Source organism: Phyllobates terribilis, unplaced genomic scaffold (assembly GCF_046119375.1).
Source record: "Phyllobates terribilis strain yellow unplaced genomic scaffold, ASM4611937v1 Scaffold_2__4_contigs__length_985480577, whole genome shotgun sequence".
NCBI classification, from domain to species: Eukaryota; Metazoa; Chordata; class Amphibia; order Anura; family Dendrobatidae; genus Phyllobates; species Phyllobates terribilis.
This window is the reverse complement of record NW_027362762.1, coordinates 200,673,749-200,734,696: the sequence shown is the minus strand read 5'-3', so window position 1 is coordinate 200,734,696 and position 60,948 is coordinate 200,673,749. Positions and strand designations below refer to the sequence as shown.

At 42.6% G+C, this 60,948-nt stretch overlaps 1 protein-coding gene across 1 annotated transcript; it reads right to left on the bottom strand.

The window, feature by feature from the left end:
• Window positions 1-2,738: 2,738 nt before the first annotated feature.
• On the bottom strand, window positions 2,739-53,208 carry FKBP11 (FKBP prolyl isomerase 11). Its single transcript, XM_073663789.1, has 6 exons — window positions 52,981-53,208; window positions 50,846-50,908; window positions 24,438-24,525; window positions 17,380-17,413; window positions 9,144-9,214; window positions 2,739-2,976 (listed from the first exon to the last, which is right to left on the bottom strand). The coding sequence occupies exons 1-6, from the start codon at window positions 53,197-53,199 to the stop codon at window positions 2,759-2,761; spliced, it is 693 nt and encodes a 230-aa protein (XP_073519890.1). The 5' UTR covers window positions 53,200-53,208; the 3' UTR covers window positions 2,739-2,758.
• Window positions 53,209-60,948: the final 7,740 nt, after the last annotated feature.

Here is a 60,948-nt window from a genome sequence, read left to right as displayed (position 1 = left end):
AGAAAGCATCAACTTGGACATAATGAAATTACTGCCTTCAGGCATTACGCTTTGTCATTGGCACATAACACCAAAGGCATCGGTATATCGCTAGCGTTCATCATTGGAGTCAACAAAGTTCTTCTTACACCAGGCACGCAATCACTAGTAGACAAAAGATTAAAGAGGTCTACACATTGGGACAATGTCAGCTGAATCCATGATTTCTAAAGGGCTGGCCAACCATATAATGTGTATAAGGGAGTCCGGACTCTTCCTCAACTACAGATGTTAGGAAAATAAATATCGGGCATTTGGATTTCGAAATGCCTGATTCCTTATTTTCAAGTGACACATTGTCAACAGAGGAGTGGAGTGGAGGGTCGGAAGGAATAGCTGTTTGTTCAGCCAAAAACTAACTAAGAAATATGACCACCTTAAATTGGTTGGCAAACAAAAGTAACATTTGCAACATGGTGGCTCCGTGATTAGCACTTCTGCCTTGCAGCGCTGGGGTCCTGGGTTCAAATCCCACCAAGGACAACATCTGCAAGGAGTTTGTATGTTCTCCCCGTGTTTGTGTGGGTTTCCTCTGGGTCTCTGGTTTCCTCCCACACTCCAAAGACATACTGATAGGGAATGTAGATTGTGAGCCCCAATGGGGACAGTGCCAATAATGTCTGTAAAGTGCTGTGGCGCTATATAAGTGAGAGAAATAAAATAAATAAATATTCTGCCGTACGCAAATGCGGCAGCGAAACATCGACATCAGCAGTTTTGTGCCATTTTCAACTAAGGCTACTTATTGATACTCATATTACTTTTATGAAAAACACTAAATATTCCCAGGCTGATCAGATAATTAGCTGGAGGGTAAGACATGGAAATCTGTGAACACCACATGTTCCAAAATAAATACAGTATTCCCAACTAGGAACATCATGGTTGTGGTTGTGTGAATCCAACTTAGTCAAAGCCAGCTCTGTGGTATCAGATCATAGCGGCCCACGGAACTCTATGGAGACGGAATGCGGAGGGGGAGCAGAAAGTTGAGACCAATCGTGCTGCAGCTTTCTAGTAAGTGTTCCCGACCGCTGAGCTGGTTTCACAGCAATACTGCTCTGTATTGGTTCTCCATGATGTTGCTGCTTTATGTTCTGAAATGTCACCTGAAGTAACAGGTACGCTTTAATGTGAAACTCCAAGCACATTTTAGGGACCAGAATTAAATAATTAGGTGATTATAGTAGATCAGTTTTATTATTATTCAAAAATTGTGTCGTTTGTAGAGTCTGGAGCGAGGCCACACCCACACCCACACGACGGGCTCTGGCCGGGAGTATGTATAACACATACGTACCCGCCAGCTTCGGCTCAGAAACCGGCAAATCCCTGCAGCGCACAGTGCCTGCGCTGGGGAGATTCATAAGTCTGCAGTCACACAGAGTGACTGCAGACTTGACCGGACAACCCCTTTAAATTTTAGACATTTATGGTTTGATTTCTTTGCCTGTGTGGATTAGATCGGTTGTTACCAACATCTAGTGAGAATTTCATGTCAATAGCACCTTTAGAAATATATTTACTTAGAAAATTGGTGGCCTGTTCAATACATATTTCACCTGCTGTAGATGGAAGTGAAACTACAGGCTGATCACCTTACATGACAGCTGAGAACATAGCAGCGACCAGCACATACTCTAATCTACTCTCCAGGACCCACAAGAGCAGCCTTCAGATTAATAAATTGGGACTCAGGTATTTGAGAAACGTAGAATTCTTTATTTCCTTTTTGCTTTGTTCTTTTTTTCTTCCTTCATTTTCCTGACCTGCGGTCTGGGGAGCTGGTGCATCAAATTATACACCGTTCCATACCATACCCCTATTATGGGATCTGCCCCTGATGAACATCTGGATTAACTAGAGGGGGAAAATGCGTCAGGACCATGCTGTGACAAACAAGTGAAGTATTCAGGCCATATTTCTTTCACCTATTGTGAAGCATGTATATTTGCATTGACCCCATGAGGGTCTCTGTCACCTGTGTGATATTATGACTTAGTCATTTGTTAGCACTATATGGGATTTCTTCCTTATGGCCAAATGGCACTAGCGTTCAAAACGGAGGGTCATTTACAGACACTCCTCGTTGAGTGGGGGCACCATATCACAACTTTTAGGGTGCCAACCTCTGCGGTAAGGAAGGGACAGCATTTGAAGGGTAGATAGGCTGTTGTGACCTTTGTCTCGTTTCCCTCACTTTTTGACCATAACTTTTCCTATGCCTTTGGCATTTTTAAGTATAGATATACATATCTGTTTGTGCGTTGTGTCTTTTTTTATATTTGATATATAGGTAATTAATAAAGAGATGTTTTTAGTTTTTTTTTCCCTCTGCTTGTAATTTTATAATTGTACTTATACCTTCTTTGTTTGTTTCCCTAATTGCAATAAATATGATGAGCGTTAGTACGTGGAGCCTGGAATATCGTTTTAAATAATTATACTAATAATAAAAAAATTGTGTCATGTTTAAATTTACCAATAGTACTATAGTGTCCATCATCAGTTGAAAACCCAAATTTCAGAGTAAGTAAGCTAACTGGACATGTACTTCCCTAATAAATATATGGAAGTGAAAATACAGTATGATAACCTTAAATGACAGCTGAGAGCATAAGAGCGACCAGCACATACTCTAATCTACTCTCCGAGACCCACAAGAGCAGCCTTCAGATTAATAAATTGAGACTCAGGTGTTTGAGAAAATTAGAGTTCTTTATTTCCTTTTCGCTTTGTTCTTTTTTTCTTCCTTCATTTTCTTTTTGGACACAGTTGGAGACTTGGACTTGGAGTATAGATGGTAACCAATCAACCCTAAAAGAGTGGGCACTAAAGCAATGCAGAGCATGGGAAGTACATCATTTACCAGGGTCTGCCACTGGGTGGGCTTAGATAATGATATGACTTCAGTCTCAAACTGTAGCACAGAATCACCTATGAGAAAAAAAAGTGACATTTGGGCTTTAATGTATAGCAATAGCAAGTAACAACATAAGAAGAAAACGATAAATTAGAAAAATAAAACAAGTTCTGCTTTTTTAATGCATATTATGCTATTGATACGCAATAAAACAAAAAAATAAAACATTTTCACACAGGGAAAATCTTAAAGCACCATTCCATCGTTTTTTTCTTTTTTTCAGTGCTGGAGTTGTGCTTGTAAACTAAGGTCCATGACCGTAGTCTTATAGTTACCCACTATCATCTTCAACTTTTATTGATGCCATCTTGTGACCGCAACCTTTGACTGGCCAGAAGTCAGAAGTAATGGTCACAGGTTCTCAATGCAAGTCTATGACGCCCAGTACAAGGCTCTCATAGACTTGCATTGAAAGGAGACTTCTGACTTGCTCCAGTGACCACCGGAGCGATCCGGCAGGTCACAAACAGCTGGAGACTGACCGGAGTTGTGCAGGTAAGGCTCTGCTCACGACAGCTTACTTACTGTATGTTCCACCTGGATTCTGGCGCTCTGGGCAGTAAGAATAACGTATTCTGTAAACTCTAAAGCCCTGACTCATCCTAATAAACATTAATGGTCTGTCCATAGGATAAGCTATAAACATTTGATAGACGGTACAGCCAAACCTCAGGTACAAATCTAAATCAGCAGAGTGAAAGATCTATGTCTGACTATAAATGAGACACCTGCTGGTAATTCATTATATTGATGGTTGGGGCTCCTGTGATTTGTCCCAATCAAACACTATCCTCTCCTAAGAATAGGACAGCAATGTTAAAGGGGTTGTCCCCTTTCATAAATATTTTTCCTATAAGTTTCCATAGTAATGGAAAAAAAAAAAAAAACGTACTTGCTTACCCTGCCCAGGTCCAGCGCTGAGTCTCGGTGGCTGCTCCCGGTGTTTGTTGTCTGCAGTGCTGACATCATGAACACAGCGCTGCAGACCACTGAGGCTTGTGCGATCTACTCAGGCAGAGCTGCTGAACTTAGTTGTTTGCAGCGCTGTCGACGTGACATCAGTGCTGCAGACAACAGCAGCCACCGAGACTCAGCGCTGGACCCAGGCAGGGTAAATAAAGAACATTTTGTTTGTTACTAAGTATACGCCAGCTATTTTCTACAGAGGCAGCCAGTAAAAAAGTATGCCTTGTGGTATTTTTTACAATAAAAGTTTTAGCCCGTAGTTTCTGAAGGAGATCTTAAATGCACACTAATGGCAGGGTCACACGACTGTAGATGGTCTCATCCGAGAGAATCGCGTCATTATTCTAATGACATTATGATCAGATCTTTATTCGAGTGTCAGCATAGTGTGATCCGATTCTCTCAGGTGTGAGATTCGTAGCACACTGTGAGGAGTGTTTTCTCTATTCTGTGAGTTCGCGGAAATTGGACTGCACTCAGATGTCATCCGAATTCACTCCGATGATTTCTACCCACCCATAAACTAAAATGCGTGAGTGGCATCTGATTTCAGAGTGAAAAATACACAAAGAGGAAAGGAAGTGTGTACATAAATAATGAGAATCACCATTAAATGAATGAAATTGTTATTACATTAATTCAATGGTGATCCTGATTGTTTATGTACACACTTCCTTTCCTCTGTGTATTGTTATATTGTCCAGTGTGTAATCAGTGATCCCATAAGTATATTGTTAGTGCCTTCAGTTTTTGCTTCTAAGTACTGATTTCAGAATGAAATCCCAACACGCTGCAGTTTTTCTTCACTGACAGATTCTGTAAGTGATAAAAAACGGTCATCAGCACGGCCCCATTGAATAACATTGGTCAGTGTGCTCTCTACGATAAAAAAATCAGAAAGCACTCGCAGGTGTGAGCGAGCCCTATCAAAAAGTCTTGATTTAACTTACGATGTCAAAGGGCTATTTCCCAAAATCATAACGTGGCCTCAGTTTTATGTGTGTACAAAATTCATCGTTTATGCAAATACAAATTATTTTTAAAGCTGCACCCCTATAATGATTCTCCCACATAGGCTCTCCGTACTCTCCGTTGCCACTGGATCCATTCTCCAGTCGTTCTAATACTGTTGGTTGAGCATGTGACCTTGTGTAATAAAACACTCTTTTGACTTTTACAACATCCTCGTTGATCTGACAGCCTGTTGTAAGACAGCTCAGCTATGCTTGGTTCTGAAGATCACAGTTATACTAGCTGCAGATGCACCTAATGACCTTGTCTAAGTGCTGATAAGCGTATTTTCGGTCCGAGTACGATCTGACAAAACATCGGATCACACCGGGACCAATAATATGCTATCGGGCCATGCATATTTTTTCCTCAGACCGAACCTGTCCAAGGAAGAAAAATCGCTGCATGCCCAAGTTTGATCCGATGTTCAGATCGCACTAGGCCATGCAAGTCAATGAGTGCATGGAAACCATCAGACTGCACTCGGATGACATCAGAGTGCAATCCGATTTCCACAGACTGACAGAATGGATAAGATGGAGACATTTTTTTCTCCATCTTCTCCTCATCTGAGAGAATCGGATCACACTATGCTAACGCTCTAATCAAACTCTGATCAAAGTTTAAGCAAAGTGTGATTTGCATAATCGAGCCAATTTTCTCGTAGGAGAAAACATACTTTCATCTGCACCTGCCCCAATAAAACACTCACTGCATCCTCATTGCTCTGACAGCAAGGTTGTAGCACAGCACAGATCTGCTATGCTATACATGCAGGGGAGAGCATGATCATGTTTACTAGAGGACACTCGAACATCCAAGGGCACATTGTAAGTACAAAAATGTTTATACGTCAACCCGTCTCTCTGATTGCCCACCACAGTGATTATTTGATGTGGCCATATATATTTTTTATAAAATTAACTTTATATTTTTGTAAAATAAACTAAAGTGATAACTGAGTACAATAAATAGTCTATACACTACTTCTCTGTATCCCTTCTTTTCCCCTCTCTCTTTTTGTTATTTCCCGCTTTCCACTATGTCCCTCTCTCTCTTCTGTGAATTTCTTATTTTTCTTATTGTGTTCGGTTTCTCTCATTCGCTTTATTTTCTCTTAACACTTAAAGGAGTTCTCCACTACTTAGACAACCCCTTCTTGATCCAAATGTTTGGCCCTGATAAAATAAAAAAGCTTATACTCACCTCCCAAGCTGGTGTCAGCACTCGCAGTCCCGGGGCTCTGGTTGTTGTGACACGTGATCTCGGCGCCTAATTAGCGCTGGCTTCACTGTCCCCGCCTTAGGACAAATCGATCATGAAGAGAAAGTCTGGGCTGCATTTGATCTGACTTCCTCTTCACGTTCAATTTGAGAGGAGGCGGGGACAGTGACGCCAGCGCTGATTGGGCGCCAGGGTCACGTTACAACAACAGCATGGATCCCTGGGAAGAGTGAGTACCGACACCGCAGCAACGGCGCCAGCACGGGAGGTGAGTAAAGACTTTTTTTATTTTATCAGGTCCAAGCGTGGGGTATGACAAGGAGTTATCCAAGTAGTGGACAACTTCTTTAATATTTCTTTCACTCATCCTTTTTCTTTCTTTCTCTATATTTTGATATCTATCTATCTCTATCAGAAAGCAGGCAGGAAAGCAGAGGGTGGGGCCTGCAGCACTGAGAAGAAGCAGTGAGCTGCTGGAAAATGTAGTTTTAGCAGATAATAATAGAACCGCCCATTCAGTGCAGTGAAGCTAGATGCACAGAGGGGCAAAATGACATGAAAAAACACAGAGGTACAAGAAAAAAACTTTACGGTTGGTTCTACTATATATTAACTATAGTCATGTAATACTGTATTTGTAATAAATATTGCTGTTGTGGGAATAACCCTTTAATGGGATATGAGAACTGATAACTTTCCGTAGAGTTATTCTATGTCTGCAGTAACCTTAATAATAGGTTTTCCAACAAAGTTGTTAAAACACTCAGTCCACTCATATGGATGAACACAGAACTTAAACACATGCTAAAAAGAAAGAAAGAAATGTTTATTAAATGGAAAGAGGGAGACATATCTAAAGAAGATTATAATGCAGTCTGCAGATCCTGCAGGGCACGTATCAGGTTAGCTAAAGCTGACAATGAATTAAGGCTTGCAAGAGATGTCAAAAGCAATAAAAAAGGATTTTGGGGGTATGTCAAAAGTAAAAGAAAAGTCAAAGATGCTATAGGATTTTTACAGGATGAAAATGGAGAAATGGTAAGAGAGGATGTTGAGAAGGCCGAACTTTTTAACTCCTATTTTGCATCAGTTTTCTCTCAGAAAGAAAATGTGACATCAACTGATATTGACTGTCCTATTAAAGGAATAGAAGAATCCAGGTTATCTGTAAACAGAAAGATTGTGAGGGAATATTTAGCTAACATAAATGAGTTCAAGTCTCCAGGTCCAGATGAATTACACCCCAGAGTACTGAAGGAGATCGTAGAAGAAATTTTAGAACCACTCTCCATAATCTTTGAAAATTCTTGGAGAACAGGAGAAGTTCCAGAAGACTGGAGAAGAGCAAATGTTGTTCCTATCTTCAAAAAGGGGAAGAAGGTGGACCCAGGGAACTATAGGCCGGTGAGTCTGACTTCTATACCAGGAAAGATCTTTGAACAAATTATTAAACAACATGTATGTAAGTACATGGATAAGAATGAAGTGATTAACCAGAGTCAGCATGGGTTTGTAACTAACAAGTCATGTCAGACTAACTTAATTTCCTTCTATGACAGAATCACTGACTGGGTGGATCAGGGAAATGCTGTAGATATAGTATATCTTGACTTCAGCAAAGCATTTGACAAAGTATCTCACACCATCCTTATTGAAAAAATGACCAAGTATGCAATGGACCAGGCAACTGTTAGGTGGATTCATAACTGGCTTAGTGATCGGACTCAAAGGGTGGTTGTAAATGGCTTCACATCCAGCTGGATGAATGTCTCAAGTGGGGTACCACAGGGCTCCGTCCTGGGACCTGTATTGTTCAACATCTTTATCAATGATTTAGATGAAGGAATTGAGGGTAAACTGATTAAATTTGCTGATGACACAAAGCTAGGAGGGATAGCTAATACTAGAGAAGAGAGAGAGAGGATTCAAAAAGACCTAAATAAACTGGAGCAGTGGGCAGCAACCAACAGAATGGTTTTTAACAGGGAAAAATGCAAAGTACTACATCTGGGCAATAAAAATGAAAAAAGCATATACAGAATGGGAGGAATAGAGCTAAGCAACAGTACATGTGAAAAAGACTTAGGTATACTAATAGATCATACACTGAACATGAGTCAACAGTGTTATGCAGCAGCAAAAAAGGCAAATACAATTCTGGGATGTATTAACAGAAGCATACAGTCTAGATCACGTGAAGTCATTATCGGTCTTTACTCCTCTTTGGTCAGACCTCATCTGGAATACTGTGTACAGTTTTGGGCACCATATTTTAAAAAAGACATAGACAAACTGGAGCAAGTTCAGAGAAGAGCGAACAGAATGGTGACTGGTCTGCAAACCATGTCCTATGAGGAACGGTTGCAGGATTTGGGAATGTTTAGCTTGCAAAAAAGAAGAGTGAGAGGAGACTTAATAGCTGTCTACAAATATCTCAAGGGATGTCACATTGTAGAAGGATCATCTTTATTCTCATTTGCAGAAGGAAAGACTAGAAGCAATGAGATGAAACTGAATGGGAGGAGACACAGATTAGATATTAGAAAAAACTTTTTTGACAGTTAGGGTGATTAATGAGTGGAACAGGCTGCCACGAGAGGTGGTGAGTTCCCCTTCAATGGACGTCTTCAAACAGAGGCTGGACAGACATCTGTCTGAGATGATTTAGTGAATCCTGCTTTCAGCAGGGGGTTGGACCAGATGACCAAGGAGGTCCCTTCCAACTCTACCATTCTATGATTCTATGATATACTGTTAGTGTGAAGCGTGGATAAAATTATGGTGTTCTGTGTCATATAACTTCTTATTAGGCACACTTTTCTTGCTATCCACTTTTTGAGTTCTTCTGTTCCACAAATGATGTGGAATATTCTGGATTAGATAATACTTTTGTTAAGCAGTACACAATAAAATCTAATACAATAATAGATTCCATTCAATGTGCCAAAGAAAAATAGGATTAGAGAGGATCATGTATTACCTGGTATGGAGGGTGGGAATCCTCGTTTTCCGTAAGCCAGATGAGGCGGGATAACAACTTTACGCTTCTCTCTGATGATAAAGTAATAGCAAGATTATCAAGGTGGCACATACAAGTAACAGCTTAGAAACACAGCGTGATAATTATCGTAGCTTCTGTCCTACTGTGATACTGATAGAAAATGAGTTCAATTAGAACTCCAGCGCTAAAGAGAAATCTATCCTGCTGTAATTGGGAGCTTTGGAAGACTCAGCAGCAGATTGTTGTGGGTTCCAAAACCAAGTTGTCTCCGGGAGCAGCCAGTGGGGGATCAGATGTGTCGCTGTGTTAAAGTGTGATCATTTTTCTGCTAAAGATGTAATCCGCAGAAAAAATACTTTAGAAGAAATACCAATATGATATTTGCTATATCAGTATAGATACATGAATATAATATGTACCGTAACTGGCAGCGACAAGCAATATATCTGTATATACTAGTCTACTTCGGACTAGTAGATATGCAGAAGGAAAGTTTTCAGAGCCACACAGCGTCTACAAAAGAAGTTTTAGAATTCAAAAAGGTGATCAAATAATATAGCTTAGGAACCTGTCTTCTCTTCAATTCTTCTTAAAGGTAAACCTATTCATTGTTTTCTGATAATATCTAGCCAATTTGTAACGAACAGAAGACTCTGTTCCCATGTGTGCTTTGTAACTCCGTTTCTATGTTCCTTGCTAGGAACAGATCCATTACATACCAGATGCAAACAGCATCATAAGGACCCTAATTAGTTATTTATTTTACTTACTTATACAGCGCCATCATATTCCAAAGCGCTTTGCAGACATCATGAGAACGGTCCCCATTGGGGCTCACAATCTAAACTCCTTATGTGTTTGGAGTGTGGGAGGAAACCGGAGAACCCGGAGAAAACCCATGCAAACATGGGGAGAACATACATCAAAGATGTTTCCTTGATGGGATATGAACCAAAGCACAGCAAAGCAACAGTGCTAACTAGTGATGAGCGAGTATGTTTTGTTAACCCTTTCACAGAGTATGCTTGGGCCGAGCTCCGAGTAGTTACAGCTGCTCTGTGATATGTTTGAATCACTCATGTGTGCATGATTTGCGACTGTTTGACAGCTTTAATACATGTGAGGAATGTCTATTTCTTACACATTCCTCACATGTATTAAAGCTGTCAAACAGTGGCAAATCATGCACACGGGAGCGATTCAAACATATCACCGAGCAGCTGTAACTACTCGGAGCTCGGCCCGAGCATACTCTGTGAAAGGGTTAACAAAACATACTCTCTCATCACTACTTATCATCTCTGCTACTATAATGGGAAAAAACTGTAGCATGATGTGCTATAGGTGATAATTTGCTTAAGTTGCAGTACCCCAACCCCACATTAAAAGCAATCCGCATTTCTAATGGTCAGTGTTATAAGACTGAAAAGTCAGGAGCGGACATTGGTGCAACCTGTGTAGCCGCATAAGGACCATGAGGTAAGGGAGTCCATTTCGACCTCCAAAATAGGTGGAATGGTGTATTATGATGAGATATTGGACTCCAAAGGGTTCATATATTCTTGCATAGGGGCCCTTTTCTGTCTGTGTTCGTCAGTGCGAAAAGTCATATAGAGCTGCTCACCATTATTGGCACCCCTTCATTTTTTTCATAGTACATTATCTTCAGAAATAAATGGAAATGTACCAAAGTTATATCTTCAGAATTTTTTAATTAGTGGTCCAAAGTAATACAACAATAAAACATTGTTTTTCAACTTGCAGGGTTCTTTTTCCCAATTGCAGATTTCAGCTCACCCCAAAGATTTTCGATGGGATTGAGGTCAAGACTCATTGCTGGTCATTTTAAAGCAGTCCATTTTTTCTTTTTCAACCATTCCTGTGTACTTTTGGATGTGTGCTTTGGGTCATTGTCTTGCTGGAGGACCCATGATCTTCGACTCAAACAAAGTTATCTTACACTGGGTAGGACATTTCGCTCTAAAATCTCTTGATAATTCTCTGATTTCATGACTCCTGTGATACGGTCAAGGCCTTCAGTACCAGACGCAACAAAGCAACCCCACAGCATTATGGATTCTACACCATGCTTAACTCTTGGTAAGGTGTTATTTTCCTTATAAGCTTCATTGTGCTATCTGTAAACAATCTGTTGCTTTGCATTGACAAAAAGCTCTATTTTTGCTTCATCTGTCAAAAGAACTTTTTCCCAGAAGGTACTCTTTGGCAAAGATCAGTCGTTCCTTTTTATGTCTTTTCTTCAGCAATGGTTTCTTCCTTGGCCTTCATCCATAAAGTTCTGCTTGGTTTAGTGTGCGGCTTATAGTACTTGTCGAAACCATGACCCCAGACTGTTCCAGGTTAGCCTTCAGGTCTTTGGATGTTTGATAGGTGGTGTTTTTTACACCATTCATACCAACCTTCAAAGACATCTCTTGTCAATTTTCATCTTTCCTCCACATCCAGGGAGGCTCTTGACGGTTCCATGCTTGGCAAACGTCTTAACATTGGACACTGTTGAAACTGGGATACCAAGGTCTTTAAAGATGGCCTTATACCCTTTGGGAGTCTTGTGTTTGCTAATAATAGTAGTTCTGATGTCCTCAGACAGCTTCTTTGTCTTTGCCATTGTGACAGAGGAACAGGGAATACTATGTGGCTTTTTAAAACACTGAAGTCATCATTTATTGGCCAATTCATGTCACATGAGCACTTACAATCACAGGAGAATCTCTTTTGTGATTTACCACAGGCGAGTCAAAATGTGTTTCCATACTAAATTAATGTAAAGGGTGCCAATACCAGTGTCACAGCAGGCTTTAGGTTTTTCTATCTTAGAATTGTTTTTGGTTTTAAATTATTGTTTATCATTTGCTCTTTTGTAGTTCTCTATACCAAAAAACTATTTTTTTCAGGAGATATTCCACATTATGTACTTAAACTTCATGGGTGCCAGTAACAATGAGCAGGACTGCATATGTATTATTTTGGATTGCTACAATTAAAACTTTTTTCAGCAATACTATTTGGAGTGCCAAATATTTTTTACATTGGACTAAGGGTTGGTGCCCATTTTGAGCACCCTGATGCTTTGGGAGTGTTGTGTATCGATATTATGATTACGCATCATAACAATTTTTTTTTTCAGTAACCAGCAGTACATTACATTTCAACATAAGGAAATTTGAAGGGAGGATGCAGCTGTAGCAGTATCTCTCCCTCTGTGTGTGGCTGAGGGTAGAGAGGATTATGTTACCGTCTGTGCTGTGAGAGGGGAGGAAGAGCATTAGGGATATAGATCTACAGTATGTAACGTAGAAAACACATTACAGTGGATACCAAGAGGAGCCAAACTAGGACAATAGACGCAGCATTTCTGACTACACCACATCTACAGCTGTTTGTTAATGCCAGATACTCTTTAAACAAGAAAAATGCAGTCTGCAATGAGTTGTTAATAAAGCATAATAGAATGGATTTTGTGCATGGAGGGGTACTGAGATTTCCCTGGATACATTTGATAAAATAATGTTATAACACTGAAATATAAAATTTGCATACCGGCCACAGAGTGTGAAATAAATTTAATAACCCAAGATTAAATAACGTCAAGCAAGACAACAGCAATGATTTCATTTAATTGCAATTTCCACAAGAGACATCCATAACTCTATTTACTATCGCTTGGTCCGATCCTCAGTAGTTTTTCCTGACATGGAAAATGATTCACCGCTGGAAAGGTGAGGTGTTTTATAGACCAACGACCTTTCATGTCCTGTAGGGTCTGTCTAAGCGAATCAGTCATTTACTGTGATGATTGGAGTGTGGAAAGAACAAACACCCGAGATTAGGCTTTATACTGTACACATCAATGCGTTGTCATCTGCATGTAAAATACTATTTATTGTGACTTTGGAAGAGCTGGTTAGGACATTATGGAGAAAGGATAAGATAGCACAAAAGAAAAAGTCATCCTGCATTTAGACAGACCGACAATGGCTGTTTAACGACAGCTGTTTGGTTAGGCTGACCATACTGCTATTCACACAGATTGATTGTGGATACTGTCATTCTGTGCACATAAGATATCATGTCCTCTGCAGCACGTCCTGTTTACACAGAATGATGTGTGCTGAGAACAATGATTTTTAAAAAGAGCCACGGGCGTGCACAAAGTGGCTACAGTCACCGTCGTCAGCATGTCCCGGCACTTTGCTTGACAGCACACTCTACACAGATGTGCTGCAGAGCCAGCTGTCAAAGTGCTGTAACGTGCTGCGAGTGGTGACTATAACTTCTCTGTGCACGCCCTATTACTGGAAGTCAATTTTTCCAGGGAGGATATAAGTTAATTTTCTCCTGGTAGCTGAAATTTCAATAGAGTGGCCAGGCAGCATTCTGATTAACCCAATATCTGCAAGTAAACATTGTTTTCCAACGTGACAGGTTCCCTTTAAAGGGAATCTGTCACTAGGTTTTTGCTACCTCATCAATTTTGACTAGAAGTTGCGGACTTACTGTAGACGCTGTCCGCAATAGGATTTAGTTGTGGACAAAAATGCAGATTCTATTTGATGTATTGTAGATTTTAATGTGGACTCAATTCTCCATTGAAGTCAATGGACTACTTCTGCAGCTATTCTGCAGGATGTCCGCAGTAGAATGAATATGCTGTGGATTGTAAAAGTTGCTCCGCAGGTTTTTTATGCAACCTCTGAACTCTTAAATTACAATAAAAGTCTATTCTTAAGGCCCACATACACATTAGATTAAAGTTGGACAGACCCACCCATTTCAGCGTGACCAGTCAACCTTCAGACATGTCTGTGGTCTCCTGACATTAACTGTAAGGATCAGGCGGTAGGTTCTTATGATGTATAAGCCACTGCGAGAGCATTTTGGCAGAGGCTTATGCCCCTCTCCCTATGAAAGACACATAAGCTGAATGTTAGTGTGTATGGCAACTTCGAGAGAGATAGCTGTTTAGCTGACAGCTATCTCATGTATGGGTACCCTAAGTGCACATTTTAATTGAACTCTGTGAGCCCACCTACCACAACAAAATAATCTCATTTACATAGACCCCTATCCCCCACAGTGTACCTTTACCACAGAAGGCTTACCTTTCTCTTAAGCCCCCGGCTCACATAGCGAGATCGCTAGCGAGATCGCTGCTGTGTCACGGTTTTGGTGACGCAACAGCGACCTCACCAGCGATGTCGCTATGTGTGACACTTTGCAGCGATCAGGCCCCTGCTGTGAGGTCGCTGATCGCTGCAGAATGTCCTGGACCTTTTTTTGGTCGTTGCCCTCCCGTTGGTCTGCACACATCGCTGTGTGTGACCAGCGGGAGCAGCGATCAGGCTGGTAACCATGATAAACATCGGCTTACTAGGGGCACACGCGCACTTAGTAACCCGCTGTTTATCATGGTTACGAGCCTGCTAAAGTGAGCGGTAACCTCCCGCTCACCGTAGCAGAGTGGTAACCATGATAAACAACGGGTTACTAAGTGCGCGTGTGCCCCTAGTAACCCGATGTTTACCATGGTTACCAGCCTGCTCCTGCTTCAGCAGGCTGGTAACCAGGAGCACGACATCGTGGAAAGATTCTTTCCACGATGTCGCTGCTCCCCTGATCGTTGGTGAGCCTGCCTGTTTGACAGCTCACCAGCGACCACATAGCGACGCAGCAACGATCCCTGACAGGTCGTATCGTTGTCGGGATCGTTGCAGCGTCGCTAAGTGTGACGGGGCCTTTAGGCTGAGGCCTAAATAAATCAATTTAGGATAGCTAGAAGGTCAGCTTAATTGTATACTAAGTAAAACAATCTTGGAGTGGATAAAACTTGAGATAATGCTTGAATCAAGTGCCACCTACATATGTCCTGGACCTTGTCATTGTAAAATCCTTTATTCTAATTCCTGATGTGACCCCCCATAAAAAGTCCCCTGCATGTACTGGATTGATTTGTGATTGTGATCACCCTAATAACTTTGTCAGCCTAATAACATTGTAATTGGGTAAGTAATTTAATAATATATTTTTGTCTACTTTTAAATGTCAAACTAAAGTACATATTTTTATGTTTTTTTTTCATGTAAGATAGTTTTTTCAATACTCTCGGAAATTATTTTCATCTTTGTGAGTTCATAAAAAACAATTGTAATGGCCCTAGGTCTATTATAAATATTAAATTACAATTACAATTGTTTAGGAGGATTTCATAGAAAAGAGCTAAACAAGAGCTAAACAAATTACCTTTATCATAAATAAAATGTTCATTTTTAATACTTTGTAGAGAATGTTTTGCAGCCAATGACTGCCTGAAGTCTGGAAACTATGGACATGACCAAACGTTGAGTTTCCTCCTTTGTGATGCTTTGCCGGGCCTTTACTGCAGCTGACCTCAGTTGTTGCTTGTTTGTGGGTCTTTCTACATTAAGATTTAACTTAAGCATGTGGAATGCATGCTCGATAGGGTTGAGATCTGATGACTGACTCGGCCATTGCAGATTATTCCACATCATTGTCTTAAAAACTCCTGGGTTGTTTTCGGAGTATGTTTTAGATTATTGGGTTATTGTCCATCTGTTCTGTGAAGCGCCGTCCAATAAACCTTGCAGAAGGAAGTATAACCCTGTACACTTCAGAATTCATCCGGCTGCTTCTGTCTTCAGTCACATCATCAATAAACACTGGTGACCTAGGGCCATTAGAAGCCATGCATGCCCAAGCCATCACACTGCCTCCACCATCTTTTACAGAGGATGTGGTGTGCTTTGGATCATGAGCCTTCTCCATACTTCTTACCATAATTCTGGTACAGGTTGATCTTAGTTTCATCTGTCCAAAGAATGCTTTTCCAAATCTGGGCAGGCTTCTTCAGATGTTTTTTGCAAAGTATAATCTGACCTTTCTATTTTTAAGGCTGATTAATGGTTTGCACCTTGTGGTGTATTGCTCTCATGAAGTCTTCTCTTCATGTTAGACTTAGATCCTGAAACACTTACTTCATGGAGAATGGGGTTTTCTTTCACCATGAAAAGGATTCTGTGATCATCTACCACTGTTGTCTTCCATTGACACCCAGGTGTTTTTGAGTTCCCAAGCTCACCAGTGAACACGTTTTTTTCGCAGAATGTACCAAACTGTTGACTTGGCTAACATTTCGGCTATCTCTCTGATGGATTTCTTTTTTTTTCTTCAGCCTAATGGGTTTGTTTCACTTCCATTGAGAGCTCCTTTGATCGCATGTTGTGGATTTACAGCAACAGCTTCCAAATGCAAATTCCACACCTGGATTGTCTACTTTTAAATGTCAAACTAAAGTACATATTTTTATGTTTTTTTTTTCATGTTAGAGTTTTTTCAATACTCTCGGAAGTTATTTTCATCTTTGTGAGTTCATAAAAAACTATTGTAATCGCCCTAGGTCTATTATAAATATTAAATTTCAATTGTTTAGGAGGATTTCATAGAAAAGAGCTAAAGAGCAAGAAATTACTGGAGGTGTTACTTTTTTCTTTTTTAAAGTAAAGTGTGATATTTTGACAATAAATTAAATAACTCGAACATCCTTGGCCATTTTACACCATGGCTAAATTATATCACAACTAAGCAAATCCTCATACATCACTCATCTTGAACAGATTTGAGAGGTTACTGCAGATCCGACCTGGCTCTACTATTAAAATATCATTCTTTATGGCATGGTCTGGTATATATCAAACAATCTATTATTTATTTCAAAGCCACCTAGCTCCGCTGTACAAAGATATGTGGCTTGGATTACAGGACAAAGAGAAGACTGAGAAAAAAAGAGATGGAAGAGCTGACATTCATTTTTTCTGTGGCAGAATCTCATCAAGTGCTTTTTATCCATTTGATTCCATCAATAGATGAGAATATGATGTACTAAAACTTCAATAAAGCCAACTATAACAACTCAACAAAGAGAGACAAGACGAAATTGCAATATATCTAGGAGCCATAAGCTGAATACAAGTTTCACAGGTTTTTTTGTAATAGTTATATTATATGGGATAAGATATTTATTTCATTTTTATCCAAATACCCAACACCATCCATGACAGTGTACATTATCATAAAGTATAGATTAGTACAAAAGGATCAAGGCATTAATACACCAATGCACAGAGTGGGAGAGATAGATGGCTGAAGATGGACACTTCTCCGATTCTGAGATACTCACCCAACGCACATTCCCAGAAGACTTTTTTCTAGACCTGAAAACATAGAAAAAATATTTTCAGTGGCTGAAAAAATCTCTACACTGAAACATATTCATTAGCTTTTAGATTTGGTGCATTACGGCAACATTCAAAGTCTATGGAATTGCTGGAGCTTGCTGAGCGCTCTACTTGGTCATCTCTATAATTGTCATAGACCATGAATGAAGCAGTAGTGTGGTTTTATGACCACCAGTCCATTCTAATGGAGGACCCAGGACCCCCATTCTCCAGATCAGTGGGGGTCCCCAAGTCATCATATATTTATCTCCCATCTTTTAATGCATATAACCAAACACCCATTCATGACTTACTTCTATATGGTTTGTGAAGTCAGTTCATTTTACAGCTATAAGTAAAAACTATTGACCCATATGGACACGCAAAGTAATAAAAATAAATCAAATCAAGCCATTAAAATACATATATAGCAGTATAAGACATTATCCAAATTCAGATGATGGCTACTTTGTTTAACGGGTCATTCCCATGTGGATTCTAACAATAGGACTTGCCTCTATCTCGGGATCGGTGTCCTGACACATGAAGATATCATAAGATGGTAGAAATTCCCATCCACCTCTCCACTGACAGTAGCACGCAATAGGCTCCCGTTCTCGCAATAGATGCTGGTACCATTGGTGAGATCTGCATCTACTATACACCTATGACATATATGCCATAAATCTATGAAAAGAGTTTACCTCTTTTAATCATTTGGGTGCATTGACAAGGGCCAGTAGTAGTTGTCAATAACAAAAGAAATGTTTCACCTGTGAAAACTAGATCGCAGAACTGTGGTCATTTGGGGTAAACTGAAACTGTTTCGCAGTGAGACACACTATTGGCTACACCCTTAACCCAGGGGGTTTGCATGAGACGTTGGTGACTAGTGAACTGCAGCATATGACTAGTTAATAACAATAGTAGCAGACATGCATCGCCTTCTGTGGTCTGCATCTTCTAAACTGTCAAACAAAAGAGAATGACATTTAATACAAGCTGGATACACAATCTCATTAACTTAATTTCCATGATACCCTCCGGACTAAAACATTACATTTTCAGCTGGGAGACACCAGACAGCTGCTCTGTTTTCAGGATTTGATAGTGGTTACTTTAGCATCTGGAGTCTCATTTTAGAATGAATGTTGAACTTTTAAGGTTAACTTCAGTGAAAGCCAAGAAGTTTTGGAAATGGAGTAATGTATCAAGTTTAACAATTGTATTCATTTTATATTTGGAAACACAGTATTTTCAGTGCCAGCTCAGTTGGAGATAAAAAGAAAAATGCAACATAAACACTGTGCCTGGATCTGACGTAAGGCTTTTAGTAACTACAGGGAGTTAAAGTTTTAGTAGTGCAATCTTCAGGACTTTTATCCCTGCTCTCTATGCTGCTGCTGTGTCTGTGATCTCTTCCATTCCCACAGATTCAGCAGGGGGTTCTCCTTGCTCACTACACTGCCTGTGTGATATCTTGCCCTGCAGACTCTTGGTCCTCCAGCCCTCTTTAATAGCTTGCTCTGCTGTGTGAAAGAATGGAGGGGAGGAACAAACAGAGCAGATGATGTCAGTCCTATGATAATACAGCAAGGAGCAGTGTGCTGTGGGCTGTATATTATAAGCAGCAGCACAACCAGATATGTACAGGAGCTACACAGACTCTACATGAGAAACACAGAACTTTTTTAACACCTTCTCACTGCGGTCAAATTTCATTTTTGCACTTTTGTTTTTCCTTTCCTTCTTGCAAGAGCCATATTTTTTAGTGGAGAAGCAGCTTTTTGTGATTTGTGTCCGCTTTTTTTTAAACTTTTTTTTTTAAATTTATTTATTTACTTATTTTTTTTACACATTTTATTCCTCTTTTCTTACTTTTACACTTAGTCCCACTGTAGGACATGTATATATTTTACTTTGATCACTCGTCTCATTCATGCATTGCAGTGCCTGAGACCTGTCAGTCTCAGTCTAACATATAGCTGGGTCTAACAGGCCACTGTAACCTTAGGTACTCAGATGAACTCAGGGTACCATGGTAACGATCGGCACCCATGATTACGATCACGAGGAACGATCCTGTCAAAGGGGGTCTTTTAACCCCCTTTCAACCACTTAGATGCCGGGGTCACGATTGACAGTGGTAAAGGTTAATTGGCTCCGATCGGTTCCAAAACCAAGGCCGATGCCGCAGGGTGTCAGCTGTCATATACAGGTGTCACCTGCGAGATTTGTGCCCGCGGGGGTGAGGCGCTTTTCATTTATTCCTGAGCACTAGTGATGAGCGGGCATGCTCGTTACTCGAGATTTCCGAGCATGCTCGGGTGTTTTCCGAGTATCTTCAGTGTGCTCAGGTGTTATGATTTGCAACCGACAACTTTAATACATGTGAGGAATGCGTGTTTCTTAGGCATTCCTCACATGTATTAAAGCTGTCAAACAGTTTCAAATCATTGAGTGATTCAAACATAACACCCGAGCACGCTGAAGATACTCGGCGAGCTCCCGAGCATGCTTGCCAAAAGGGTTAACAGAACATACTCGCTCATCACTACTGAGCACTGTGAAAAAGTGGCGCTGGGGAATAAGGCCATTTTACGGCAGTCGTTAAAGGAGTATCGGCGGTCGTTAAAGGGTTAAAAGGTTTGAACAAAAATATCCTGTGAAACGTTTAGGATTAGCAATGATTTTTCTACAAAGCCTCCTCATTTCAGGGGCTCAAAAGAAATTGGACAAATTAACTTTATCATAAATAAAATGTTCATTTTTAATACTTTGTGGAGAATCTTTTGCAGCCAATGACTGCCTAAAGTCGGTAACCCATGTTCATGACCAAACGTTGGGTTTCCTCCTTTGTGATGCTTTGCCGGGCCTTTACTGCAGCGGACCTCAGTTGCTGCTTGTTTGTGGGTCTTTCTACCTTAAGGTTTAACTTAAGCATGTGAAATGCATGCTCGATAGGGTTGAGATCTGATGACTGACTCGGCCATTGCAGATTATTCCACATCATTGTCTTAAAAACTCCTGGGTTGTTTTCGCAGTATGTTTTGGGTTATTGTCCATCTGTTCTGTGAAGCGCCATCCAATCAACCTTGCAGAAGGAAGTATAGCCCTGTACACTTCAGAATTCATCCGGCTGCTTCTGTCTTCAGTCACATCATCAATAATCACCCAGGGCCATTAGAAGCCATGCATGCCCATGCCATCACACTGCCTCCACCATCTTTTACAGAGGATGTGGTGTGCTTTGGATCATGAGCCGTTCCAAGCCTTCTCCATACTTCTTACCATAATTCTGGTACAGGTTGATCTTAGTTTCATCTGTCCAAAGAATGCTTTTCCAAATCTGGGCAGGCTTCTTTAGATGTTTTTTGCAAAGTATAATCTGACCTTTCTATTTTTAAGGCTGATTAATGGTTTGCACCTTGTGGTGTATTGCTCTCATGAAGTCTTCTCTTCATGTTAGACTTAGATCCTGAAACACTTACTTCATGGAGAATGGGGTTTTCTTTCACCATGAAAAGGATTCTGTGATCATCTACCACTGTTGTCTTCCATTGACGCCCAGGTGTTTTTGAGTTCCCAAGCTCACCAGTGCACTCGTTTTTTCGCAGAATGTACCAAACTGTTGACTTGGCTAACATTTATGCTATCTCTCTGATGGATTTCTTTTTTTTTCTTCAGCCTAATGGGTTTGTTTCACTTCCATTGAGAGCTCCTTTGATCGCATGTTGTGTGTTTACAGCAACAGCTTCCAAATGCAAATTCCACACCTGGAATCAGCTCCAGACCTTTTACCTACTTAAAAGGGTTGTTCCCTATGTTTGGACCAGATAAAATAAAAACACTTATACTTACCGCCTGTGCTGGAGCCATTCCAGTGGTGTCGGCACTCGCATTCCTGGTGCTCTCGTGTGGTTGTTATGACACGCAAGCCCTGGGCCCAATCAGCGCTGGCATCACTGTGCCCGCTTTCGGACTAATCAAACATGAAGGGGAAGTCAGGGTTACGGCTGCTTCTTCACTTCCTCTTAATGTTTGATTTGTCCAAAGGCGGGGACAGTGACACCATCACTACTTGGGCGCCGGACTCAAGTGTCGTAACCGCACTAGACCCCTGGGAATGCAAGTGCTGACACTCCTGGAAAGGCGCTGGCACGGGAGATGAGTATATGGGTTTTCATTTTATTGGGGCCAAACATGGGGAATGAGAAGGGGTTGTCCTATTAGTGGACAACCCCTTTACTTGATGATGGATTAATGAGGGAAAAGCCCATGCAGCCCATGAAAGAGTTTTTGAGATAATTGTTCAATTATCTTTGGTCCCTTGAAAAACAGGCAGCTACATATTAAATAGCTGTAATTCCTAAACCCTTACTCCAATTAGGATATGATTAGCCTCAAATTAAAGCTGACATTCTGCACTTTAAACCCATATTGATTATATAACTGTATCTTGAATATGCTTTCGTAAACAGCTAAAATGCCAAAACTTCTGTCACTGTCCAAATATTTCTGGACCTAACTGTCTACCAAAATATGTATATTTTTCACTTTTTTAATGGATTAAATACAATTTGATGTTTTTTATATATACTGGCAGCTGGATCCTTTACCTTTCTTGTACATAGTCACTCTATGTGACTGCAGACTCGTAAATCCTCACATTGTGCGCAGTGCGCATTGTCAAGTTCGTCCTGTGCTTGCGAATGCAGTGGTCATGTGACCGCAAGTACGCAAAATGCATACTTCCAGCCACATTCCGACTAGATGTGTGCTGCCTTGCTAAATTCACTCTTTATTGAGCAAGACTGGACACGTCTAGTCGGAATGTGGCATATCGCATACTTGTGGTCACATGACCACCCCGTGTTGCCGCACTGGAGAACCCTGACAACGTATACTGTGCGCCTATATTATTTGAGGTCCTACCGTGTGTATTTCTGCTGTCATTAATTAATAAAATGTGTAAGTAAATTTACACACAGTTTACCAAATCAATTTTCCATTGCATTTTACCTCCAGTTATGTAAATATAATAATATATAGAGCAAAATTCGCCAAGCTTGAATATTTTGTTATTTACTTTGTGCATTAGTGTGCTTGGTTCTTCTGAGAATGAACGGGACAGAGAATGGACTCAGTCTTCTAGGCTCCCTTATTAGGAGCAACTACTGAGAAGCTCCTGTAAAGAATGCCGCATAGCAAAGTCCCTTAATGAAATAACTGAATGCAGGAGCCTAGAAGGCAGAGTCCTTGTATTCCTCAATATATAAATGATAAAACCAAAGTGTGTGAGCATGTAAATAATTTAGTATAATTTTCATTATTTTATTCACATAACTGAAGAGACACAGTAAGAGAAATTTATAGAAAATCATTCCTTACCATATTAATACCATAATCATATTCTGTGTTCATTTCAAACCTGTCTAAACAGAAATAATTTCATTCTGTATGTATTCGGTGCGGTACTTTACGAATAGCGTGAAGAGTGTAAAGCTAAGAGACTCGGTGTCCTGAATGCAGAATGAAATAGCTCAGTCCAGCAAGCTCTATAACCAATAGACATGTAGTTTCCTTAGTGGCGCTTGTAAAAATACATTCCTGACACTCTAATAAATGGGCTTTTAGAGCGGCTGCTCAGCCGAGATAGGAAATATCAGGCATGAAATGTAAAATGTTTGATGTTCTCTTGCTCTGGACACTCCAGTAATAAGTATGTTCCCTCTCCAGCAGCTTCTATCCTCTTATAAATACAGCAGCTGTTAAGCTATAAGAAGCATAAGTGAGAAGTGGTGCGCGTCAGTAAAGACATGGCCTGATGTACACTAATTCCCTGAAACAATAATGGAAGCAAGCCTTGAAATTAGAATAATGTATCTGCCACAATGTTGTATATAAATCCGAGACTAGAAATTATTCTCCCTGGCTGTGGACCAAGATTAAGGGTTTTTTTGCCAAGTGAGGAAGTAATGCTCTATCCAAAGGATAGGAGATAACTTTCCAATCGCTCGGAATCCGACTGCTGGGATCCCCGCAGATTTCCAAGAACACGGCGTAGAGGAGCCAAGTCTGAAATGAGCAGAAGTTGAGCACACTGATCTCTGCTCCATTCATTTACTAAGGGACAGTTGGAAAAAGACGTACGCTCAGTTCAGATGGGCCTTTTCACAGCCCATTCTCAGGATTGGTAGGAGTCTCAGATATCACCCCCAGCAATATTAAAGTTACCCGCCTATAGATTCCATATTTAGCATAAACCCTTTAAGAACTTAATGTATTAAAGCTCATATGTGAGGTTCTGTTTATATGACATTTATGGACACAATTTATAGTATACACCAGGAAAGGCTTTCGATGTTTATGCTAAACAGATATTTTAGACAGGTGCCATACAGTGGTATCCGCCACCTTCAGGTTCCCAATGCACAACCAGGGGTGGAAACAGGCGAGTACAGTACATTAAATTACAAAAAGCTTATAAATGTTCTTTGTAGATATAACTCTTTCCATATGTAATGGTTTATCCAATGTAAATGTCGCTGTTCTCCTGAATTCGGTGATGTTTTACTTTTGTTCCTGCACCTCTCTGATCCTGAGACATGGTCCTTTATTCCCTGTATGTAAATCTGGTCATTTTTTCAGCCAAGTGGGTATGACCCTCAAATTCTTCTGTATGGGTGTCTTGAGTACCACATTGGCTAAAAAGACTTGATTTACATACAGGGAAGAGGAGATCATATCTGAGGAACGGAGAACAAAAAAATAAATAACACCAGATTGAGGAGAACAGTGGCATTTATAACTGACAAAAAAATTACGGTGCAAATTTTTGGTAAGTGTTGGGTCCTTTTTAAGTGCAAGACATACACTTTTCAGGCACAATGTGTATAAATGTTCTTCTAAAGTACTCAAAATTGTCACAGTGGCATAGAGACACAACAAGAATACGTACAATATAACCTGTGCTATATATTGTCATAGCTTTGAGTAAACCTTGAGAAACCGTAATTACCTGATATCACTTGTTTCTTTCCAAGCACCACCACAAGTGGATCCCGAGATAGAGAGCTATCAATCACTCGTCCATCATCAAGTCTTCCCTAGAGACACAGAGAAATATTTTCATTGCTAAACTGAATGAGAAACAATAAAAGTCAAGAAAGGTCTGTGCCAATACTATGCGATAATGACTACAACAATCAAAAGAACAGTAGAATTATTCACAGTAACATGAATCGCTCACCGATGTATGGAGTGCAATCATTATCAATAATTGATATTTTTTCTTGTGCACATTAAGGTTATTGAGATCCTTCACCTGTCATGTTTTACTTATTTTTATTTGGAAGTGAATCTAAAGGGACGGTTTGCTTCCAGAGCTTATTTTAAATAAAAGGGGGCGTTACCAGTGTGAGACATGTAATGACTGATACTTTGCTCTCATAATCACACAGTGCTGCAGTGAAATCAGAACAGAAGTGAACTTTGTCTCATTACAAACATTTGCAGCAACACTTATCCTCCCATAGTGCTGTCAGCTCTTCCTAATTATAACCAACACAGTACAGCAGAGTTAAACCTTGTCTCATTAAACACAACAAGCACGCTTGCAGTTTTCTTCTCACAGTGCTGTCAGCTCTGCTCTACTGCCCTTCCCCTACACATGACTGACTGTGAGATGGAAGATGAAGCACTAAGAGGACAACTGCAAATGTTTGTAATGAGACAAACTTCACCTCTGCAGTACTATGTTAGTCCTGATTTCAATGCAGAGCAGTGTGTCAGTCATTACTTATCTCACACTGGTAGCACCACCTTTCATTTAATATAAACTCTGGAGGCAGATTCTCAGGGGATCTACAGTATGCCCGCCCCATAGATCTTAACAGCTCGTTTTCACATAAGAAAAATGTGGATTTCTCTGGAACAAGACATCAGATCTTTAATATCAAGGTATCATTTTATTCAACTTCCTATGACCTACATGCCCATATAGACTGCTTAGGAGGGACAATCCTACTGACAGATACTATTTAAAGCTCATTTAAAAGAAAACTTATAAAATGTAGTAATATACTTCTAATGTGACAGGTGCCTTGATCTTCAGCTGACCCCTCCAGTGCAGGGTTTAACAGCTCCACTTCTGGCCCTTTGCTCAACACAAAGAATGAGTGCTCCATCAGGTCATCACTGCAGTAGTGATTGGCTGAGCAGTCACTTCCTGTGCGTCTAGGACTAGGAAGCAGAGACCTCCGGGGACCTGGGAAGCATCTGAGCGGGAGTCACTGGAGATCTGTGGAATGAGCATTACTTGTGTTTTGTTCTTTTACATGCTTTTATGATACATTTTAAAAGAAAAAGTATTGTCTGGACACCCCTAGTATTCCCAGCATTGGTCTTCTGGAAGATTTAGAACAAGAATCTGGTTGCTGAGTGGGGACAGAAGGGTGGGCCTCCACTACACCAGTACAGGCCAGTTTTATCAGATGAGTGCAATTCCTTGAAGGGAGTGCGGATCTCTGACTGGGGACTTGTAAAGGCAACCTGTGGGATAGCTGAGTGCAGTAATCTAAGAGTACTCTAAAGGCCCCGTCACACTAAGAGACGCTACAGCGATCCCGACAACGATACGACCTGTCAGGGATCGTTACTGCGTCGCTATGTGGTCGCTGGTGAGATGTCAAACAGTCAGATCTTCCCAACGATGCAGCAACGATGCGGTGACCCGTAACGATCTGTATAATGATGCACGCCTATGTGTTTCTGTGTCTGAGTCATAAACAAGGTCGTTGGTAAGGTGTCAAACACAGCGATGCATGCTACCCAGCGGGGCCTCAACGATCAAAAAAAGGTCCAGACCATTCCGACACGACCAGCGATCTCACAGCAGGGGCCTGGTCGCTGCTACGTGTCAAACGTAGCGAGATCGCTACTGAGGTCGCTGTTGCGTCACAAAACTTGTGACTCAGCAGCGATCTCGCTAGCGATCTCGCTTAGTGTGACGGGGGCTTTACATAAGATGTTTGACTACGTAGTAAGAAAAAAAAAAAAATAAAATTTATATTATTTTTGATTATTTATAACCATTAAAATAAACGTAACAACAAATCGGCTTAAAGGAAATCTGTCATCAATTTTCTGCCGCCTAATCTGAGAGCAGCATAATATAGGGGCAGAGACCCTGATTCAAGCAATATGTCATATACTGGGCTGTTTGCTTTAGTTTTTATAAAAGCGCAGTTTTATCAGCACAAGATTATCATTAGAGGACTAATAAACCTGCTGCCAGGTAGTCCTCAATATTCATGAGCTCTGTATAACCCCGCCCCCCAGCACTGATTGACAGTTTTTTGCCTATGCAGTGTACAGAGAAAGATGTCAATCAGTAGTGTGGACGGGTTATACAGAGCTCAGCATTCAGAGAACTGGTAGATCTGCAGCAGATAAAACAATCATTTTTATCAAAACTGCAGCAAGCATCTCAATAAGTGACACAAAGCTGGAATCAGGGTCTCTGCCCTTATATCAAACTCGTCTCAAATGGGGTAGCAAAAACCTGGTGACAGATTCCCTTTAACCCTTACTGGCGCTGTAGGCATCATTTGGACAGTGGTACAGACACAGTACCCTTTGACCACAACAAAGATGATCCCTATAAAACAGTAATTGTCATAATAGTAATACATGTCTTTGTTTTATTTTCACTATAAAACCTTCTTCAAAACTGAAAATAAAATCTTGAACAATGTTGTCTTTGGACAAAATCTGTTTTGAGTCGGTATGTTCTCCATGTGTTGTGTGGGTTTACTTCAGGTTCACCTCCAACACTCCAAACATTGCCATCTATAATATAATTGTAGATGCGTGTCTCTGTCTGAAGCCTTTATAGACTGCGCAAGCGCGACGCACCTGCGCAGTCTGGCTCCAGACAGAAGCACGTATGGAGCCGTTACAGGTAAGAGGAGTGTATGGCGTTGGAGATCGCGGTATGCGTAGACACTGAACGCATACCGCGATCTCCGATGCCATACTTACATACTTACCTGACCGGGAGGAGCGTTGCCGCGGCGCCTCTCTTCGCCGGAGATTGGGGCAGGAGTGAGGCGTCGGATCGGCGCATGGGCATAGCGCTATCCGGCGCCATTTTACTGAAGACACATTTGCAGTGTGTCTTCAGCAAAATGGCGCTGGACAGCGCGGTATGGGCAAGCGCATACTATGCATACCAGGATTGGGGGGTGAGGGGTACCACACATACCAGGATTGGGGGGTGAGGGGACCATGCATACCAGGATTGAGGGGTGCCATCAATACCAGAATAGGGATGAGGGGTACCATGTACACCAGGATGAGGGGTACCATGCATACCAGAATAGGGATGAGGGGTACCATGCATACCAGGATAAGGAAGAGGGGTGCCATGCATACTAGGGTGCCATGCATACTAGGATGAGGGATTGGGTGCCATGCATACCAGGTTTCTGGGATGAGGAGGCCATACATACCAGAATTGGGATGAGGGGTACCATGCATACCAGGATAGGGATGAGGGGTACCATGTATGCCAGGATTGGGGATGAGGGGCCCATGCATACCAGAATAGGGATGAGGAGTGTCATGCATACCAGGATGGGGGTGAGGGAGCCATGCATACCAGGATTGGGAATGACGGAGCCATGCATACCAGGATTGGGAACAAGGGGTGCCATGCATACCAGGATTGGGGACGAGGGGTGCCATGCATACCAGGATTGGGGACAAGTGGTGCCATGCATACCAGGATTGGGGACGAGGGGTGCGATGCATACCAGGATTGGGGACGAGGGGTGCCATGCATAACAGGATTGGGGTCGAGGGGTGCCATGCATAACAGGATTGGGGATGAGGGGTGCCTTACATACCAGGATTGGGGATAAGGGGTGCCATACATACCAGGATTGGGGATGAGGGAAGCCATGCATACCAGGATTGGGGATGAGGAAGCCATGCATACCAGGATTGGGGATGAGGGAGCCATGCATACCAGGATTCGGATGAGGGGCCATGCATACCAGGATAGAGATGAGGGATGAGGTACCATGCATACCAGGATAGGGATGAGGAGTACCACACATACCAGGATTGGGGGATGAGGGGTTCCACTCATACCAGGATTGGGGGTGAGGGGTGCCACGCATACCAGGATTGGGGGTGAGGGGTGCCACGTATACCAGGATTGGGGGTGAGGGGTGCCACACATACCAGGATTGGGGGTGAAGGGTGCCACGCATACCAGGATTGGGGGTGAAGGGTGCCACGCATACCAGGATTGGGGGTGAAGGGTGCCACGCATACCAGGATTGGGGGTGAGGGGTGCCATCCATACCAGGATTGGGGGTGAGGGGTGCCATCCATACCAGGATTGGGGGTGAGGGGTGCCATCCATACCAGGATTGGGGGTGAGGGGTGCTATCCATACCAGGATTGGGGGTGAGGGGTGCCATGCATTCCAGGATTGGGGGAGAGGGGTGCCAAGCATTACAGGATAGGGATGAGGGGTGCCATGCATACAGGGATAGGATGGTGGGGACAGGAAGGGGGCAGCACAAATACCAGGAGGGGGCAGCACATACCAGCATGGGAGACCATATACCAATAAAAATGCTCGCCACCAGGGCGTAGAACGGGTTCAATAGCTAGTTCTAATATATTGGCCCTTGTGTGTGCTGGAGAATAGACACGCACTGATGTAAGTGATGATAATCTCTGTACAGTGCTTTAGAATATGTGTCCGCTATATAAGTACATGGGGATAGGGCAGTTGCCCTTCTCTGGGTCATTTATAAATAGCTTAGACCCTATTTACCGTATTTTTCGGACTATAAGATGCACCGGACCATAAGACACACTTAGGTTTTAGAGGAGGAAAATAGAAAAAAAATGTAAGCAAAAAATATCATGATGCCCTGTTATGGGGGAGGGGGTCTTGTGCTGACACTGACATAGGGGTAATGTCCCTCAATTCTGTTAATATCCTCCATCCTGGTATATATGGCCCCTCCTACCTGTTACACGTGGCCTCCATCCCCATCCTGATATGCATGGCACCCCAATCCACCATCCTAGTATGCATGGCACCCCAATCCCCCATCCTGGGATGCATGGAACCCCTCATCCCCATCCTGGTATGCATGGCACGCCTGATCCACATCCTGGTATGTATGGCACCCCCTGATCCCCATCCTGGTATGCATGGCACCCCCTGATCCCCATCCTGGTATGCATGGCACCCCTCATCCTGGTATGCATGGCACCCCTCACCCAAGTATGCATGGCCCCCCTCATCCCTCTTCCTGGATGCATGGCACCGCTCATCCTGGTATGCATGGCCCCCTCATCCTTCTTCCTGGATGCATGGCCCCTCTCATCCTAGTATGCATGTCACCCCTCATCCTGGTATGCATGGCCCCCTCATCCTGGTATGCATGGCACCCCTCATCCTGGTATGCACGGCACCCCTCATCCTGGTATGCATGGCCCCCTCATCCTAGTATGCATGGCCCCCTCATCCTGGTATGCATGGCACCCCTCATCCTGGTATGCATGGCACCCCTCATCCTGGTATGCATGGCACCCCTAATCCCTCTTCCTGGTATGCCTAGCACCCCTCATCCAAGTATGCATGGAACCCCTCATCCCTCTTCCAGGTATGTATGGCACCCCTTATCCCTCTTCCTGGAATGCATGGCCACTCTCATCCCTCTTCCTGGTATGCTTGGTAACCCCCATCCCATGCTGCACACAAAAAAGTAAACACTAGTTCTACTCACCTTTCTTCCCTCTTTTCCAGCACTGTGTCCCGCTCTGCTGCCAGCACTGATCTCACAGTGTGATCCGCACATGGTGTCACCGCCATGCGCCCTCACGCTGTGAGATGCTGTGCCGGAATAGTCACTGTTCCCCACGCTGGGACTGTGAGCGTGGGGAGCAGTGACCATTCATTCTCCCTAATAGCACGCACACTGTACCAGCAGCGCGGCTCCTGCAGCGGCCGGCGGTCTGTGTGCCCGCTATTAAAGTGCATGAATATTCACTACAACCCATGGGAGTGGGTTGTAGTTAATAGTGATGGACTTTAAAAACGAGGACACTGACGGCCGGCAGCTGCAGGAGCTGCGCTTCGGGTACAATGTGCGCATTATTAAGGAAAATGTATATTCTCTGTTAGTATTCATTTACTTTAGTAGCGGGCACAGTGTAGGATGCAGCAGGTGGCTCCTGCCTCCTGTGCCCGCTCCTCCGCCTCTGCCGCTCTTCTACATCCCCCACCACCCACAGACACATCCACTATATATAGTCCATATACATTCGGACTGTAAGACGCATCCCCCATTTTCCTCCAAAATTTTGGAGAAAAAAATCCGAAAAATACGGTACATCATGTATTTTAATCTATCTATGCTAGAACTAGCTTGGTGATAAATTTGAATAAAGCCTCATTCACAAGTCTGTGTTTAATCACGTACGTGAAAAAAATAGTACTGGTGTCCTTAATGTTGTGCATCAGTTTGTCATCCGTGTGTCCGTTTTTCTCATCAGTGTTTTTCAAGGAAGAATAAACAAATATATTACAAAGCTTCTCCTATACTTTGCAATGTTAAACACAGACGGCACACAGACGACACACTGATGTTGTACATGTTTTTTATGGACCCATAGACTTGTGTTAGCCCTTTTTATCCATGCTTGCGGAAGAACACGGACATGTGAATAGCACCATAGATTATAATGGGTATGTGTTGCATCCGTGAGAAAAATGGATACGACACGTAGGTGCAACACAGACATGTGAATGAGGACTAAAAATGGGACCTGCCAGTAGTCGTTTGTTTGGCTTTGAATCAAACACACCTCTTCAGTGAATAAAATAGGCGAGAAAAAATGGATGCAATTAGGATGACACCCGAGAAAAAAGCCTGTTAGTTTCTCAGGATGGTAAAATTTACATAGATGTGTGAATTTAGCCTTATGTTAGTATCCATTGTCCCTTAGCCTATAGTGCTATCTGTTTAAAGAGGATCTTTTACGAAATGTTTATTTTGAACTAGATACAGGATGTAATAGAGGGTAATAAAATGATAAAATGTATTTTATTTTTTAAGTCCAAGTGGGTGTTATCAAACAGTTTTCACTGTGGGTGTGTACTTCTTATCCCTGTATTATACTGACCAATCATAAACAGGCAGCAACACTGAAAGAAGAACACGCCCCTACCGTAGCATAGAGCAGATCTCTCAGTGCGTGTTTAAAAAGAACTTGTCATTTCGGAAAACGCTATGTACCTGCAGATATGGGGTTAATCTGCAGGTGAATACCGTTACAATGCTGTCTGACCACCTTACTGAAAGTGTAGCTACCGGGAGAAAACAAACTTATTTCTTCCCGAGAGTCGTGCATAGAGCGGCTACAGTCACTACTCACTACTGTATCGGTGCAGAGCAAGCTGTCAATCCAACTGCTCTCGGTGTTTGCTCCCATGACTGAAAGCCGGTGGCACCTGGGAGGAAATAAGTTGATTTTATCCCAGTAGCCGCACTTTCACTAAGGCAGCCGGGTAGCATTGTAATGCTATTAACCTGTAGATTAACCCTGTATCTGGAGGTAAATAGTATTTTCTGACGCACCAGGTACCCTTCAATGGATATATCATGAGACAGCCTATGAGTGATGATCCCACTATTAGGCACCTGTCACAGGCATTCGTCTCACAGAGGCTGTAATGGAATACATTTAACAAATACTTCATGAAAAGCTCATGACAGATAGTATATCTGTTTAATGAATTCCTGTGAAGGATGCCAGTAACATCCGTCACTCAAAAACATCCATGCTAAAAAAAAACAAACATGATATATAATTTTTTTATTCCATCCGTGGGATAGAATAGTCTAGTCCACTGTGCTATTCCATGTGTTTTATGCCTTCATACCGGCCGGACTCTGGCCTACATCTGATAATGAAGCTTTATGAAAATGTCAGCATGTACTTTTGGTGTTTTCCAGAACAAACTAAACGTAACCAAATACAGTGCTGCTCACCATTATTGGCACCCCTTCATTTTTTTCATAGACTGTACAATATCTTCAGAAATAAATGGAAATTGACCAAACTTATATCCTCAGGATTTTTTAATTAGTGGTCCAAAGTAATCCAACAATAAAACATTGTTTTTCAACTTCCATGTTGCAATTTCAAAGAAAAAAAAAGAATAAACACAATGTGCAGGAATAAAGGCACCCCTAATTAATACTTGGTTGCACACCCTTTGGCATTGCTGACAGCCTCCAAACATTTCTTGTAGTCATCTATAAGCTTATTGCACTTCTCAGCTGGAATTTTCTCCCACTCTTCCTTTGCAGTTTATTCAAGCTTTTGAGTTATTTTTCCCAATGGCGGATTTCAACTCACCCTGAAGATTTTCAATGGGATTGAGGTCAGGACTTGTAGCTGGCCATTTTAAAACAGTCCATTTTTTCTTTTTTAACCATTCCTGTGTAATTTTAGATGTGTGCTGTGGGTCATTGTCTTGATGGAGGATCCATGTTCTTCGACTCAAGCAAAGTTTTCTTACACTGGGTAGGACATAACGCTCTAAAATCTCTTGATAATTCTCTGATTTCATGATTCCTGTGATACGGTCAAGGCCTCCTGTACCAGTTGCAGCAAAGCAACCTCACAGCATTATGGATCCTCTACCATTCTTAACTGTTGGTAAGGTGTTCTTTTCTTTATAAGATTCATTGCGCCGTCTGTAAACAAACTGCTGCTTTGCATTGCCAAAAAGCTCTATTTTTGTTTCATCTGTCCACAGAACATTTTCCCAGAAGGATTGTGGTTTGTTAAGGTACTCTATGGCAAAAGATCATCGTTCCTTTTATGTCTTTTCTTCAGCAATGGTTTCTTCCTTGGTCTTTGCCCATAAAGCTCTGCTTGATTTAGTGTGCGGCCTATGGTACTTGTTCAAACCATGACACCAGACTGTTCCAGGTTGGCCTTCAGGTCTTTGGATGTTTGACGTGGTGTTTTTTCCACCATTCGCACCAACCTTCGAAGACATCTCTTGTCAATTTTCCTCTTTCCCCCACATCCAGGGAGGTTCTTGACGGTTACATGCTTGGCACTGTTGAAATCCGGATACCAAGGCCTTCGGAGATGGCCTTATACAGTTGAAACCAGAAGTTTACATACACTATATAAAAAGACACATATGCATGCTTTTCTCAATATCTGACATGAAATCAGAATAAACCTTTCCTGTTGTAGGTCAATTAGGAGTACCATAATTTTTAATATTTGCCAAATGCCAGAATAATGAGAGAGAAAGTTTTAAGACATTTTTATTACTTACTGCAATGTCAAAAGTTACATACAGTGCAGACCAAAAGTTTGGACACCTCATTTAAAGATTTTTCTGTATTTTCATGACTATAAAAATTGTACATTCACACTGAAGGCATCAAAACTATGAATTAACACATGTGGAATTATATACTTAACAAAAAAGTGTGAAACAACTGAAAATATGTCTTATATTCTAGGTTCTTCAAAGTAGCCACCTTTTGCTTTTATGACTGCTTTGCACACTCTTGGCATTCTCTTGATGAGCTTCAAGAGGTAGTCACCGGAAATGGTTTTCACTTCACAGGTGTGCCCTGTCACGTTTAATAAGTGGGATTTCTTGCCTTATAAATGGGGTTGGGACCATCAGTTGTGTTGTGCAGAAGTCTGGTGGATACACAGCTGATAGTCCTACTGAATAGACTGTTTGAATTTGTATTATGGCAAGAAAAAAGCAGCTAAGTAAAGAAAAACGAGTGGCCATCATTACTTTAAGAAATGAAGGTCAGTCAGTGCGAAAAATTGGGCAAACTTTGAAAGTGTCCCCAAGTGCAGTTGCAAAAACCATCAAGCGCTACAAAGAAACTGGCTCCCATGAGGTCCGCCCCAGGAAAGGAAGACCAAGAGTCACCTCTGCTTCTGAATATAAGTTTATCCGAGTCACCAGCCTCAGAAATCGCAGGTTAACAGCAGCTCAAATTAGAGACCAGGTCAATGCCACACAGAGTTCTAGCAGCAGACACATCTCTTCAACAACTGTTAAGAGGAGACTTTGTGCAGCAGGCCTTCATGGTAAAATAGCTGCCAGGAAACCACTGCTAAGGACAGGCAACAAGCAGAAGAGACTTTTTTGGGCTAAAGAACACAAGGAATGGACATTAGACCAGTGGAAATCTGTGCTTTGGTCTGATGAGTCCAAATTTGAGATCTTTGGTTCCAACCACCATGTCTTTGTGCGACGAAGAAAAGGTGGCCTCCACAGTCACCAGACCTGAACCCAATCGAGATGGTTTGGGGTGAGCTGGACCGCAGAGTGAAGGCAAAAGGGCCAACAAGTGCTAAGCATCTCTGGGAACTCCTTCAAGATTGTTGGAAGACCATTTCCGGTGACTACCTCTTGAAGCTCATAAAGAGAATGCCAAGAGTGTGCAAAGCAGTCATCAAAGCAAAAGGTGGCTACTTTGAAGAACCTAGAATATAAGACATATTTTCAGTTGTTTCACACTTTTTTGTTAAGTATATAATTCCACATGTGTTAATTCATAATTTTGATGCCTTCAGTGTGAATGTACAATTTTTATAGTCATGAAAATACAGAAAAATCTTTAAATGAGAAGGTGTGTCCAAATTTTTGGTCTGTACTGTACATTTCATTAGTATTTGGTACCATTGCCCGTAAACTGAATAACTTGGGTCAAACGTTTGGGATATCCTTCCACAAGCTTCTCACAATAGTTGGTCGGAATTTTGGCCCATTCCTCCTGACAAAACTGGTGTAACTGATCCAGGTTTGTAGTCGCCTTGCTCGCACCTGCCTTTTCAGCTTTGCCCATAATTTTTCAATAGGATTGAGATCAGGGCTTTGTGATGGCCATTCCAAAACATTGACTTTGTTATCCTTAAGTCACTTTGTTACTATTTTGGCAGTATGCTTTGGGTCATTGTTAATTTGGAAGACCCACTTCCGCCCCAGCTTTAACTTTCTGGCTGATGTCTAGAGATGTTGCTTCAGTATTGCCACATATTCTTCTTTTCTCATGATACCATCTATTTTGTGAAGTGCCACAGTCCCTCCTGCAGCAAAACAACCACACAACATGATGCTGTCACCCCCCGTGTTTCACAGTTGGAATGTTGTTCTTAGGCTTCCAAGCTTCTCCGCTTTTCCTCTACCTCTAAATGTAACGATGGTCATTATGCCCAAAAAGTTACATTTTAGTTTCATCAGACCACAGGATATGTCTCCAAAAATTAAGGTCTTTGTTTCTGTGTGCATTTGCAAACATTAATCTGGCTTTATGTTTCTTTTTGAGTAATGGCTTCTTCCTGGCAGAGTGGCCTTTAAGCCCATGTTGATACAGTACTCGTTTCACTGTGGATATTGGCACAATCTTACCAGCTTCCGCCATCATCTTCACAAGGTCTTTTGCTTTTGTCCTTGGGTTGATATGCACATGTCGGATCAAAGCACGTTCATCTCTGAGACACAGAAACCGTCTCCTTCCTGAGCGGTATGATGGTTTGGACATTCCCATCTTGTTTGTACTTGCGCATAATTGTTTGTACAGATGAACGAGGCACCTTCAGTTATATTGAAATTGTACCCAAGGATGAGCCAGAATTGTGCAAGTCCACAATTCTCTTCCTGATATCTTGGCTGATTTCTTTAGACTTTCCCATGATCCTACACAAAGAAGCAGTGTGTTTCAGGTGTGCATTAAAATACATCCACAGGTGTGTCTCTAATTAACTCAGATGTTGCCAAAAAAAATATATCAGAAGCTTCCAAACACATGACATCATATGGGCAGTCCAGATTTGTTTAAAGGCATAGCAATCTTAGTGTATGTAAATTTTTGACTTTGCAGTAAGTAATAAAAATGCCTTAAAACATTCTCTCTCTCTCTCTCATTATTCTGGCATTTGGCAAATATTAAAAATGATGGTAATCCTAATTGACCTAAAACGGGAAAGGTTTATTCTGATTTCATATCAGATATTGAGAAAAACCTGCATATGTGTCTTTTTATATAGTGTATGTAAACTTCTGGTTTCAACTGTAGCCTTTGGAAGTCTTGTGTTTGCTAATAATAGCTGTTCTGATGAATGACCTCAGACAGCTCCTTTGTCTTCCCCATTGTGACAAAGGAACAGGGCCTACCATGTGGCTTTTTAAAACACTGAAGTCATCATTCATTGGCTAATTCATGTCACATGTGCACCAACAATTAATCACAGGTGAATGTCTTTTGTGATTTGCCACAGGCAAGTCTAAATGTGTTTTCATAGTAAATGAATTTAAGTGGTGCCAATACCAATGTCACAGCAAGTTTTAAGTTTTTCTATTTGTCCCTCCCATTGTTTTTGGTTTTAAATTATTGTTTATCATTTGCTCTTTTGTATTTAACACGAGTGTTCTATACCTAAAAAACTATTTCACTTGATTCATTTTTTTCAGGAGATATTCCACATTATGTACTTAAACTTGATGGGCGCCAATAACGATGAGCACGACTATACATGATTTGATCAGGTCCTTAGTCTAATAGAGGTGACAAAAGGTAACAGCCACATACAGATCCTTAGCAGCTACATCTTAGACCAGAGTAAAATTTATAGCTGAAATTCATGCGACTGTCATAGTCAGGTTGTCCAAACAACGCACAATAATTACCCAACATGAGACCATCCCTGCAATCAAATACAATGGCCTTACACTCAAAAAGAGATTTGATTCCCTGTTTACTGCAGTCATTACAATATTTATAGCACAAAACAAGAGCCAAGGAGAACTTGTCTTTCCTTGCGCTGATAGAAATGAAAACACTCTGATCATACCACAGTTATTACTGCAATTACCTGCCTTTTATTGGAAGCAGGAAAGCAGGCTAATGAGAAAGAGCTATTACGGGGCAGAGATAAATGGCCATGGCCTCTTATCTTATACAAGATGGAGCTCTGATCTCACAGAGTTCCTCTTTGTATTTTTCAAAAGGAGAGCTATGTAATATCAAATCATCTTTATAACAACTGGAAAATATATGTTACATGCTGTATATGGTCATTAATACTTTTAAGTGATCCCATATTTGCTCACAATGAGAACTATGCACCCCAATACATGACTGGCACATAAAAACATTCAAACGGCTTTAATGTTGTTTTTCTTGTGGAGAGCACAATAAAGCGACATATAGCTGCATTGAATGTGTCAATCCAAAAGGTACCACTAGTGAAAATTAGTCCCAACTGTGCTAAAAGCTGCATACTTGAAAGGGACCACATCACAATGAAAATGCAGTGGGCTGCCTGTTACAGAAAAGTAAGAGATGAGCAGATTCATAATAAATTTTATGGGAATAAATTCTGTATAACTTATGATTTATTGATGTAAACCCTTGCTGATTGTGAGCTTAGGAGTCCAGTGGGTGGTCCTACTCAGTGACTGATGACTATCTGAATGCACTCATACACTGAAGGCAGTCAATCTTTGTGTAGAAACCACCCACTACATTCCTAAACTCACAGTTATCAACGATGTACAGTGAAGAGTAAAAGGGTAAGAATGTTTTGAACTTTTGACTTTGACTCCATATCTCACCATCCAACCATCCACTACTGCTTTTAACATGAGACTACCATCATTTTATAGACAGTCATCTTGGCTATCTCATACATAAATTTGACTTGCAACTATTTAGCATATGATTAGTTCTGCAGATTCTTGTCAGGTCACTGCATTGGTACTGTTTTGCTCCTGGTGGTGGAAAAATCTTTTTCTTCCTGTATGCTACAAAATATAACCTGATCTCACATTCCCTAATAGCTCAGTGTGTTTTTAGGTTCATTCCCAAGCGAAAGATCACTGGTTCGAATGAAGGAGCAGCCATGAAGATTTCCCAAGAAAAGACACACAGCATCATCCAGCTCATCAACAGCTGTTTCTCGGCCAAGAAAATTTCCAAATGGCATCATGTGAGTGCCAGGACAGTTGGAAGAACACAAAATGAAGTCTGTCCATCCATTCAAAAGCTAAGAGGTGAATGTCCAGGCAAAATATCAGAGTTAACAAGTTGGCTCATCACAAGGTCTATCAATTCCGGTGCAACAAACACAGCAGTGGAGATGACTCGTATGCTTCGTAATAGTGAGTTCACAGACGTCAGTCAGTGCAAGCATCGTGCAACGCATATTACACAAGTCCTGAATGGTGGCTCAAAAAAGGTGAAGTCTCGACTTTAATATCGTCATAAGAGTCGGCTCGAGTTTGCAAAAAAGTACAAAAAGTGAACAGTAGAAGATTGGAAACAGGTGATTTGGAGCAATGAGACAAAAGTCAATAGACTAAGCTCTGATGGGGGCAAATGGGTCTGGAAGAAACAAGGGTAAAAGGGGCTAACGGATAGAAAAATTGAAGGAACTGTCAAGTTCGGTGAAGGAAGCCTGATGATATGGGGTTGTTTCACAGCCAAAGGCGTTGGATACTTGACCAGGATCGATGCTGAGCTATATGTGAGTATCCTACAAGACGAGTTACTTTGTACAATCAAGTACTATGGGTATGAAAATTGTTATGGTAAATATTTATACTTTGCTTTATTATTTAGACAATTCATATATCTTTGATAATTTTGGATTTTAATATTAGCTTTATAAGTGTTATTCATAAAAGCAGGGTGTTGTCTCTGATATAGAGATGTATTAAAGCCTTCCTTCGTTTCTGAATGTATCATAAACTAGATATAACCAGCTTCCTAAGGAATGCAGCAGAAGACATGATTTATGAACTTGTTTTTCCCAACTTATCTCCCTTTTTAGGTAACGTAATGTAAGCCACTCCCACTTTACTTGTCTTTGTGGTTTGTAATCAAAACTTGTAACAAGGCATCTGAGGGCAGACAAGTCTGGGCCACAGAATTGGTTGTGTGTTCTCTTGTCACCGATCAATCAACTCCCTGATTTGATCAAAACTGGCAAACGTGTGAAACCCTTTGAGTTTCTCTTAAAACTTTCTATACAGGTTTCCACATTAAAAGGATGTCATAGTGTTCCAGCAGAACAACGACCCAAAGCATACGTCGAGATTGGCAAAGAAATGGTTCAATGACAATGAAGTAGAGGTGCTGGATTTGCCCCCACAGTCCCCAGACCTCAACCCAATTGAACACTTGTGGGTAGAGTTGAAGAAAAAGCTGTATACATACCAAAAGTGAGTCGACCAGTATGCACCAACTTTGGGAACATGTAAAAGAGACCTGGGATCAGATGTCGATAGAGACATGTTTAAATCTGATCGAGAGCATGCCCATACAGATTTAGGCAGTGTTGAAAGACAAAGGCGGATTTAAAAAATACTAACAAAATAATACAATTTTTTATTTAGATTGTTAGGAGCAAAACAGTAACAATGTAGTGGCATGACAAGAATCTGCATAACTAATCATATGCTAAAAAGTTGCAAGTCAAATTTATGTATGAGATAGTCAAGATGATTGTCTATAAAATGATGGCAGTATCACGTTCAAAGCAGTAATGGACGGTGAAATATGGAGCCTGAAAGTCAAAAGTTCAAAACCCTTTTGCTTGTCACTGTATATCAATAAATTATGTTATATTTAATCGTATTGTTTCCTCTCCTGAATCCTGTGGTAGGCGCTGCCTCCTCCACCTGTCATTAGCTCTCTCTGCTCTTCGGTGCGCCGGGTTGTTGTAGCAAACCAGCGCATAAATCTGATTTCATGCTCTCTGACTTTACAGGCTAGTTCAGGCAGCGGATTGCTGTCTGGGTATTCAGGTAGTTGGCATCCACACAATTTTGTTATCTGCTTCCCTGCACCAGTTCTGCTTTATTTTCTAAGTGATTTTCCAAACCCAGCTCTGCTTCAATGTTAGGCTATGTTACAACTTTGTTAAGCAGGTGTCTTGATAAACACTACTGTGCCATTGACACGACTCTGCTTTTTCAGTCTTCCTAGTCTCTAGTCTTTAAAGCCTCCATTCCTCCAATTGCCTTTGAGTCTCTACAGCCACCATTCTTACAGCTACAATCCTGCACCTACAACCTCTGTTCTTACAACTGACATCCTCCATCTACAGGCTCAGTTCTTCCAGCTGCCATCCTGCACCTACAGCCTCAGTTCTTCCAGCCGCCATCCTGCATCTATAGACTCTGTTCTTCCAGCAGCCATCCTGCATCTACAGACCCTGTTCTTCCAGCTGCCATCCTGCACCTACAACCTCAGTTCTTCCAGCTGCCATCTTGTATCAACAGTTTCAATTTTTCAGGTTGTCATCCCATCTTTGCTCTTCCAGCTGCCATCAAGCCGCCGTTGCTCCATCCAGTTCACCTCGCTGCATCAACATTATAAGTACCTGCTGCTCTATTCATCCAGAACAAAGCCTTTCATGATCCTCCTCATCAGGTGAGAGATAAAATTTATTGTTCAAAAAACTTTATAATAATCTACTCCGCTCCTTCTCCTCTATAACATACTGCCTACTGATCAGCCTGAATTTTCAAAAAGAAGTGCTTCCTTCAACTTATATCTATTCTTGATGTCTTTTCTGCAACCGTCCTGAGTGTATAGTCTATGTACAAATATAGACCACAGCTAAAATATATACAGTCATCTTTCACGATGTATAAATATTACAGGCTCAGACAGTAATGATAATTTCATAAATTACACAGGAAAGTCATATACAGAACATACGTATTCAGAACACTCACACTTACCAAAATCACAGTAATGCGTACGGACGATCTGCTCTCCTGTTAGTCTTTTTCACATCAAAAAGAAGATCTGATCTCGACACTAAGGAGAAAGAAACATTCCCTCTATTTGATAAAAAAGACGCACAGGAGAACTTTAACATTGGGAAATATAAAAGTTGCAATATGCAGTAACGACTCGTAAGGAAACCATGGGTGAGTCAATGCCATCATGGGGGTCCTGAGGTCAAATCTCACCAAGGACAACATCTGCAAGTAGTTTGTATGTTCTGCATGTATGTTCTCCCTGTGGTTGAATGGGTTCTTTCTGGGTTCTCCGATTTCCACTCACATTTCAAAGACACACTGATAGAGAGTCTAGGTTATGAGCCCCAATGAGGACAGTGATGATGTCTGTAAAGCGCTGTGGAATTAATGGTGCTATATAAGTGAGTAAAGTGAATAGCACCTTACAAACCTTCCTAATGTGACTACTTCGTTGATCTTCAAACTAAAGCCACAGCCCCACTATCAGTATTTTTTCTCAGGAGTGGGAGACAAAACCAGGTGAGGAACGATCAGAGAAAAGGTATAATAGAAACAAGTCACCAATTCTGCATTTATCACCCACTCCTGGTTTTGTCTCCCACTCCTGAGAAAAAATACTGACCAAATACTGATAGTGGGGCCGTGGCCTTAGATTGTTTTCAGTGAAGTGGATGTAATCAAATTTTGGTTGCACAGCCATTTGAATGAGAACGATGGGCAGTACATATGGGTGACCACACCACCTATGGGTCAGTTCTAATCATATGAAAATGATCACTATTTATCTTACCAAGCTACAGAGAATGGCATCATGGATCACTTGTGTCTCCCAGGTTGCACAGGGCATGTTGGTCACATCTAGTTGAAGGTGAATGTTGGTAACACTTGGCACCCAGGCCTCAGAGTGCATGTTAGTCACAAGCGGCGCTCAGGTCCACCGTGTATGCTGGTTACAAGTGCAGCTCAGGTCCAACGTCTATGCTGGTTACAAGTGACTCCCAAGTCACAGAATGTATGTTAGCCACAAGTGGCGCCCAGGTCCTAGAGTGCATGTTGGTCACATGTGGCACCGAGGTCCCTCAGTGTATGTTGATCACAAGTGGCGCCCAGGTCCCTCAGTGTATGTTGGTCACAAGTGGCGCCCAGGTCCCTCAGTGCATGTTGGTCACACGTGGCGCCCAGTTCCCGCAGTGTATGTTGGTCACACGTGGCGCCCAGATCGAACTGTGTGTTGGTCACATATAAAGCCCAGATCACAAAGTACATGTTGGTCACAAGTGGCACCCAGGTCCCTCAGTGTATGTTGGTTACAAGTGGCGCCCAGGTCCCTCTGTGTATGTTGGTCACAAGTGGCGCCCAGGTCCCTCAGTGTATGTTGGTCACAAGTGGCGCCCAGGTCCCTCAGTGTATGTTGGTCACAAGTGGTGCCCAAGTCCCTCAGTGTATGTTGGTCACAAGTGGCGCCCAGGTCCCTCAGTGTATGTTGGTCACAAGTGGCGCCCAGGTCCCTCAGTGTATGTTGGTCACACGTGGCGCCCAGGTCCCTCAGTGTATGTTGGTCACAAGCGGCGCCCAGCTCCCTCAGTGTATGTTGGTCACATGTGGCGCCCAGGTCCCTCAGTGTATGTTGGTCAAATGTGGCGCCCAGGTCCCTCAGTGTATGTTGGTCAAATGTGGCGCCCAGGTCCCTCAGTGTATGTTGGTCAAATGTGGCGCCCAGGTCCCTCAGTGTATGTTGGTCAAATGTGGCGCCCAGGTCCCTCAGTGCATGTTGGTCACAAGTGGCACCCAGGTCCCGCAGTGTATGTTGGTCACATGTGGTGCCCAGGTCCCGCAGTGTATGTTGGTCACATGTGGCGCCCAGATCGAACTGTGTGTTGGTCACAAGTGGCGCCCAGGTCCCGCAGTGTATGTTGGTGACAAGTGGCACCCAGGTCTCGCAGTGTATGCTGGTTACATGTGGTGCGTAGGTTATATAGTGCATGACTCTTGAGAAAGTATTTTAAGCTGACATTACTATAAAAAGAAACTAATATTTCTTGAAGAAAAATGAATGAAAGAGTTTGCAGCAGTGCGGATTAGAAAGAATTTCATAAATATCCAGTAATATATATTTGTATCTCAGAAAGGCAGCAGTGCAGCAATCCAACTACAAGAAGAATAACTTTGATCCATTAGTTCCATCCACCTATTGTCATTCACCGACGGTCAGTATATCTGAAAGTTGGCATGAGCCATCCTGAGATTGCTTGATGGCAATTGATGGTGTGTCAATATTGGGTTTTATGGTGGGGTGACTAGACACACAGATCACATTAAATCTGTATGACAGCAGATAACTAACTACTGCTCCGTTCACACTGTCTGAAAAGCCAGACTTGGTGTTACTCTTTTAGATTCATGAAGCTCTAGTCCTATTTTTAGGAAAATAGAAAGCGAAGTGTCATCAATTCTAGACATCTTCTAACACAACCTGTCATATTCTGAGAGTAATTGGCGGCTTTATCACAGATGAACCTCCATCAAGAATTTACCTACAGGATAGTCAAGCTGAGATCAATATCATGTTTTGTACAATACCGCTGGGTATTTTCAGGGAAAATATTGCACCCTCAGATATATTCTCTTTACTTTAGAGAAGATAAGGAAATATGCTTCCAGGCACATTATAGTACACCAGTAAATGTCTTTTTAACCAAGGATAATATTCCAGGCCCCTAACTGATCCACAACTCTACCTAAAATATGCCATTTACCATCAAGTGTATACTCTAACCCAGGGGTCTCAAACTCAGCCGGGTAGATGGGCAGACACAAATAGAAGCTGACGGGCTGCATTCCTTGCAGGACGAGATGATGTTTTTAGGGATACCATTATTTTTTCTCTGCGACATTTTGATCACTTTTCTATTTTTTTTTTGAGTCAGGATACTGAAGAAGCTACATTTTTCACATTTTTTAATCTATTTATTTTCGACATGGGTCATTCCGGATGCAAGCGACATCAAACTTGTACTTTTTTTTTTGTTTACTTTCGTTTTTACATATAACAACATTTTTTTGTGACGGAATATATTTACGTTATTTTTTCACACTTAATATTTTTTACTTAGTTGCTATTTACTTGCCTCGTTCTGACGCGCCATAGAGTTACATTATAAGGCCACGTTCACACGTTGAGTATTTGGTCAGTATTTTACACCCGTACTTGTAAGCCAAAATCAGAAGTGGGTGATAAATGCAGAAGTGGTAACGTGTTTCTATTACACTTTTCCTCTGATTGTTCCACTGCTGATTTTGGCTTATAAATACTGATGTAAAAGACTGACCAAATACTGAACATGTGAACATGGCCTAAGAGCCACTTCAGGGTCACACAGAGCACAGCATGACCCGGAAGGTCAGCAGCGTGGTGACATCACTGAGAAGAGGAGCGGAGCGGCGCTGGATCCCAGAGAAAGTAGCAGTAGGTGAGTATATTAACCCCTTCATGCCATGGCCATTTTCCGTTTTTTTCTTTAGTTTTTTCCTCCCCTTTTTCCAAGAGTCATAACTGTTTTAATTTTCCGTCAATATAGCCGTTGTACTTTTGAATTACACCATTAATTTTACCATATAGTGTACTGGAAAACAATTACAAGTGCGTTGAATATGCAAAAAAAGTAATATTTCACAATTGTTTTTTTTTTATTATTATTTACTTAAAACTGACCTGGCAATATGATTCTCCAGGTCGGTACGAGTACGCAGATACCAAACATGTTTAATTTTTTTTTTATTTAAGTGGTGAAATAAAAAAATGGAAATTTTTAGGGAAAAAATGTTTTGCCTTTGTCGTCATTTTCTGAGTCCCGTAAAGTTTTCACTTTTTAGGATATGGGGCTGTGCGAGGACTTATTTTAAGTTGACATTTTTACTGATATCATTTGGGTGTAGATACGATGTTTCGATCGCCTCTTACTGCATTTTATTGCAATGTTGCAGTGGCCCAAAAAACGTAATTCTGGCGGTTTCCTTTTTTTTTTTTGTTACGCTGTTTACCAATCGGATTAATTTATTTTATATTTTGATAAATAAGACTTTTACAAACGCAGCGATACCAAATATGTTTATTTTTTATGTTTTTAAATAGTTTTATTTTTAAGGGGGAAAAAGGGAAGTGATTTGAACTTTTGTGTTTTTTATTTTTTCATATTTTTAAAAACTTTTTTCTCACTTTTTGCTGTATTTGTAAGTCCCCTTAGGGGACTTGAAGCTCCAATCATATGATCGATTGTGCTATATATAGCAGTGCTCCAGTATTGCTATGTATAGGGAAAGTCACGATCTCCTATGAATGGCAGTTAAGGGCAAGCTTTCACAGGAGGATTGTAATGACAGGCACGGGGGTCTTCAAGAGACCCTCGGCAGTCATGACAACCCATCGGCGACCCACGATCACATGAAGGGTGCGCAGATGGGAGTGTGGAATGACATGCGCCCCTGTCGGCGTCTTTTAAATGTCGCTGTTAGAGATTGACGACGGGATTTAACAGGTTAACAGATGGGGCAGAGCACCACTCCACCTGTGGCTGTTAGAGGCGAAAGATACGGGCTCAGCGTGTGAGCCTGCATCAAAGTCAGGGAGCCGGCATATAACGTAAATTTACGTCATATGTCGTGAAGGCGTTAATACACTCATGCTATATGTACATATACACAGATTTAGTAAAAAACAAAAACTTCATAGGAGGGCTTCTATAAGGGGGTTAAAAGGGAATAGAAAACCGAATACATCCTTTGTTCAGTTTTTCATCCATCATTAATTGGTACATTGTTAAGAGTCAATGGATAAATAAATGTTCAGAGTCTACCTTCTTCAGTTTTTAAAAACTGATGAGAAACAAGCAGATGCAACATGAATGCAAAACGTGAGAGAAAAACAATCCATTTTAGGCCAAGTTCACACAACAGAATTTTCGGTCCAAGAGCCGTCTGTAAAAAAACAGCATTCGGATCAATGTTATTCAATGGGTCAGGGCAGATGAGAGTTTTTTTTCACAGACCGAATCTGCATGTGAAAAAAAACGCAGCATGCGCTAGTTTCTCCCATGTGTTGGATCAGAATCGCCCATTCTAGTCTATGGGTGCACACAAAAAAACGGATGCCATATGTACAGCATTACAATTTTACGGATACATTGCAATTCTGTAACATAGTAAACTGTAAATGATTGTGTAAATGATTAATAGCTGCTATTGTAAAATACAAACTGGACACGGATTACAAGTGAGAAAAAATCGTCCTAGTTCTGTGGATGAGACTCTTGACGATTTTTCATACGCTCTTGTGAACCTTCTTTTACACGGGTAGAAATACAGACGCAGATGTTTGAATGTAGCCTAGAGGGCTCATTCACAAGTCATTGATTTTTCTCGTGCGCAAAAAAACAGTCCATGTTTCATCAGTGTTCTTGATCAGCTATATCGGTTTTTACCATAAGGCTATGTGCCCACGATGCAGAAATGCTCAGGATTTTTTCCTGAGCGTTTCTGCATCTCCCTGGCAGAAAAAAACGCATGTGGATTGTACACGCATTTTCCTGCCAGGGACATGCGGATGTGAAGCGTTCTTCACTTGCATTTCCGCATGCGGGTTGACAAGAACTTTCCAAGCGATTTTAGCATAACTTGGAAAGTGCTTGTCAACTTGGTCACACTATATAAATCCATGCAACCGGCATGGATTTATATAGTGTGACCCGAAAGGATGGTTTAAAGATAAAAAAATAAATATATACTTACCCTCTGATGGCCTGTGCTGTCTTGCTTCGCTCGGTCCTGGCTGCCGGCAGCTGTAGAGTGAAGTCACATGACTCTGACGTCAGCGCAGGTCCTTCATTCCATCGCGAAGTGCCGGGAAGCAAGGAGGAGCGCAGCGCGGGCCGCCAGAAGGTAAGTATATATTTACTTTTTATTTTATTCTTTTTTTACAGCTTTTTTAATGGTACCTGGGTGTGGATGAGACTCTCCTCTCCTCCACACCCGGGTACTATCCGCACATTAGAACGCGCCAATTACGCAAGTACAGATGCAGTCTTGCGGAATTGGCGCGTTCTAATGCAAGTCATTGGCGGCGATGATAATTCGCAGCGGAAATTTCCGCAGCATGTGCACAGCACATGCGGATTATCATTGGGGAACATGGCAGGCCTTCTACCATGCGTTTTTTAAGCGTTTCTGCAGCGTTTTTGCCGACGCGGAAACGCTTAAAAAACGCATCATGGGCACACAGCCTTAGAGTTTGGTCAAAATTTCATCAGTTTTTCTTGGATAACAAAGGCAAAAAAAACTGATGGGATATTTCCTAAGCTTCCTTCTATCAAACAATCCGTGAAAAACTGACAGCACATGGATGGCATTCTGAGTGCTGTCCAAAGTTTTTTCACTGACCCATAGACTTGCATTGGCGAGTTTGATCAGATCAATATCAGACAAGTCTCCGTGCCTTTTTGTAGACCGCTTGGTCGGTGGGAAGAAATAATTGGACATGTGAACTAAATAGGATAGATACAAGTGCTATCCATGAAAAACCCAGACTGCAACAGTATGAAAAAACTGACATATGAATGAGCCTAAATTAACCAACTTTACTGTATGGATTTATCTATACACTAGACCAGATCTGGGCAAAGTGCGGTCTGTGGGCCACATTCGGCCCTCTGGCTGTCCTAGTCCGGCTCGAGGACCGAGATAGCCGAAGGACTGAAACAGTGGCCCACGGGCCGCACATTGCCCTCCCCGGCTGCCACTGTCATTGCTATCTGCATCCTCAGTGTGCAGATAGCGGTGAATACATTGGTAGAGGAGGGGGCCGCCAGACCCTTTTTCCACCAATCAGCGTGTGAGACAGCTGACGCAATGATGTTTTTTTTTACCTCAGTATGTGTAACCCAAAACCAGTAGTGGGTGATAAATACAGAAGTGGTGACGTGTTTCTATACTTTTCCTCTAACTGTTCCTCTCCTGGTTTTGGCTTACAAATACTGAGGTAAAAAACTCACCAAATATTCAAATTGTGCACGTGGCCTAAGGCCAATTTTTCATACATATGTTGCTCTGTAAGACCGGTTTTCACATCCGTATGTCATCATTATGTCTGTTCTTTACATCCATATGGCAAGCTTACGACTTATGTTTTATACATCAACAATTTAAAAAAATAATACGAGACCACAAACCGTTTCTATGTTAATAATTGCAAGGGATCAGTTAAAAAACAGAAACTATATTACTGGTGTTCATATGGCATCTGTATTTTTAAGCATCCATTGAATTTAATGGATGAGTCTGATGTTAAAAATGGATCGGAATATTGCATGCTGGTTTTTTTGCTGAACAAAATGTTCATGAGAATTACAGCATTCACTTGCGTTGGTCTGTGAGCCGTCTCTATGACACACGGACGGTATACGATCCAAAAATATCCTCATCTGAAGTGAAGAAACACTAAAGTTATGTGCACAGGACTTTTTTTTTCCAGGCAGGCAAAACGATGAGGATTTGAAGCAGAAAACGCTCCAGGAAAAGCTGTTTTCCAAGCATCTTTTTTTTTTTATCGTAAGGCTACGTTCCAAAGAGGAGTTTTTGGTGAGTATTTTCGAAAAAATGCAAGTAACTTTTCTTACTTACTAGCTGCAGAAATGGTGCAGAAAATCTGCAACATCAAAAACTCCCCAAAAGCTCAGCGTGAGAACGTAGCCTAAAGCATCTTTTAGCGGTTATTATCAGGCGTTTCCTGGAGGGATTTGTAAACCTTTTTTGAGGACATTTTCTGAAGTATTTTTTGTGGAGCTTTTTTTTGGCGGAAACGCTCACAAAACTCTCCAAAAGATGCCCAAGTGTCTTCTGTTTTTTTTTTTTTGCCTTCCCATTCACTCCTATCGTACAATTTGAATCGTCTTCCAAGAGGAAAACTCCTGAACAACAGTCCGCTCACTAGCTCACTACTTCTAACTGCTTGGTGTCTTTGGAAACCTGAAGTGGTTAAAAGACTCTCAAAAGCCTGAACATGTGCACAGCAAGTTGTTTTTGATGTAGAACTTATTAGGAAGATTCTTTTGAGAGGTTTCTGAACATTTTTTAGACGGTTTTTGAAGCCGACCAACTCCAATCTCGCCAGAAGAAAAGTTGTGTGAACCATACCCCTAGGCTTCTTTTGAAAGAAGGGAATTCCGGTCATTTTACAGTCTGCACACAGACCAATGTAAGTCAATGTGCTAGTCCAAGAGTTTTCCTCATGGATCAAAGGACTGCGGAAAAAGCAATACAAAATGCAGTATCCACTAGTGGAGGAAACACCAGGTTTGGGTCCTCTAGAGTATGGCGCATGTGCTAGTCAATGGTTTTAAGTGTTTTCTGGGGAAAAGTTGTGGCATTTTTCTATGCATGTTTTCCCCAAAAAGTGTTACGGGCAGATGTTACCAAACCTATAGTGAAATATAATATTATTTGCTTGTGACATTTTTCTGGGGTCCTGAGATTTTTTTTCTCAAGATGTAGCATAATCTGGTATGACATTTTTTCTGGTGTTCTCCATAGGCATCGCTGTAGGGCATAAAAAACGCATAGAAATTTATGAATTAAAAAATGTTCAAAACTTATGTACCCCGAAATAGGAGCAATAAAAGCGACAGATAGTCACACAGCTCCATGGACGGAAAAATAGAAAATGGCGTCACAAAGCAATTTTTTTTAACCACTGAACTGATAACCAAAACTACTGTACATAAGTTTAGAGTCACCATAAAGGTACTGACATAAAGAATGATACTGCTATGTCACTTTTACAGAATGAACGGCATAAAAAAAGCCAACAAATAATGGTGGAATTGTTTTTTTTTTCAGCCCATTATTTTTCTTGGCTTTCAGTACATTGTACAGTAAAATGAATAGTCTCATTCAAAAGTACAAGTTCTACTGCAAAATAAAATAATCTCTCATACTGCTAAAGTGAAGGAAAAATGATAAAAAAAAAGTTATAGGGGGACGAAAAGATGGATGTAAGCGAATAAACGAAAGTTGGCCACTATGGGAAGAGGTTAAAAAATAATGGAAACAAAAGATAAGTGCATGTCTGTGTATATATGCAGTGTGTGTGTATGTATAAATTCAATATGTCTATAGCTCCATGTACAAGCTGTAACTGTGCCAGCCAATCGGATCCCTACTCTCACCCTACATGTGAGGAGTCACAAATAAAAGCCGTGATCTGATTGGTTTGCATGCGACTCCATTCTCCTCGACTCTTGTACATATCTTTCCCGCTGTTTTCAGAGAGGAATGTGCGTCCACGCGGCAGCCACGAATGATGACAGAGAAGTGTAGTAAGTGCTGGGTTTCCTGTGCTGTGACGTGGAGCTCCAGTGTCAGGAGGCCTCCTCAGTGCGGGCTCTCCGCCCCCAGTCGCACGGTCCCCTCCCCCGGGGTGTGCAGGCCGGGCCGAGTGCTGACGTGTGATTGTTGTTACAGATGTTACCGCTGAGGCCCAGATGTGGTCTCGGGAGCAGTAACCAGGTACTCACCGTGTAGTGGAGCTGAATGGTGTCTCCCCACTCCACGGTGTCCACACACGACTCCGGCTTCACCTGTGGGAGATATAAAGGGTTGACACAGAGAGGAGACACCGGGGGCACAGCACCAGTGAGAGTGGGCATAGACCGGGCACAGCGCCAGTGAGAGTGGGCATAGACCGGGCACAGCACAAGTGAGAGTGGGCATAGACCGGGCACAGCACAAGTGAGAGTGGGCATAGACCGGGCACAGCACCAGTGAGAGTGGGCATAGACCGGGCACAGCGCCAGTGAGAGTGGGCATAGACCGGGCACAGCGCCAGTGAGAGTGGGCATAGACCGGGCACAGCGCCAGTGAGAGTGGGCATAGACCGGGCACAGCGCCAGTGAGAGTGGGCATAGACCGGGCACAGCGCCAGTGAGAGTGGGCATAGACCGGACACAGCGCCAGTGAGAGTGGGCACAGACCGGGCACAGCGCCAGTGAGAGTGGGCACAGACCGGGCACAGCACTAGTGAGAGTGGGCATAGACCGGGCACAGCGCCAGTGAGAGTGGGCATAGACCGGGCACAGCGCCAGTGAGAGTGGGCATAGACTGGGCACAGCGCCAGTGAGAGTGGGCATAGACTGGGCACAGCGCCAGTGAGAGTGGGCATAGACCGGGCACAGCGCCAGTGAGAGTGGGCACAGCGCCAGTGAGAGTGGGCATAGACCGGGCACAGCGCCAGTGAGAGTGGGCACAGCGCCAGTGAGAGTGGGCATAGACCGGGCACAGCGCCAGTGAGAGTGGGCACAGCGCCAGTGAGAGTGGGCATAGAAAGGGCACAGCACCAGTGAGAGTGGGCATAGACCGGGCACAGCACCAGTGAGAGTGGGCATAGACCGGGCACAGCACCAGTGAGAGTGGGCATAGACCGGGCACAGCACCAGTGAGAGTGGGCACAGACCGGGCACAGCACCAGTGAGAGTGGGCACAGACCGGGCACAGCACCAGTGAGAGTGGGCACAGCACCAGTGAGAGTGGGCACAGACCGGGCACAGCACCAGTGAGAGTGGGCACAGACCGGGCACAGCACCAGTGAGAGTGGGCACAGCACCAGTGAGAGTGAGCACAGACCGGGCCCAGCCCCAGTGAGAGTGGGCATAGACCGGGCCCAGCCCCAGTGAGAGTGGGCCCAGCCCCAGTGAGAGTGGGCACAGACCGGGCCCAGAACCAGTCAGAGTGGGCCCAGCCCCAGTGAGAGTGGGCACAGACCGAGCCCAGCCCCAGTGAGAGTGGGCACAGACCGAGCACAGCCCCAGTGAGAGTGGGCATAGAGGGAGCGCAGCACTAGTGAGGGTGGGCATAGAGGGAGCACAACACTAGTGAGAGTGGGCATAGAGGGAGCCCAGCACCAGTGAGAGTGGGCACAGCACCAGTGAGAGTGGGCAAGGACCGAGCACAGCACCAGTGAGAATGGGCATAGAGGGAGCACAACACTTTATAGGATGGGCACAACAACGGGTGGCTGGGCAACACTAGAGAGGATAGGCACACAGGGGGCACGATACCAGTGGGATGGGCACAGATGGGGCACAACACCAGAGAAGATGGACACAAGGTAGTGGTGGTGGTTAGGGGGAGGCACAACACAAGAGGGGAATGCCCAAAACGAGAAAGGATGGGCACGGGGGCACAACACTAGAGAGAATGGACACAGGTTGCATAGCACCGGACAGGATGAGCACAGAGGGGCAACAACAGAGAGAATGGGCAGAAAGGGGGCACAACTGAGGATGGGCACACACAGCAGGTGGCAGATGGGCCGATAACCACACACACACGTGCTGGGCACACAGAGGAGCAGTAGATGGACGTGTATGGCGCTGTCACATGTGGGACCAGGGCACTGCGGGCACATAAGTGGCTGCATACAAGTATCATTGCATCTGCAGGAGTAGGGAGCCTGGCGGCCCGTCATGTGGGGAGACAGTGCCCGGGCATATGGTGTGGTACCAGGATATGCCCCGTGTGTAGGGGGTATGGTGCTGGGGGATATAGGGCCGGTGTGCATAGTGGGGGAGGTCTGGCGCTGGGGTGTATAGGGGGATACAGCAGCTGCCACCTGTGGGTGACATCACACGTGCACCGGTGCCCCTGTACTCACCACTGTCTCAATCACCAGCTCGGTGCCATTCTCATTGTCCTCCTCCTCGGCGTCCGCCCGGATCAGTGCAGAGGAGGAGAAGAGGAGCAGCAGCAGGAGAGGAGCCCGGAACATGGTGCAAACGGGATGGAGGGAAGGTGACAGCTGCCAGGAGAAGAGGACCGAGAGCGCTGAGAGTGGGGCTAAGAGAGAGGGGGAGGAGCCACAGACCCCGCCCATTCGTACTCCCGCCCCTCTGCCTGTATGTCTCCGCCCAGAACACCTTCACTCATTGATTTCCCGGCCACCTGGATCTGCGGGGCTGGAGTGTGGGTGTGTGAGTGAGTGTGTCCACCTCAGCACTAGTGCTAACAGCGCTGTCATCTGCTGCCACAATATCCAGCCCACAATCACACTAACTACACTTGTGTTCACACTCAATGGCACTGTTACAGCTGCTCTGCTGCAAACAGCTGGAATAGGCTCTGCGGCTCTAAAGTTTGCATGTGAGAAGAAGACACTGGTGGGGCGCTTGGCTATATAGTATAGGGAAATGCCTCTCCCCCTCTAGCTACAGCTCTGCTTTAGAATGATTTTCATGACTTTGTAATGCATACACAGTAAAGGTTCCCAGATTTTCCTATGGCTGACACTTGAATTTCTACTGCAGACGTGCAGTTGATATGTCACAGATCTGCATGAGAATTAGCCCCATCCAGGGGCGTACATAGAAATCACGGGTACCCAGAGCAGAAGTTCTAGTTGCGCACCCCCCCCTCAAAAAAAAAAAAATAATAATAGTATTCGGCGGGTTCACAGAAGAGCTTATCTCACATCCTCCATAATCCGAACCTCGCACCTTCGACTCCAAGACTTCTCTCGTGCTGCGCCAGTTCTCTGGAATGCACTACCCCAGGCGATGCCTAGCCCCCATGTCTTCAAGCGCGCTTTAAAAAACATCTCTTTAAACAAGCCTGCCACCTTAACTACTCAGTAAATTAACTTTCCCCTGTTCCCTCCTTCTAAATATTATTCAGAATCTGTTCCCTTCTCTTCATCTGTCTCCACACCGTCCATGCACAAGATAACTGCACTCGGTAATTGAGTATTGCACTTAAACATACTGGCTGATGACCGGATCATACAGCTTTATATGAAAATCCCTATTTATTATAATTGCCAGACCTGAAATAACAAGCACTTTTCACCTATTGTGTCCCCCCATTTCCTTGTAGAATATAAGCTTGCGAGCAGGGACCTCACTCCTAATATAACTGTTTAAACTGTCTTAAATTGTATTGAATTTATTGTCTGTATATGCCCCCGCTTAATTGTAAAGTCCTGCGGAATATGTTGGCCCTATATAAATAAAAATTATTTTTATTATTATTATTACCCTCTACATGCACAATATGATGACCCTACTGTACTCCACCTCAACTCCCCCAGCAAAGTATGGTGACCCCAACACTGTATGATCCTCCATACAGCACTCCATGCAGTTTAATGGGCCTACATACAGTATAATGGCCCCACACCTCTCCACACTGTATAATGCGCTACACTAACCCTCCATACAGTATTATCACCCCCACACAGCCCTCCACTCAATATGATGGACCCCACACAAAATTTCACACTGTATAACTGCTTGCATGCAGTAGAATTGCCCCGACATAGCCCTCCATAAAATATAAAGGTTTCTACATAGCCCTCCATATATTATAATGGCCCCCACATAGCCCTCTAAATATTATAATGGCCCCCACATAGCCCTCCATATAGTATAATGGGCCTCAAATAGCTCTCTATATAGTATGATGCCCTCCCATAGTCCTCCATGCTGTATGATGCACTCCCCATTGTCTTCCATACAGTATACTGCACTCCCATAGTCCTCCATATAGTATACTGCACTCCACGTAGTCCTCCATGCAGTATACTGCACTCCCCATAGTCCTCCATACAGTATACTGCACTCCCCATAGTCCTCCATGCAGTATACTGCACTCCCTATAGTCCTCCATGCAGTATACTGCACTCCCCATAGTCCTCCCTACAGTATACTGCACCCCCCGTAGTCCTCCATACAGTATACTACACTTCCATAGTCCTCCATATAGTATACTGCACTCCCCATAGTCCTCCATATAGTATACTGCACATCCCGTAGTCCTCCATACAGTATACTGCACTCTCATAGTCCTCCATACAGTATACTACACTACCCATAGTCCTCCATATAGTATACTGCACCCCCGTAGTCCTCTATACAGTATACTACACTTCCATAGTCCTCCATATAGTATAATGCACTCCCCATGGTCCTCCATACAGTATACTGCACCCCCTGTAGTCCTCCATACAGTATACTGCACTCCGCATGGTCCTCCATATAGTATACTGCACTCCGCATGGTCCTCTATACAGTATACTGCACTCTCATAGTCCTCCATACAGTATACTACACTCCCCATAGTCCTCCATATAGTATACTGCACCCCCGTAGTCCTCTGTACAGTATACTACACTTCCATAGTCCTCCATACAGTATACTGCACTCCCAACAGTACTCCATATAATATATTGCACTCCCCATAGTCCTTCATATAGTACAATGCACTCCCCATAGTCCTCCATACAGTATACTGCGCCCCCCCCCCATAGTCCTCCATACAGTATTATGGCCACTACAACTTAAAAAGTAAATAAATACAATACTCACCTCTCCTCCTCGTTGCCCCGCTGCTCCTGTTATGTTCTGCTACCAAAGCTAAGGAAAGAGAGGAGATCTGTCCCTACTATAGGACTCAGCTGAATCCCTACGATGTAACAGGGAACCTGATCCTGCGATCAGACCTGCTAAAGTCCTAATCTAGTCTGTACGGAGACCTATAGATGTGGGGAGGGAATCCCTACAAGTACTAAGGACTGGGAGGAATATGGGACACCTCCTAACAGAAATAGTAGCAGACAGACGAACAAACAAAATAGATAGAACATAGAGGTCCGTAGACCAAGCAAACTAACAGAGTTAGATACAGAGCACAGGCTAGCTAGAAAGTAGATATACAATGAAGTCCAGCAAAGCCAGAAGGGCGGAGCAGGATTAAATAGGCCAACAAGGTCATGTGACCAGCAAAGGAAAAAAAACCTAACAGCAAGGTTCTAACAGCTCCAGTCTTTGCAGCGAGCGTTCTGAAGCGCCACACATATCAGAGCAACGGTCACCATGTAGTGATGTCATCGTGCCCGATGCCGGGGAAGAATGATGCTCCCTCTTCATCATTACCTTCAACTGTATCGACATCCAGGATGCCGATACAGTTGAACGTGCAATGACAGGGGAAGGGGGGCGGTGTGGCGCTGGCACCGGGGCCCCCTGACCCATTGCAACTATATGCCCTGCATAATTGGCGGTAAGCCATGGCACTGCCCCCATCCATTGCATTTCTGTGCAGAATCAAGAAAAATCTGACCTTGCTTATTCTTGTCCTGGACTCCACCTCAGAGGTGTAATGTCAGAGGATTGACAAGGATTCCACACAGGATCCACACTGGAATCCTTATCAGGGAACCTTCATACAAACATATTTTTGGTCTGAGTGCTGGCCCTTGAATGTTTTTCACACCGACTAACTAGTCAAAATGAATTAAATTAAATTCCTGCAGAGACCGACCACGCCCCCCTAAAGCCACATGGAAGCCACATGCAGGTGCAACAGTGCTGCATGAAGTTGGCTCAGTGAGACAGCCAGACATGAGGAGAAAACCGCATGGTAAGCAGAGCAGTGCTAAGGAGGCCTGCGAGTCACTGCCATGACAGTATGGGTACTACAATATATGGTCACTACAATGGCAGATTTGCAATTTTCACTGCGCAACATTCACTGCTACTTGTTTCTGGCAAACACCAGTGGAGTCAAAATTGTCACTATACCTGTAAATAAATTTCCAGAGGGGTGTAATTTCCAAAATGGATTCACTTGAGGGGGGATTTTGCTGTTCTGGTACTGAGGGGTTCTGTATATGGAGTCCGCAAACTATTCTACAATAATTGGTTCTCCAAGAGTTAAATAGCGCTGTCATGGGTGTGTCAGATGTAACAGACAGTCGCTCTGCAGCTGGCTGCAGGAGATCTCTTCGTTTGGCATTACAGACGCCTTCTTAAATCTGTCTTACTTTAGAACCTAGGGCTACCTCCCTCCTGCTCTGATTGACACCCTGGCCTGGGTATTTAAATACTTTCAGTTTGCTGCAGGGAGGCGACGGTGATATTCACATTCATTGTAAAGGCTTGGAGCTATTACAGTCGGCTTACTTCCTCTCTGGTGCTTTCGAGGACATTTGGTGTAATCTCTCTGAAGTCTGCTCAAGCTAAGTTTCTTCCCCCTGTGTTTGTCTCCCTTGTTGTCTTTTGTTTATAGTGAGGACTGACCAGTGCTCTCCCCTTCCCTATCCAGGGCCTAGCTCTAGGGATTTACAAGGCTTAGGTTTCCTGTTCGGCCATTGTTGAGGAACCAATATAGAGACGGCAGGGGAGACAGGGTGATATTAGATCAGCCTAGGGGTCTCCACTCCCCCTTTCCCTAGTGTCTGGGCTCCCTTCCCTTCTTTCCTTCGTGTTGCACTTAGTCTTTCCTACACTGTGCGTGACAAGCGCTCCTTCCCTCACGAGTCTCCACGTTCAGCAGAAATTGTGTGAGAAATTTAGGTGCCATTTTACCCATTTCCCCATGTGACAATGTAAAATCTGGGGCTAAAACTAAATTTTTGTAGTAAAAATGTAATTATTTTTTCTTCACTGCCCAATGGTATAACATTCTGTGACACACATGTGGTATCTATATTATCATTGCATCCCTAGATGAAGTGATTGAGAGGTGTAGTTTGTAAAATGAGGTCACTTATGGGGGTGTTCTGCTGTTCTGGCACCTCAGTGCCTCTACCAATATGACATGGCACCCTCAAACCATTCAAGCAAAATGTGCCCTACAATATGGTGCGCCTTCCCTTCTGAGCTTTGTATTGTGCCTCAAAAGTAGTTTTTGACCACATATCAGGTATTGGCGTACTCAGGAGAAATTACGCAACATATTTTGTGGTCCATTTTCTCCTATTATCCCTTTTGAAAATTGAAAACTTGGGGCCAAAGTAACATTTTAGCGGAAAAAATGGTAATTTTGCATTGACTTAGCCCAATGTTGTACAATTCTGTGAATCTCCTGAGGGTTACAAATGCTCACTACACCTCTAGATGAATTCATCAAGAGGTGTAGTTTTCAAAATGGGGTCAGTTGTGAGGGTTTCTGCTGTTTCAGCATGTCAGTGGTTCTTCAAATGTGACAGGAAATCCACAATCTATTCCAGCCAAAATTGCGCTCCAGAATTCAATTGGCACTCTCTCTCTTCCAAACAGTAGTTTTCCACCACATATGGGGTATCAGTGTACTCAGGAGAAATTGCACAACAAATTGTACTGTTCATTATCTCATGTTACTCTTGTTAAAATTCAAAATTTGGGGCTAAATCAACATTTTTGTGGGAAAAATGTATTTAATCATTTGCACAGCTCAACGTTATAAAATTCTGTGAAGCACTGTGGGTTCAAGGTGCTTATCACACATCTAGATAAGTTCCCCTAGGGGTCTAGTTTCCCAAATGGTGTCACTTGTGGGCGGTTTCCACTGTTTAGGCACATCAGGGGCTCTCCAAACATGACATGGCATTCGCTAATTGTTCCAGCAAATTTTACATTCAAAAAGTCAAATGGCGCTCCTTCCTTTCCAAGCCCTGCTGTGTGCACAAACAGTGGTTTTACCCTACATATGGGGTATCCGCGTGCTCAGGAAAAATTGCACAGCAAATTTTGGGATGCCGTTTTTTCCTGTTACCCGTCTAAAAAAAAAAAAAAATGTGGGTCTAAACTAAAATGTTTGTGGAAAAAAAAGTTAAATGTTCATTTTTTCCTTACTCGTTTCAAAAATTCCTGTGAAGCACTTTAAGGGTTAATAAACTGCTTGAATGTGGTTATGAGCACTTTTGGGGATGCAGTTTTTAGAATGGTGTCACTTATGGATTTTTCGGTCTTATAGGCCCCTCAAAGTCACTTCAAATGTGATGTGGTCCCTAAAAATAATGGTTTTGTTGGAAAAACTAGAAATCGCTGGTCAACTTTTTACACTTATAACTTGCTAACAAAAAAATTGTTTAAAAAATTGTGCTGATTTAAAGTAAACATGTAGGAAATGTTATTTATTAACTATTTTGCGTGACATACAGTATAGGTGACACTGGGGCTGTTGTATATGCATTACATAGTAGACACTGGGGCTGCTGAATATTCATTATATAGGTTATACTGTACTGCTGTATATACATTATATAGGTGAAACCAAGGCTGCATTATATAGGTTACACTGGGCTGTTTTATATACATTATAATGGTGACACTGGGGCTGCTGTATGTATATTATATAGGAGACACTGGGGCTGCTCTATATACAGTACAGACCAAAAGTTTGGACACACCTTCTCATTTAAAGATTTTTCTGTATTTTCATGACTATGAAAATTGTACATTCACACTGAAGGCATCAAAACTATGAATTAACACATGTGGAATTATATACTTAACAAAAAAGTGTGAAACAACTGAAAATATGTCTTATATTCCAGGTTCTTCAAAGTAGCCACCTTTTGCTTTGATGACTGCTTTGCACACTCTTGGCATTCTCTTGATGAGCTTCAAGAGGTAGTCACCGGAAATGGTCTACCAATAATCTTGAAGGAGTTCCCAGAGATGCTTAGCACTTGTTGGCCCTTTTGCCTTCACTCTGCGGTCCAGCTCACCCCAAACCATCTCGATTGGGTTCAGGTCTAGTGACTGTGGAGGCCAGGTCATCTGGCGTAGCACCCCATCACTCTCCCTCTTGGTCAAATAGCCCTTACACAGCCTGGAGGTGTGTTTGGGGTCATTGTCCTGTTGAAAAATAAATGATGGTCCAACTAAACACAAACCGGATGGAATAGCATGCTGCTGCAAGATGCTGTGGTAGCCAAGCTGGTTCAGTATACCTTCAATTTTGAATAAATCCCCAACAGTGTCACCAGCAAAGCATCCCCACACCATCACACCTCCTCCTCCATGCTTCACGCATGTAGAGTCCATCCGTTCACCTTTTCTGCGTCGCTCAAAGACACGGTGGTTGGAACCAAAGATCTCAAATTTGGACTCATCAGACCAAAGCACAGATTTCCACTGGTCTAATGTCCATTCCTTGTGTTCTTTAGCCCAAGCAAGTCTCTTATGCTTGTTGCCTGTCCTTAGCAGTGGTTTCCTATCAGCTATTTTACCATGAAGGCCTGCTGCACAAAGTCTTCTCTTAACAGTTGTTGTAGAGATGTGTCTGCTGCTAGAACTCTGTGTGGCATTGACCTGGTCTCTAATCTGAGCTGCTGTTAACCTGCGATTTCTGAGGCTGATGACTCGGATAAACTTATCCTTAGAAGCAGAGGTGACTCTTGGTCTTCCTTTCCTGGGGCGGTCCTCATGTGAGCCAGTTTCTTTGTAGCACTTGATGGTTTTTGCAACTGCACTTGGGGACACTTTCAAAGTTTGCCCAATTTTTCAGACTGACTGACCTTCATTTCTTAAAGTAATGATGGCCACTGGTTTTTCTTTACTTAGCTGCTTTTTTCTTGCCATAATACAAATTCTAACAGTCTATTCAGTAGGACTATCAGCTGTGTATCCACCAGACTTCTGCACAACACAACTGATGGTCCCAACCCCATTTATAAGGCAAGAAATCCCACTTATTAAACCTGACAGGGCACACCTGTGAAGTGAAAACCATTTGCGGTCACTACCTCTTGAAGCTCATCAAGAGAATGCTAAGAGTGTGCAAAGCAGTCATCAAAGCAAAAGGTGGCTACTTTGAAGAACCTAGAATATAAGACATATTTTCAGTTGCTTCACACTTTTTT

Bases quoted from the DNA above. Each gene is read 5' to 3' on its own strand.
- FKBP11 (XM_073663789.1), bottom strand. From the start codon at position 53,199: ATGGGCGGGGTCTGTGGCTCCTCCCCCTCTCTCTTAGCCCCACTCTCA. The intron at 17,414-24,437 runs GTAATTACGGTT...CTATGTTTTCAG, and splicing joins AAAGAAACAAGTGATATCAG to GTCTAGAAAAAAGTCTTCTG. The intron at 2,977-9,143 runs GTAATACATGAT...TTTTTCTCATAG, and splicing joins ATTCCCACCCTCCATACCAG to GTGATTCTGTGCTACAGTTT.